This window comes from Cryptomeria japonica, chromosome 8 (assembly GCF_030272615.1).
Source record: "Cryptomeria japonica chromosome 8, Sugi_1.0, whole genome shotgun sequence".
Taxonomy (NCBI): domain Eukaryota; kingdom Viridiplantae; phylum Streptophyta; class Pinopsida; order Cupressales; family Cupressaceae; genus Cryptomeria; species Cryptomeria japonica.
In genome coordinates, this window is record NC_081412.1 from 544,351,472 (window position 1) to 544,423,560 (window position 72,089).

General features: G+C 36.1%; 2 protein-coding genes across 2 annotated transcripts; both read left to right on the forward strand.

The window, feature by feature from the left end:
• Nucleotides 1-7,504: 7,504 nt before the first annotated feature.
• On the forward strand, nt 7,505-9,944 carry LOC131044191 (glutamate receptor 3.4-like). The gene is made up of 5 exons (XM_059210505.1): nt 7,505-7,778; nt 7,894-8,855; nt 8,997-9,209; nt 9,295-9,566; nt 9,917-9,944. Exons 1-5 carry the CDS (start codon nt 7,505-7,507, stop codon nt 9,942-9,944), a joined length of 1,749 nt encoding a protein of 582 aa, XP_059066488.1.
• Nucleotides 9,945-23,934: 13,990 nt separating this feature from the next.
• LOC131044192 (glutamate receptor 3.3) lies at nt 23,935-27,670 on the forward strand. Its single transcript, XM_057977466.2, has 7 exons — nt 23,935-23,970; nt 24,061-24,208; nt 24,328-25,634; nt 25,718-25,998; nt 26,438-26,469; nt 26,569-26,981; nt 27,061-27,670. The coding sequence occupies exons 1-7, from the start codon at nt 23,935-23,937 to the stop codon at nt 27,478-27,480; spliced, it is 2,637 nt and encodes an 878-aa protein (XP_057833449.2). The 3' UTR covers nt 27,481-27,670.
• The last annotated feature ends 44,419 nt before the right edge of the window (nt 27,671-72,089 follow it).

Below are 72,089 nucleotides of genomic sequence, written 5' to 3' on the forward strand. Positions count from 1 at the left end.
GTCATATTCCTTAACCTTACCTAGAGTTAGAGGACCAATTACTAGAGCACTATAACCATTCTTGATACTTTCCCATATTGCTGTCAACAAAGATTCCAAGTGACAATCCATTATTTCCTTCTAATAAGAGTAACTTGTGCCATTGAATATCCATGCTTTGAAATTAACTTCTTGCGTCACTCCAAATCTTCCTTGAGTGGTTAAGATTATTACGAGGAACCAAGCTCTGTTTCCAATTCTTAAAGCACCACAAGACTCAGAGGGGGTGTGAATCAGTCTGGACCTTAAATCACTTTACTTATAATATACTGAACTTTAAATGACACAACATATTATTATAATTATGAAACATTAAAGCACAAAGTACAACATACACATAAACACCAATTTTATGTAGAAAACTCTAAACAAGAAAAAACCATAGTGAAAATTACACTCACAATATGAATAATTGATTACAATGTTTAGGCCTAAGGCCAAGGAGCTCACTACCCCTAAAAGGACTTGCAAGACTAAGGTGCACAACCTTAGGGAAAGATACAAAGAACTTGATATACCAAGACTCGCTATTTCACCTAGGCAAGATACAAATGAGTGCACTATCTACCAAAAGGAACACACCTTCTTTCAATAGGTGTAGAGGATCAATGAATTGAAATGAACAAGATATCCTAATCATGAAATTATCCTTGAACCATTGTGTCAAGTGACCAATATCATGGCAAACACATCTGACTACAAACACTATCTCAATTCTCTTTTGCATTTTTCTAATATCAAATATTTTTACACATCAATCATATCTAATTCGCATCAACTGAAATTCATCCCACATACAACTTATACATCCACACTCCTATATATACAAAATAATTCATTAAAACCACAGTTAAGGGTTGTTCATAGATAAAAGAAATAATATTTCATAAATTCAGACACTATAAATATAAAATCGAATGCAATCTACTACAAGAGATAGAGATGACCAAAACACATCACCATATAGTATTTCCAAATGACCATAATGAATCATAGACACTAACATATCCTCCAAGGTCAACATCAAATGAAATGTGGAGATAAACAATATAGTGTTCCCTAACCATTCAAACCAAAAACATCTTGCAATGCATAAAACACAACTTGTATCTACACACACCATAATGAAACCCATATCAACCTTCAAACACAACCACCAAAGAATATATAAACAAAAGGATCATGATCCAGGTAGGATACACCACCACAGTCAAGTGAGAATTGAACTAGCTGACTGAATTAAACTCAAAACACCTTAAATTTACTTTCTAATTAAACCATGACTAGAAAATTGAACTGTAATACTACACAGACTAGATAAACATGTCCTCCAAGACACAACACTTGAATCCACAAATTAGAGAATCACCAAGCATTCTCTGGACCATTTCTGACAAACTTCCATTGATACAAACAACAATAATAAACTCCACAATCTGCACAAAAAAGTACCTATAAACATGATAGTACAATATTATACACAAATCATAAACACTATATCTAGACCACTCTCTATAATCTTCACATACCATAGGAATATAAAGCATTCTTCCAATGGGACATTAAAAACTCTTTCTTGCATATTTGAAATTTTCACTACACCATATTTCCAAAAATGCCTCAATATCACTTCCTCTTCACACAACAACATCATAACATAAATTTATAGACCATCTATAACACATAGTGACACCAATGATAACACAAGATTTTTTGACATCAATGAAAACATAAGATAGGTTGACATCAATGACAACACAACATAACAACTCAAGTTTCCAACAAAATTCAGTGTCATAAATTGTATCTTCATACATTTCACTCATTTAGGGATAAATTTGGTGGTTTTACACTCATGCTTTGATGCATGATTCATTGTGATTAAGCCATAGCCAAATTTGAAATCTCAACACTAATTCAAGGTCATTGTCCTAGATTATCGCTCAAGATACCAAGTTTATGGCATCCAACACCCTAGTCCTCTGGGCTATAATTCCTAACACCCTATTCCTCCTAGTTTATAGCACCTAGTGCAATGGTCCAGTCAAATCATGCCCCTCAATTTGAACCTCCAATGGTTGGCAAGTTGTTAAGTGAGAAAGTGCTCCTCAATGTTGTCTTTCTTTTTTATTTTAAACATATTCATGAATTTGTGAATAAATACAACTTCCACCCCTTCATTTAATTTATCTTACTACAAGCATTCAATTCCAATTCACACTCCAATTGAAAAAAGCAATCAATCATCTTCAAGGTGGTGAAGGAGAAACCTAAATTTAATAATTCAAGTTAGCATCTATGATCAAGTTTATGTATTTTCTCCATGAGTGAAGGCATGCATGAACTCCTACCAAGCAACATTAAGATTTTATAAGAGGGTAAAAGCACAATGTTGTGTCACACTTTTATAAAGGAAGTGGCCAACACAAGTAAAATTGTTTAACTTCAACTGCATAAAAATATTAATAAAATTTATGTCTGTTATTTTTATTTTTTATAAATTAAAAAATTGACATTTTTTAATATATTCAAAGACATAATTTTTATTGCTCAAAAATGCCAAAAATTAGGGGTTCTAGTCAATGTCACCAAACAAAATGAAAATAAACTTATTTTTTTCTTATTTCTATTTTTCAAATAGAGGATATATATATGTAGTATTAATTTTTTTTTTAATTTTGACGTCTATTTTTCTCGTAATAATATTTTAAAGTCTAGCATAGCTGAATTTGCTAGTTTTCATTTGGCATCACCTTTTCTCTACTAAATTTATCATTATCACAAAAAAATTATACCCTTTTGGAGAAGATTCTCTCATCTAGTGAAAAATACACTTTTTAAATTTTTTTAATATCATTTAATATTTATTTCTAAATTTCAAATCAACCTCTTTTTGAACTTAAAAAACCCACTTGCAATGTTTAGAAAATTTAAAAAAATAATCAAAATATAAAAAAATTATATGTCCAAATTCATGACTTCGAGCTCTACAAAAGGGTATTTTTTATTTTTGTAAAAAAGTATTTTGCTTGAAGAAAAATTGATCAGAAGTGAAAAGTTTTAGAAATGTAGACAAAATAGGTGATTTGGCTACCACATCACTTGCCATATAGGTGAGTTCAGTCGAACTGAGTCTGGTCGTACTATTTTGAATTATTTTGACTTTTTTGTGTTTAGGTGCTGACAAAAAACCCAAAATATGGCACCAATAGCTTGACTGAACTCTATTCGACTGGACTACCAGTGCCATTTCGATGCCACACAGGCGCCACATGGTGCCATGCAGCTCTGGCATAGTCTGACTGAACTCGGTCTAGGTGGACTTAGTCTAGCTGAACTTAGTCCAGCCAGACTACCTGTAGTTAGCCTGAAGTGTGACACAACTCCATGCTTTTACTCGAGACTTCAAGGCAAGAAGATCAAATCAAAGGTATCACTTGTAAATTTCACATTTCCTTAATTTTTTTAGCTTCTTCTCTTCAAGGGTAAGCTATCTATTCTAATCATCATTTTTGTAGTGGAGGTTAATTCCTACCAAGGGTTTGACTTATGCAAACCCCTATACAACCCAACACTTTTCCTCTCTTTACTACATGTAGGTTTCATATCTAGTACTAGAGAGTGACAGATTCGTAGAGTGTAGATTGAGACACATAGTTCTACATTGTAAACAAGAAGAAATCCCTGGTCTATGGAGTGACACTCTAGTGACAGATACTTTTTAACTAAATTTTTAGGAGAATGATCTACAGAGCACATTGATCTAAAATCTGCACATCACAATTGATGGAAACACCTCTGGTCTAGGAAACCTCACTCCAAAGGCTTGTACTTTTAGGTCCATATGTCATAAACAAGTTATTTTCTACACATCCTTTCCAACTGTGAGTATACTTCTTTTTTTTTAATTATGTATCATTTTTTTTATGCTAATTCTTGTCAATTTCCTAGTTTTTGCATCATTTATTATCTTCATCATATCCAATCATATCAATATGCAAAAGATAATAATCGATCACAAGTGCACATCTCTCCTAAGGGAATGAAATTGTGCCTAATTGATTGTTCTCCAATTAAATTGATGGGATTGGGAATAATTCCTCATTTGCATGTTTAGACTAGTGAACACCCATTTTCCTACTTTTCAAAAATATACATAAAATATAGTTTTGGGGGTTCTACCTCTGAAACACCATTAGGTTTCATGACCCTTAAATTCCTAACTAAGGGCCATCCCCTTGAAACCTACAAGGGGGTACCTCTCCTTGCAACCTCACACACTCAAATATAAACAATTAAAAAACATTATTGCAAGGTTGAGATACCATTTTCCTAGCACTTCAAAACTTAAAATTTGTTCCCCATTTCTATATTTGACGTGTCTTCCTTTTTATACCAACATTTTTTTATGTAATTTATCACTCAATTCAAGATTAGTATAAAATAATTGTACCTAACATAGAGAATAGGATATCATCAAACTCTCATACCAAATGAAAGAAAGTAGAGGTTTGGAGCATGCTTCCTACAGTAATCCATGAGAGAAGGTATGCGCAAAATTTAAATTAATCATATAACTACAAAAAGTCAAACTCAAAAGAAATATACTATTAAATAATGATAAGTATGTGGGAAAAATACTTTTAGAAGAGAAACCCACTCTCCAAAGCAATTTAATGCATTATCAATAGTCAAATATTATAATAGAATCAAAATTTAAGGTTTCATAGGAGTAACACCAATGAATTATATAGAGTAATTTTGAAATTTTGATAGCACATTGTAATACTTAAAAAAATTACTATTAAAACTTCTATATTAGTCACCCAATATATAAAAAGTCAAAATACATGAAACTATTAAATAGTAATTAAAAAATTAGACCTAAAAATACCCAATATGTGGTTCCCAAATTCCTAGTTAGAAATATAACACCCAAACCCAAGATTAGTCCACATGTTAAAGATAACATATTCCATATACCTTTCATAAGTTCAATCATAATCTATTCACCAAATTTGTGGATATATTTTCGCTCCATTATCTCCATTCAAAGATGTCTTATGATGTTTCATAACATGCTTTATAAGATGGTCAAAAAATACAACAGGATCTTAGATCTCTTTTATGAATCATAGATATTTTTATATTTTGAATGTGAGAGGCCTTTTTTTTGTAGTTCATAACTTTTAATTTGAGAGGCATCTTAGGATGCATTTTTGTTAAATTGTATTGATCAAAGAGATTTAAATATTGTTCATTTCTAAAAGAGATGCCAAACCATGTGAAATATTTATTTCCCAAACAACATGAAATATTTATTTTGGCCAAAAATGACTTCTACATAGCCCAAAAATTATTTTTCATTCTATAATCTAAAAACTTATGTAATGTTTATTATCTTAAGGTTAGAAACAAGGTTGATACACTTTTTTCTATCAAAATGTGATAAATAAAATTGAAAATATTTAATTTACTTTTGTAGTTGATAGATGGTTGTTTACTATTTTGATAATAACATTTGAACCATAATTTAGAATACTTATTTATTATATGTATTAGGAAAAAATGAAAAATTGAACTGGGTTGTCCTTATGGTTTGATGGTTTGATCTTGAACACGATGGATTCGATCTAAAGTTCTATAAATTTGATTTATCATGAACTAACCTATATTAGCAAATTATAGACTTTCAACACTTGTTCACCCTAAATTCTACAGGATATAGTGATTAAAAACATCTCATGATAATTGTTGGGTGATCAAGATTAAGCTCTAGTAGATTAGATCCTTTGATTGAACTACTTTGTAGATTTGACTGAAGATTCAAAGATGATATACACAAACATGTACATAGCCTATACATAGGTAATATATATTCTAATTTCTTTTTCCTTAAAAAAATGAAATGTATTCTAACGATTTTTCCTTATTCAGTCATATGAAATAATTGTATAATAAATATATTTAAATATCAAAATATATATTGAATTGATTTACAATAGCATGTAGAAAATATAATTAGTTTATAATTTAAATTTTTTTTTAATTTAAACCAAATAATAAATAATAATAAATTAATAATTTCAAAATATAAATCAAATATTTAAAAATGGATATAAATATGAAATACAATAATAAAAAATAAACAATAAATAGAAAAAAATAAATTGAAAATAAATAAAGATTAGGAGCAACTTGTTAATATACATATATAAAAAAAGAACTAAACTAGTTAAGAAAATAGAGTTGAAAACAAATAAAGAATAGCACCAACTAGGGGAGATGGCCCTATACATGTGCACCCTAACTTCATGCTTCTCAAAATCTCACGTGGACATTTCAAAACTTTCTCAATTTTATACAATAGCTTATTTGTCAAATCCCCTACTTTAAAATTCCATTTCTTGAGTCCACATGGCCAAATATGATACCACATCAACATGCATTTTTGTGAAGGTGTCCAAAATGGTTCCAAATTGTCATAGGACCAATAGGTGCGCACTAAGTCATGTTTACTTGTGCACTGTGTGGCATCACATGATTGGTTACTTTTTGAATTTTAAAGGTACTTTTTTGGGGATAAGCATTGACATGACATTTTTAGAGCACCACTATTGATCTCATTTTGTCCAAGTACTATAGCATGTATTGGTACCTGCTCACCTATTGACCCTCTCCTCTAGTTAATATCTAAAACAATAAGTAAATATCAAAAAACTAAAAAAGCTTGTTATTAATATTTAATTATATATATAGGTAAATAAAATTAAAGTTAAATGAAAATATAAATATTTCACAGTTAATGAGTTAAGTATCAATGGTCTCACCGAGTCTTTGAGGCATGAAATATTGTATTATTATATTCTTTCTACCTCTCTTTTCGATGATGCCTATATAACATCTAAGATACACCTTAGACTGTATTTATTAACTAATTGAAAATCAAATATGATAATCTTTTAATATTCAAATCAATAATTTTGCCGAGAGGCATCTACAATGAAATCAAAATGTTCGTAAACAAAAATCCATTTTTGAAACAATTTGACATGCAAATGACGGGTAAATGCATGAAATATGCCATGTTTCAGTTTTTATGAAGGTGTTATTTTATTACTCCAAATAAAATAAAATATCTCTCAACATATTTTACATATATTTTTTAAATATAAATATACTAGTTTAATATAACTTATAAAAGGCACACTTGACCATATTAATTGAAAATCTGAATACAACTAAATTCTAGGTACTGTTTATACATTGTCTCTCTTTTGAAATGCTAAGAAGTTTAGCGAATTGTAGCATGTACGGATTCACATCATAACGTAAGGCCTCCGCATGGTTGACTCACACCAATCCTGCCATCGGAGGAGATGACTTAACATGTTATATAGAAATTAGTGAAGCAAATTTTCTAGTGGTGTATTATTCATATTACCTCAACATAAAGATTATAGGTATGGCCAACAGAGCCAATTCTGGGTGTGAAGTTGGGGTGCGGATTGCGTTGGGTGCTCTTTTGTTTTGTGCTGCTGCCCTAGGAGAAGTGAAAGCTCCATCAATAAATATAGGTGCTATAATCGCGTTGAACACAACTAATGGAAAAATAGCTGAGACTGCTATTGAATTGGCGGTTGAAGACGTAAACAGAAACACCAGGATTCTGAATGGCACTTTCCTCAACATTCATATCCGAGACTCCAAACAAGATGCACTCACAGGCGTTTCTGCAGGTAACAAAACCTCCTCTTAACGGAATCGACTGTTTATTATTGCTCTCTTTTTATATTCATTTTTTTTTGGAATAAAACAGAATATTAATGGGTTGCCGTGTAATGGATATTGCAGCATTGGAGCTGATAAGAAAAGGATGTGTAAGCATAGTCGGCCCACAGACATCCGTGGTGGGTGAGTTCGTTGGGAATTTGGGCGTTGCAGCGCATGTTCCAATTGTGACATTTGGTGCAACGAATCCCTCTCTCTCCATGCATCGATACCCTTACTTCATTCGTGCAGTGCCCAATGATAAAATGCAAATGAAGGCAATAGCAAAGCTGATAGAGGAGTATAAATGGACGGATGTAGCGCTTGTGTATGTAGATGACGATTTGGGCATAGGGGCAATCCCGGCCTTAAACGATGCCTTGCGAGATGCGAGGGCCAAAATTGTTTTAAAAGCTGCAGTGCGTCCCCAGGCCAATGTCTCTTCAATAAGAATGCTTCTTCAGGATGAGTTGATCGGGCTGAAGTCGCGAGTATTCATCGTGCATATGGATGCTGAATTGGCCCTATTCCTGTTTTCCGAGGCGTACAAATTAAGAATGATAAGCAGTGATTATGTATGGATCATTTCCGACGGATTTGCCAATCTACTAGATTCCGTCGACGCTAATTCTTTCCTCTCTATGAATGGTGTGTTGGGGGTCAAAAGAAAACTCATACAAACCGACCAGCCAAGGCTGAATGAATCTGCTAAAAGATGGAAGCAGCGGTTTAGAGTCCAGAATCCTACAATACCAAACATGGAATTAAATGCCCGCGCAATTGTTGCATATGATACGGTATGGGCGCTTGCTTTTGCAATCGATCGTCTCCTGCATATGAAATCGTGCAAGGGTGGTTTCTCAGAGATCTCTAGTAGCACCAAAGTTTTGAATTTTAAGGTTTTTGACGGTGGAGACCAATTGCTTAAAGAGATCCTAGAGACAAACTTTCTCGGCCTGAGCAGCCCTGTTCAAATAAGTCGTGAAAGCGGAGAACCTTTGGAGTGCTCATATGATATAATAAATGTTGTTGAAAATAATTATAGCGTAATTGGGTCGTGGACAGAAAGGGACCTGAATATATCTTGGAAACGAGAGATTCATTGGGGCAGTGGATCAACAAAGACGCCACGCGGATGAAAGATACCTGCGCCAGGCAAGAAACTGAATATAGCGGTGCCTTGGCAGCAAGTATTTTCACCATTCCTCAATGTGAAACTAGATCATGACAGTCCAGGTGCACAAAACCAGACTAACGAGATTAGAGGCTTCTGTATTGATGTGTTCAAATCGATGCTCAAAAGATTGGATTATGAATTGCCCTTTGAACCGATACCTTATGGAACTGGCAGTGTCACTGCAGGCTACTATGATGATCTCGTCTACCAGGTCTATCTCCAGGTCAGTCGACTTATTTGTTCCTTTCTGCATTGTAAATCTATATTTCCAGCCGACTGACTGAAATTAAATGTGAAATAATTAACAGAACTTCGATGCGGTTGTGGGAGATGTAACGGTGCTTGCAAATCGGAGCAGGTATGTGGATTTCACACAACCGTATACGGAGTCGGGACTGATAATTATCGTAGCAATTTCAGACAAGCGATCAAGTGATTCCTGGGCCTTCCTGCACCCCTTTACTCCAGCCATGTGGATAACTACTGTTACATTTTTCATTTTCACGGGAGCTGTTGTTTGGTTTTTGGAGCACAGACAAAATCGGCAATTTAGAGGGAAACCAGTCTTGACATTCATCTGGTACTTCTCCTGTTCACACGCTATTTGTCTCTATACCATTATTCACAAATCACATCACATCATGAGTTTATATGATAGTTAAATATTGATTTAGAGCATTTTATTAATGGGTCTAGTGAATGTGTTTGCAATTATTTGCAAATTTGCTATTGTCGATTTCCTTACAACATACGAAATTTTCAGATTTTCCTGATTCAATTACTTCGTCTTTAATACGCAGGTTTTCATTTTCCACACTGTTTACGACTCAAAGTAACAAGATTATATCCCTTCTTTTCATGTCTGATGGTCAAACTATAGTGCAATTTTCAGTGCTTTAGAATTCTAATTTAATTTTGTTGATTGGGCAGGGGAGAGGATTGTAAGCTGTCTGGGTAGAGCAGTGGTCGCAATTTGGCTTTTTGTAGTTTTTGTGTTAGTGTCTAGTTACACCGCCAGCCTGTCTTCGATGCTTACAGTCAAACAAATTAATGTACCAAATGTTGAGAACCTTGAGTCTCTAATCGCCCAAAATTTGCCAATCGGGTATCACCAGGGATCTTTCATAGACAAGTATTTGGTACAACAGCTTGTTGTGGATGAAAGCGCACTTCGCCCATAGTCATCTGCACAAGAGTCCGCCGATGCACTGAAGAAGGGATCGAATAACGGAGGAGTGGCTGCCATATTTGAAGAGCAAATTATTTATTAAAGCTATGAGATTTCCACAATCCATTTTGTATTTCTAGTGTATTTTTTCTGGATTCAATTGTGTGAATAAAAAAAAATAAAAAATACACACAATTGAATCCACAAAAAATACACTAGAAAGAGCAAATTATTGCTTAAAATTTGTTTCTGTCAAAAGGATGCAATGACCTCTTAAAATTTAAAACAATTTAGACATTTTGTTGTTCTCAGATAAAATTGATACCAAGCATTTACACAAGTGGTCATACAATTTAGTTATTAATTTGTTTTGTATTACTTTTTCTCAAAATGTTAAGAGTTATATGGTGGGTGTTAATGTGCCAATAAATGGTAAAGGAAGAACCAATTAATGCAAGCAAGTGATTTTAAAGTTATATTCAACTCTACCAATGTCAAATACATTGTGAGAGACATCAATGATATATGTAGTCCCATGATATGCAAAAATCTGACACACGAAGCGAAAAATGTCAAATACATTGTGAGAGACATCAATAGCTAAGGTGTAAGCTTCGATTATAGATAGAGACTCACGTGGTGGTGGTGTGTAATGTTACTAAGTGGTTGATAGATACGGTGAACTTTCAAAAAATTTAACCATAGAATTTAGAAGAGTTGCTTCTAATGGATTACCATCTAAAAATGAGCTATCAGAAATAATTGATTTTAGACCCACCATGAAAAAATACAAAATGCAAAGATGGTTTCTAACATTGAAATGCGCCTTTTTAATGTTGTTTGAGCTTTAATATAAGCATTCCTACAAAAAAACACGATGAATAAATTTATGACGAGTTCACACAGATAATGTAGCATGTAAAACCATCTATTAATTCAAAACTATATCTCCAACTAGATTAGTGACAAACCTTTTAAATTTAAAACAATTGAGACATTTCATCGCTCTCAAATAAGATTGTTGCCAAGTATTTAAACAAATGGCTATACAATTTAGTTATTAATCTATTGTGCATAAATGTCTCTTGAAATATTGTAGTTATGGTGGGTGTTCATGTGTCAATAAAAGGTAGAAAGAAAACCAATTACTACAAGAAAGTGATTCCAAAGTTATATTCAACTCTTCCAAAAGTTTAAAGATAGTTAAAATATATATGGAGTCCCATGAAATGCAAAGATTTCGAAGCGTGAAGCTAGCTATGTCAGATACATCCTAAAAGAATTCAATAAGTAAATTTGTTTGGTGCACCCATTTGTAAACCAAAAAATTACAAAATTTTTTGATTGACAAAAAACTTTGGAATGAGACATTTATGTGGAGGGTTTCCCCACCTAAGAAATCCTATCAGCTAATTAATTAAAAATAAAAATGACAATGTATTATTTTTTATTGATAAGTAGGAGATATTTTCCACAGCAAGTCAAATTATGATATTTCTACCAGGATTCAACTGTGTAGTTTTTGAGTCAAACTCACTAACCCATGTTTCATTAGAAGTGGTTCACACAAACCCATCTCACTATAAATATTCCACAATGTATATTTACATTAATTATAAAGCACTACAAGAAAACTATAAAAAAATAAAATCACATTCCTAGGATCAGCGAATTGATAGTTGATCCTGACAAAGTAATCTATTTCTAAACAATATAAATCTGATCGGGCTACCATCAGATCAAAATTTATGAGGATAATATTCAAAAGATGTCTTTTTGTTTTGATTATGTAAAAACAGGTATTTGAAAGGTACCCGAACCTTGTACAAAGCAGGAGAGAGAACTGATAAAAAAGTGCCTGATCACTTCAAAAAACAAAATGATCCCACCGAAAGGGATCAACCTAACACAACATTACATAATAAAGTATCTCGGAACAGACAACAAGAAGCAAGCAAAAAGATAGCAAAGAGACCAGACCAGGGACAGCAACAGAAACTAAATACTATTCATAATTTCCTCAGCGTGAACAACCATTTGTTTCATGTTGTTCACTGAGGTCTTCAGATTCTCCAGCTCATGACCTTTGATGTCGCCTTTTTTCTTTGTGTGAGCTCTAGTCCTCCTTTCATGCCCTTTCTTGTTCAGCTGCTCTTTATCACCATCCTTCTCAGCATCATTCTCGAACCTGTTAATAAGGATGTTCATGTTGTCCACCGAGGATTTGAGGATTTGGAAATTTTGGTCGGCAATCTTCTTTACATTGAGCTCCAGTTTATCCATTCTGGTGCTGAAATCTTTCATTTTTTTTTCCATTTCCTTCGGATCTCCCATCTCGTTGACCTTTTTCTCTGTTACCATTATTTTACCAACCATACATTCAATAGCTTGAGCATTATGAAGCACGGCCACCAGTTCTTTAACATGATCCACCAAGGGCTTATCACCAACGGTAATTCTTGCAATGGCCTGTGTATCAGTTTTCAAACTATTAACATCCTTCACCATAGTAGCGATGGTCTCACAGAAGGCCTTAATAGTGTCTTTATCACCATTGTCACTTTTATCCCCTTTGTCCTCCTTGTGCAGGTTAGTGGTATTCATGGTCTCCAAATTTTCCATCATCGGGTTACCCTCCCCTTCTTTATCCTGACTATCCACCCCCTTGTTTTCTTCAGCCTCCTCTTTCGATTCAACCGGAATATGATTGAGGTTGGAATTGCTCCCCTTTTTAATGTTCTTTTTCTTTGCCTTCTTTCTAGTGGTTTTCCCTTTCCTTTTTTTAGCAGGTTTTTCCTCAAGGGATTCAGTAGCAGAGCTCGTCGTGTTAGAATCCATGATAATCCTCCTCTTCTTGGCCCTATTCCTCCCTTTCTTGCTTTTTTCCTCCGACTCTCCCTCAGTCTCCGAGTCAAAGTTGAAACCACTATCTTTACTTTCTGTAGTATCATCTCTAGCATTTTTTCCTTTGATAGGCTTTTCAATGCACTTCCCCTTTAGCATTTTATAAACCAGAACCATAAGCCCCTGGTGGAGGGCATGATCACCTTTAGGGTCCTTCTGGATTTCCTTTATGGTATGATCCATAGAACAAGCAAGGTAATAGGGAAGGCTAACTCTTTCTCCATGACGAAAATGATTAAGAAGAACGAAGTGATGCCCGTAGGCCCTGGTAAACCTATCGTCTAAGGTAATATATTCGATAGAAGCAAAGAGAACAAACCTCCAGGGCCTGCAAATTCTCTTTGGGGAGTGGTAGGAGTTGTCAATTTTGATCATCTTTTGCCTCTCACCATCCGTAACAGGAAACTTGTCTGCAGCTTTGTCAGATATTCCTCTGTCCCTGTAAAATTTCATACCCTCTGCAAACATCCTCGTGGCCTCGGCGATAACCTCTTCGTCAACATTCATCATCTGAGAACCAATCAGAATTTTTCCATTTTTCCTATTCTTGATGAAGTAAGTAGTAATTGTGGGGTCTTTCCCACTTAGTCGTTCCATGAAAACATTCATTCCTCCCTGCTGGAGGATATCCCAAACTTCATCATTCTTTCTCCAGTCCAAGCAGGAAGCAAGTTCAAATCTCTTCTTGTTACCTCCCATTTTTCCAGCTCCTTCCTTGCAATGCCTTCTCTTGATTTGATAACTTCTCCTCTGGTTTCTGTGGTTATTCTATAAGAGCACCTAGAATCCATGCCAATTGATTATGATAAGACACCTATTTAAAAGCTCCTTATCACCAAACGAGCCCTGCATCGAAAAAGGCAGAAAGAACATTAGAAATAATGATTAAAAGTACCATGTTGCCCTATATAGCTTTGGTCTTGATTGAGCAAGGATTTCATTTCGCTTGCAATCTCCATTTCCCCATAATTAGTAATGATGTCTCCTGGCTGGCAGGCCAGGTTGGCCGCCCAGTTAGCACAAGAGTTGGCCTCCCTGTATACATGTGTAAAAACACACATGTCAAACTCTTTGCTAATTTTCCTAGTGGCTTTAATAGCATTACTAATAGACTAAGATGGCGGGAATTTCATATTTAAACAGTTGATAATGTTTAAGGAGTCTCCTTCACACCAAACTTTAGCTCATTTGGCTTCCTTGGCAAGGATCATTCCATGATAGGCCGCCATGGCTTCGGCCACATGATTAGTTTGATCTCCTATGGAGATACATTTAACTATTTTACATATACCCCATTCATCCCTAAGGACCACTCCACATCCAGCAACCCCAAGGTTACCCTTAGAGGCCCCGTAAATATTGATTTTCATCCATCCTCCAGGCGGGCTGATCCATCTCACTCCCTCTCTAGGGTTGCTCTGAACACTCTCTTAAGCCTTTAGTCTCCACTTTTTATAGATACAATGATACTCCTTAGTATGAGGATTATCCAAACCACCTATGATATTCATATTTTCTACTATGCTTCTTCTTATTTTTTCAAACACAATTTTAGCCTTAATAGTCTTTTCCCTAAAAATTATATCATTTCTCTCTTTCCAAAGGCCCCAACACATGTGGGGTAAAGCAATTTTCCATAATAAGGTTGTGGTTTTGTTTTTTGAAGGATGATGACAAGATTTGAAGATTTCTTGAATTGAATTAGGGAAGCTCCAACTAATATTAAATTGATCCAGACAGCTTCCCCAAACATCAGCAGAGAAGGGACAATAGAAGAGCATATGATTTACAGTTTCCTCATTCTACTTGTAGAGACTACAAAAGCTAGGCATACTGATACCTCTTTTTCTGATATTCTCAATAGTTAGAATTTTATCTTGAAGGGCTATCTAAAAGAAAATATTGATTTTGGGGGTGAGGCCTCTCACCCAAGCTTTGGCCCAGCGAGGACTTTCCATGTTCCTGAACTGTTGATGATATAGAGAAATCACTGAAAAAGAACTACTAGCTGTGAGTTTCCAAATTATTTGGTCTTCTTCTTCAATCCTCACCATGGAATTCATAACTTTGTTCAAACTACCTAATGACTGATCCACTTGAGATAAGTCTTTCCACTGTCCATCTTTCCAGTAATCTTCAACCTTGGGTCCAAATCTTTCCTTGCATTGGTTTTGATATTTGTTCCACTCAGGGTTTCAATTCAAAGGGGAGTCCAGAAGCCAAGGGTCCTCCCAAAACTGAATAAGATTCCCTTTCCCCAACTTCCACTTAGTACCTTTGATAATTAAATCTCTAGTACTAGAAACATTTTTCCAAATATTGGAACCAATAGGGATGATCTTCGCTTTGAGGAAACTTTGAAGATTTGGGCATTGGCTTTTGTATTTGTTGTCCCATATTTTTTTCCACTCTCCTTGATTGCTATATCCTCTCCAAATCTGCTTAGCCATGAGGTGATCATTTATGTCTCTTATTCTTCTAAGGCCAAGACCTCCTTTATTCTTAGGCTTACAAACCTTCTCCCAAGCAATTAAGTTCAATCTCTTCTTCTCTTCCACCCCTGTCCATAAGAAGGATCTTTGAATCTTTTCAATGGCCTCAGCATACTTAGCTGGAATCCTGAATAGACTGATGGCATAGAGGGGGATACTTTGAAGAGTGGATTTAAGCAGTTGGACCTTACCTGCTTGACTAAGGAGAGCTCCTGTCCATCCAGACAACTTTTTGTGGAATTTATCCACCAAGGCTCCCCAGAAGGTGTCTGGAGGTTCAAGGCCTAAGTGGAGCCCCAAATAAGAAGCAGGCAGACTACCAATTTGGCCTCCTAGAATGTTACTAATTTTAATCCTCCTTCTCTCCGGGGTGTTGATAAAATAAACAAAGCTTTTAGACAAATTAATTAACTGACTAGTGGCTTCTCCATAGTTATCCAAAGCCTTTTTTAGTCTTCTAGAGTCCTTGACAGTGGCTTTTCCCATTATTATAGAATCATCAACAAACTGCTGATGTGAGCATATTTGATTAGCCGAAGAAGGATTCAAACTGCAAAACTCCCTTTTCTCAACCAGCTTACCAATACATCTCCCCAAGCATTTCGCCATGATGATGAAGATCACTGGAGATAGAGGATCCCCTTGCCTGAGACGTCTTGAGGCTTTAAAGAAAGGAGAGGGGGAGCCATTCATTAAAACAGAGAAAGAAGCTGAAGAAACAAGCTGTTTGATAAGGCTGACACTTCTAGGACTAAAGCCAAAAGTAGAGAGAGCATCAACCATAAAATCCCAATCCACTTTGTCATAGGCTTTAGAGAGATCTAGTTTTTAAAAAAAACCTTCTTTTTTAGAAAAAGTCAGTGAGTGGATATTTTCATGAACAGAGATTATAGAATCCAAAATTTGTCTTCCTGGGACAAAACCGCTTTGCTGAGGCGAGATGATGGAGGGTAGCAGCTTTAGAATTCTAGAGGTTAGGACCTTAGAGATAATCTTATAGAGAGAGTTGCATAAACTTATAGGTCTGAAAATATCCATAGAGTCTGCCCCCATCTTTTTGGGAATGAGAGCAATAAAAGTACCATTAACTTCTTTTAACAGTTTTCTAGCACCAAAAAACTCTTTCACAGCTCTGGTGACATCATCTCCTATAATATGCAAGTACCTTTGGAAGACAAACATGGGAAATCCATCCGGGCCAGGGGCATTATTGCCTTCAAAGGAATTGACAGCTCTTAATATTTCTTCATGGGAAGGGATAGCCGACAAATTATCATTTTGATCCTCCCCCAAAATGGTAGGTATGCTATCCAAAAGTTCCCTCTGTGCCTGCATTTCCAAATTTTGATCCTTAGCAAGTAAGTTAGAGAAAAAATCCATAGCAACCTTGCTCAAGGAATCATCATCAACAACACATCTGCCATTCACTTTAATCTGAACAATTCTATTCATGGCCTTGTGTCTTAAGGTGGACATATGGAAGTATTTAGTGTTCTTGTCCCCCTCCTTTAACAAAACATTCCTCGATCTTTGTTTCCAATAGGTTTCCTCTTTTGCTATTATATCATGATATCTCATAAGAATAGCATCTTCAGTATTTCTAGACATATTAGTGTACCCATTGGTCTGTATCTCATCTTGGATTTCCTTGAGCTCTAAGAGAATTGTAGTTTTTGAGGTAAAGATGTTCCCAAAGCAATCCTTGTTCCACTTCTTAACATTATCTTTAACATTCTTCACCTTTTTGACCACTTTGTACATGGCATTCCCTTCAATACTGACCTGCCACCATTCCTTAATCTTACTTTCTAGATCCGGGTGTCTGGTCCACATTTTTTCAAATCTATAAGGGAAATGTCTCCTTCTATTCTTAACTTCAGCCGTGAAGGTTATGGGGTAATGATCTGATCCAGCCCTTATGTGAGAGGATAAAAATCATTCATGAAGATTATACCAATCTAAGGAAAGAAGAGCTCTATCGAGTCTAACCTAGATCAGATTCTCACCACTTCTTCTATTGGTCCAGGTGTATTGGACTCCTTGCAGCTCCAGATCATGAATTGCATTTTTGTTTATGAAGTCCATAAAGTCCAGTCTGTTGTCCAGATTAGCTTGACTCCCTCCCTTTTTCTCATTTTCCTTCAAGGGAGTATTGAAATCTCCCATAATTATCCAACTGTCCTCAACAAACCTACTTCTCAGCCCAGTAAGATATCTACACATCTCACTTCTACCATTCTTTGTGTTGGGGGCATAAATGTTAGTTAGAACCCAAGTTGTACCATTCTTAATGTGCTTAAATCTTATACAAGCCAGATTGTTATCCTGAATCAACACCTCTCCTTCTACATTGTTTTTGTTCTAGAAGGTAACAATTCCTCCCGATGCACCTTTTGAACTACCTCCACTGGCTCCACCATTTTTGAACATATTCAAACTTTCAACTTTATCTTTAACCATCTTAGTTTCTTGAATCAAAAAAATATCAAGGTTTTTATCTCTAATCATATTTTTAACTAAATTATGCTTGTGGGGACTATTAAGTCCCCTAATGTTCTAGGATATGATTTTCATGGAATTTTAGAGATACCTGCCTCAAAGATGGTTCTTTGGGTACCATCTGCTAAGTTCCTACTTGTTTCCAAACATCTTTTCTTATCATTTGAGTGTCTTCCTGGAGAAGTATGTTGTGCTCCCACATCACCAAGCCTGCTTCTGGTGTTTCTAGTCATCGTACTATTGACTAAGTTGTTATTCTTTTTTTTTGCTTGTTCCTTATTTTATCCTCTACTGCTTCTTCATCCTCCTGCTTTGTTTCATTCTTCCCCAGTGCCTTTTTTATGTCTTCCTCATCTCCCCATTTTGTATCTTGTTCTTCCAATAATGCCAACTTTCCCTTTGCTGGGGTGGTTAGAGAAATTTCCGATAGCCCTTGGCCCAAAACGGTATCAGGTTGGGCCTCCTGGAACCAATCTATTTCTTTTTCTTGATCTTGAGATTCTGAAACAAGGTTAACGTTATCTCCTTCCTCTTTGTCTAAGGATTTTTTTTTTTTTATCTGGGACTAGCTCTTTCTTATCCTCTTTCGGTTCTTCTTGTTGAGTGTTGTCTTTTTCTTTGTACTCTGAGTCCCCAACATTCTGCTCTGGCATCTGAGTCTTTAGTTCATTACCCACTTCGCTGATAATTTCTTCCTCCACCCGTCCTATCTAAGACTGATTCTCCTGATTAAGATCATTGGACTCCAAGGCTTTTAGTGGCTTGTCTACTTTTATCCAGACCTTAGTTTGGGGGAAGGGTTTATCCTCCATATTTGGACATTTTTTTGCCCAGTGTCCAACCTTTTTACAGTGGAAACAGGCAAACGGGATTGTTTCATAGACAATATTTTGCTTCCACTTTCCTAGTTTCAATTCTATCTCTATTTCCTCTGGCATGTCTTCTTCTGGATGTCGTGACCTGGTCAATAGCGATAAGCTCCCCAAAGGTATTAGCTATTCCTGCAAAAATGTCTTCCTCCCAAAATTCCATTGGGAACCCAGGGAGCTTGACCCACACCGGGACTTGGACCAGAATTTTTTTCCTTTCGCTACATTAGGGTACCACTTCTGGATGTACATAATGTATTTACCTATTGTCCAAGATCCACTGCAAAGAATGTTTCTTCTATCCTTATCACAGGAAAAAGAGAAAGATAGACAGCCTTTGTTCATTGCTACCACATCAGCCTGACCTTTCAGGTTCCACTTTCTTTTGACAAATCCACGAACTATTTCTATATTGGGTCTGGACCCAAAAAAATTACCAATCAAAGTGTTTTCCATTCTAGCAATGTTTTGATCTATGATTTGATCTGGAACAATGATAGAAAACTTGCCTTGAGACACATTTGAGGAGTTTTTAACAGGAGGCGATGAGGACTTACCTTTAGGCTTAACCCCAAACAGCGAGGACCACTTATGTGTCTATCCATTGGGTCCCCCCTTTGGGTCCCTTGATGGAAGAACCTTTTCCGAGTGATCTTTTCCTTCCACCGTGTTCTCTGAGACACAAATCTCTTGTTGTCCTTGGGCTCCTTCCGAGTTGTCATCTTTTGTCCTTGAAGTTTGAACTCGCCCTTTCTCGCTCTCATCTGTTAACCGCTCTTCACATGGTGTTGGACCTCCCCCTGGGTCCCCCAAAACCACGGGATCATCAGGGTCCTTTCCATCTGAACCCCCCCCATCTGCAGGAATCTCTATGTCATCTGCCACATGCTGTCCCGATGTCAATCCAGAGCTCCCGCTCAAATTTTAATTCTGCATCCAACCGCCCATGCTCTCGCTCTTCTCTTATCTTGAAAGTTATGCATCATAAAGATGTCTTTTTGTTGCCATTGTGGGCACTAAGAATTTTTTTCCTTCTATTTGGCTTGACAATTATCTTAGTGACCTTCCAATCAAGCATGGATTAAATTTTTGACAACCAACTAGAAATGAAATCATTGTGTTCTTTGATGACATTTGATCTCTTGTAAGATATGGAAATAGTAATTATTACATACTGATGAAGTGTTAGGATTCTATAAATAAAAACATTGTTTGGTAAGGAATTAAAGTGAGTTATTCATAACAAAGATCCTATATCTAGGGCATATAATCAACATGAAGGTAGTATAGGTGGACATGGAGAAGATCAAAACCATTAAAAATTGATCTCCCCTAAGAACCTTGACATAACAATGAGGATTGTGTATCATTTCTAGATTTTATAAGAATTGATTTGAGGGTTTCTCCCACTAGTCACACCTTTAAATAACTTAACCAAATCAAAAAAATTGACATAAATTAAGGATGCATAATATTTGATGGACTAAAAGAGGTAATGAGCTTGTTATGTTAGCAATTTGGGGTTTCACCTTTCCTTTCACTTTGCAATGTGATATATTGGGAGAAGGTATGATAGTTATGCTCATGTACAACAACCATATGAATGGTTTCAAGAGAAAAGATCGTAGAGGTCAAAATATAGTTCTTCATTTATGATAATAAAAAGGTTGATAATCATGCACATATTTCTCAAATTTGGGAAATACTTGGTGGGTCAAATTTACAATAAAAAAATATCACGAGGTAAAGATGTATTCTCAATTAAAAAAAATAAATGAGATAGAAAAAGTGAGAGAGAAAAATACAAGCATATGATTTTTATGTAGATTGTAAAGGGTGTTCAGACTTGTTCTAAGTCGACTTAGCATGGCGATGTAGCCAAACAAGGTGAGGCCTATTTTAGCTATGTTTTATAGCACTTGCAGGTCACAAAGAAGTTATATTTTTTTTACAGCTTGTTGTTGAGGTGATAAAAAAAAAAATTAACTTATCATTATAGAGGTGGTCATTCTTCTATTCTTTGGATGTTGCAAATTGAAAAAAATAAGGATTGATATAGAGATTAAAGAAAATAAGACCTCAAACACTAATTTGGTATACACAAGCTAGAACTAAAATTGAATCAAATTAGTTTGTGAGAGCTTTTATTCATAAGATTGAACTTATATGATTTTATGTTATTAATATAGATGAGGATAGTAGTAGGGGAGAGGGATCATTAGTCATGTAAGTTAACTTTTTTAACATATAGTTATTACAGGAATATCTTAAGACCTTATTTTAAGAAATATAAATTGGACATTTATCTAACTACAACTAAGATTTGGAGGTGTTATTCATCACGCAAGTAGTCAAAATAGCACGTATAGTTTGAAGTGTCCTAACATGACTTTTAAAAGATTCTACTAAAATTTAATGTAAACATCTCTAATAGTTGAACAAAATAATATCATTTTTTGTTAGTGGAATATCATATTTTTATTTAAATTATAAGTTATATGCAGCATAAATGGATTGAATAGCTCTTAGTAATCATAAATCTTTGTTAACACTACCTTTTATATGCAATAAAAATGGACCAATAGTCAAACACTAAAACCTTTTGACAATTCTACACATTTCATGAAAAAAAACAAGGTATTTGTCATGTTCACCTTTTATATTTGCAATAGGACAGATTATTAACATGAAATACTCTAATTCATATGCATTGCTACTCCAATAGTTGTACACATAGGAATGATATTTTTCACTATGACAACAATACTAGTTTAAATGAACATGTTATTTTATTGAATGGGCATCTTGTTTTATAAATGACACTTATAGTGGATAGTTATGATATTTAAGGCAAAAAAAAATTGATTTTAGTTGTTAATGGATACATTTATTCTTTTTTTATATAACATTCATAGGCTCCCATATGTTCAAGTATGTGTCCAATTTGACCAACATTTGTTTTTTCTTTTATTTGCATATGAATTATGTTTTTTAAAATATATGGTATAAATATGTGACAAGATTGGATATTATATGTACAAGTGGGTGTATTTTAAGTATAAGTACTACTGACCCTCTCTCCAGTAAAATAAGTTGTGTATTTTAGTTTATGGAAATTAGGAGTAGTTAAATTTTGATTATAGCTTTTAGAATTTGATCATTTATCAACTATTTAGACTTTATAAAAATTTTACACTTCCTAAATTTAAACCATATTTTTTTAAAATAATAATAATTTAATATAAATATTAAATACACTAATAAAAAAAAAAAAAAATTAGCCTTATCATATGTTTGAGGATCATTGGTCTTCATTATGGTTGTCATTAGAGCATAATTAACTTGATGAGTCTTTTGATAAATTTTTTGAAGACTCTTGTTCTTTAAAGCATTGGACCTCAACTATATCAAAAGTTTCCTTTGAACATTCATTGGTTTCATAAAAATTAGAAGATTCATTATTATCTATGACCACTAGTGGAATAGGAGAGGATTTTATCATATCTTCAAATCCTTCATTAAACTTAACATTCCTACTTTTGAACACATACTCCACACTAGGATCATACAACCTATATCCTTTCCTTTGATCATTATAACCCACACAGAATGCACTTAACACTCCTCTTATCAATTTGCTTTCTCTAATCTCATTTGGTACATGTGCAAATGCTTCACATCCAAATACTTTGAAATGCTTAATATTTGCTAAAAAATTGTATATACCATCACTCTTAATTCCAGTTGTCACTATTTTATATCCATCATTAATATTCTTGATTAAACACTTATCACAATAGAACTCCACTTTATAACCATGTTGAGTTATTTGACTTATTGAGAGAAGATTTTTGGTCAACTTTGGTACAAGATTCACATCTATTACTGTCCATTTTTTACCATCATTTCCTTTCATTGAAATTGAACCTATTCCTTCAATTGCATGTGGACTATCATCAACAAGAAATATTCTTGCACCTTTACTCTATTCTAAGTTGTTAAAGAAATTTTTATTGTAGGCCATATGTTGATTAGCTCCTGAATCAATATACCATGTGTCACTTGAATTTCCTTGAGTAACCAAAGAAGCTATCATTATATTATGATCACCGTCTTCTTGAAAAAAAATTAATTGCCTTCTTTGAATAAATCTCCTTTGTCCGTATGATTTCTTAAGACATTGATCAGTTTTATGCCCTTCTTGTCAACAATTGTAACATATGATAGCATTTTCTCTTTTATAATTACTTTTGTAATTCCTCCATTCATTTTGTTGCTTTTGAAAACAATCTCTTTGTTGATAATTTCCTGATTGATTCCATTGTTTATTATTTCTATATTGATTTCTTTGATTTGATTTTTGATTTTGGTATAATTTACTTTGAGTATAATTCTTATATTTTGTATTGACCACAAATGCTTTGGATCTAAATTACAAAAGCATATGCAAATGTTATTCCAAAATGCTAATGCACAATTGATTAAAATAAACAACTGGTTAATATATAATTACATATGTACATACCATGTGAATTAGTAGACTAATAATAGTCTCACCCAAGTTTTTCAACGGGTGGAATACTGTACAATTCTATTCTTTCCGTCCATCTTTTCCCTGTTCAGCTCTTCGGAAACTGCGAGTAAAATAATACGAAGTTTCGCCCATTGACAAAAAATGTGTATAGGTACATTGTTTGAATCAAATTGTCGTATTTTATGACTAACGAAAAGACAGATCCATTGTAACACTCTTTGGGAAAGTGCGAGGAAAATGGTAAGAAGATTCGCATATTACCCAAATTCGTAAAGATTGTCTGAATCAAATAGTCAACAATTTATGAATAACCCAAGTATGGAACGACACCTATTGTCGGTAACGTGAAGATCCCGCCTAATCGAGTCAGTCAACACCCTTCCTGCCATCGGAGGAAATAAGTTAACATTTATGTTAACTTTTCAATGAAGCGTTTCTAGCGTTCGATTATGCAAAATTACCTCACCATAACAGCGTAAAGTATGGCCAGCAGAGGCAATTATGGGTATGAAGTTGCGGTGCGGATTGCGTTGGGAATTCTTTTATTATGCGGGGCTTCCTCTGGAGAAATGAATGGTTCATCAATAAACATAGGTGCTATAATTTAGTTAGACACAACTAATGGAAAACTAGCTAGGACTGCTATTGAATTGGCGGTTGAAGACGTAAATAGAAATACCAGCGTTCTGAATGGCACGATCCTTAATATTCATATCCGAGACTCCAAACAAGATGCACTGACAGGCGCTTCTGCAGGTAACAAAACCTCCTCTTAACCGAATACATCTGTTTATTATTGCTCTCTTTTTGTGTTCCTTTTTTTTTTTTTTGAAATAAAACAGAATAGTAATGGGTTGCTGTAATGAATATTGCAGCATTGGAACTGATAAGAAAAGGATGTGTAAGCATAGTCGGTCCACAGACATCCGTGGTGGCTGAGTTCGTTGGGTATTTGGGCGTTGCAGCGCATGTTCCAGTTGTGACATTTGGTGCAACAAATCCCTCTCTCTCCATGCATCGATACCCTTACTTCATTCGTACAGTACCCAATGATAAAATGCAAATGAGGGCAATAGCAAAGCTGGTAGACCTGTATAGATGGAGGGATGTGGCACTTGTGTATGATGATATGGGGACAGGGGCCGTCCCCGCCATAACGGATGCCTTGAGAGAAGTGGAGGCAAATATTGTTTTGAAAGCTGCAGTGCCTCCCCAGGCCAACGTCTCTTCAATGAGAAAGCTTCTTGAGGATGAGCTGATGGGGTTGGAGTCGCGAGTATTTATCGTGCATATGCATGATGATTTAGCTTTAATGCTGTTTTCCGAGGCGTCCAAATTAGGAATGATAGGCAGTGAGTATGTATGGATCATTACCGATGCATGTGCCAACCTACTGGACTGGTTCAATATTACTTCTCTCCTTTCAATGAATGGTGTGTTGGGGATCAGAAGAACACTCCCACAAACCGATCAGCGAAAGATGAATGAATTTGCTAAAAGATGGAAGCAGCGGCGTAGAGCACAGAATCCTACAATACAAAAACTGGAATTAAATGCCCGTGCACTTGTTGCATATGATACAACATGGGCGCTTGCTTATGCAATCGATCATCTTCTGCGTCAGGGATCGTTTAATGGTGGTTTCTCAGCGACCTCTAGCAGCACCGAGATTTTAAATTTCAAGTTTTTTGACGGTGGAGAGGATTTGCTTAATCAGATTCTTGACACACGTCTTGGCCTTAGTGGCCCTGTTCGAATAAGTCGAGAAAGGGATGAATCTTTGGAGTGCTCATATGATATAATAAATGTGATTGGAAATAGTTATAAAGTAGTAGGGTCGTGGACAGAAAAGGGCCTGAATATATCGTCGAAACACGTAGTCCATTGGGGCGGTGGATCAAGAAAGACGCCACGTGGGTGGGTGAAACCTGCGCCAGGCAAAAAATATAAAATAGCGGTGCCTTGGCTGCGAGGGTTTACACAATTCATCCGAGTAAAACCAGATCTTGCTAACGCTGGTGCACAAAACCAGATTTATGAGATTACGGGCTTCTCCATTGATGTGTTCAGCTCAGTGCTCAAAAGAATGGACTACAAATTGCCCTATGAATTGATACCTTATGGAACTGGCAATGTCACTGCGGGCTACTATGATGACCTCGTCTACCAGGTCTATCTCCAGGTCAGTTAAGTTCTCTTCATTTATGCATTGTAAATCTATATTTCCAATTAGCCCACTGAAATAAATTTTGAAAACCCGAGCAGAAATTCGATGCGGTTGTGGGAGATGTAACGGTGCTTGCAAATCGTAGCAAGTATGTGGATTTCACACAGCCGTATACGGAGTCGGGTCTGATAATGGTGGTAGCACTTTCAGACAAGCGATCAAGTGACTCCTGGGCCTTCCTGCGCCCCTTTACTCCAGCCATGTGGATAGCTACTTTTACATTTTTCATATTCACGGGAGGTGTTGTTTGGTGTCTGGAGCACAGACAAAATAGGCAATTTAGAGGGACGCCTCGGAAACAAGTCTTCACACTCATCTGGTACTTCTCCTCACTCTCTCTTTGTCTATAATTCTATACATTATTCACAGCGTTAGTTTATATAATATTTGTATATCTATCTATAGCATTTTATTGATGGTTAAGCTTAAACAGTCTGCAGCTTCTCGTGAGTGTGTTCACTGTTATGTAGAGAGAGAAACCACCCAAATAGTTCATACTGTTTGTTATGACCACAGATGAGAACACAGTGGAATACATTCATCTATCCAATGGATTTGGATAGGTTATATGTAGTTAATTTAAAATTAAATTATTCTAACATTCATTTATTGTATTTGAATTTGAAAATGTTTCTTAAATAAAATGCGTACGTATTTTGTTCTGTATGTGATAATTAAGCCTCATCGAATATTTATTTACAAATTTATAATTGTCAATTTTTTTATTTCTGATTCAATTACTTGTCTTTAATATGCAGGTTTTCCTTTTCCACCCTCTTCACTACTCAAAGTAACCAGATTTTATCCCCGTGTTTTCATTACTAATGGTCAAACTAAAGTGCAATTTACATCGCTTAAAAATCTAAAATTAATTTTGTGCGTTGCGCAGGGGAAAGGATTGTAAGCAGCCTGGGTAAAGCAGTGGTCCTTATTTGGCTTTTTGTAGCTTTTGTGTTAGTGTCTAGTTACACCGCCAGCCTGTCGTCGATGCTTACTGAGAGAGAAATTGTGCCGAAGGTTGAGAGCGTTGAATCTCTGATCACCCAAAATTTGCCCATCGGGTATCGACAGGGATCTTTCATAGACAAGTATTTAGAACAACAGCTCGGTGTGAATAAAAGCGTACTTCGCCCATATTCATCTGCACAAGAGTATGTCATTGCACTGAAGAAGGGACCTAGTAACGGAGGGGTGGCTGCCGTATTTGGTGGGCAAACTATTGCCGAAAAAATATTTTTGTCAACAGGATGCAAAGACTTTGAGAAACTTGGTCCCACGTACAAAACGGGAGGCTTCGCATTTGTAAGTCTAGAAATTTTCCTGTAATCGCAGACTCGTTTAACTCACAAAACAATATGATTGATTCATATTGTATGTGCAGGTGTTTCCAAAGGGGTCTCCGCTGGTTTCAGACATCTCCAAGGCTATATTAAATCTTTCAGAAAGCAAAGATATGCAAGAAATTCGAAAAAGGTGGCTCCACTCAAGTGAAAGCAAATGCAGCTTGGAGTCTGGTGGAGTCGAATCAAACAAATTGAGCCTCAAAAACTTTTGGGGAATATTTTTGCTGACAGGATGTGTATCTTTTCTCACCCTTGTCTACTATTTGTGTCGCTTGATCTATCGATTTGTGCACAAAAATGAAAATTCATCTCATGTTAACTCTGTATCCACCCGATTGCGAAAGTTTGCCAATTATGCAGACAAGAAGGAGATCTCAACACCAAAAAGAAAGAGATATAAGACCGCCTCTTTGCCAAAGGAAACCTCCGCTTCCATTTCCTCTGAAAGTCGTCCTTGAACGGGACATATATGACCTGTTGTTCAGGATGCTCTAATTAATCTAGTAGAATTATGCTGGTTTTCGAAATATATGTAGATCAATAATGGTTATAACTGATGCACACTACTCACCACCATGCAATTCATGCACAGTTTTTTCAAGACTCGTTTAATATGCAAACTATGCGATGTTCTTTCCAAGACGAATTTTAGATACAACATTGCATGAAGTTCTTTGAAATTTTTTATTAGTAAAACATGAACAGGTTTATGGTTTCAAATTGCCTCATGAAGTTCCTTGTTCTGTTCGTAGTCTTTGAAAACACAACAAATAAAAATTAAAGATATATTTTTATTTATCTAATTTCTATTACATCATGATTCATTTCAACATAAACAATATAAAAGGCAGTACTTTATAAAGGTTGCTGCCTCTAAAACACAAGAGTTTAACAGTTACCTACATCACAAATCACAAATAAAGAAAGCTATAAATCATAGAAATTACCATTTATGAATTTTTTTTAAAACCACTAAAAACTGCAAATACAGTCTTGACGTTACTAATATCATTTTCAATTGCATGCTTACATCATTATACAACATACTCCCCTGGACACTGACTGGGCTTAACCAGTGCACTCTTTAGGTGGCTGATGTCGGTTTATTTAAAGTTTTAAACTGCTTTCTCCCGCCCAGCCGCACATGAGAAGTTGCTGCGCTGCAGTAGTAAATGTAAACGCATGAAGGATATAGTGATTTAGTGAGATATTGTAGTTGGAAATGCTTTGGTAGACATGTATCCAAAACGTAGAAGCAAAGACTGAAAACAAACAGAAACATAGGAGAAACCCAAAATTGGGTTCTATGGTTTGTTGTTTCAATAATTTAATTTATAGTGTCATACATAATAAATGTTACAAAGATTGTAGATGAGAGCTAGCTCAAGAATTTATTAAGAGCAATTGCAATGTGAATAGCATGGACGGTGAAGACGGTTGGAAGCAGCTGCAGGTAAACAACATGGATGTCTAGAAGCTTCTCTTGGTCTGTGCCGACATAATATAGTTGATAAATAATTAATTTATTCTAACATCCTTACATAAATTAATTAACTGTTTTTGTTATTCCCCCATAAACTAAAAAGGATGGATCCCGGCTTAAATCCTTCTTAGGTACCTATTTACAACATTTCACAAGTTCTATCTAAATGGGCTTTTATGTGCCATGGTCTTCCCCTTAAAAATCACTTTCCCTCATCAAAATCACATTGGGTTTTTACCCCTAATTGATACAATTCTCAAGTGGTTTCAAACTCACCACAAACTTTCACTCGAATGGTTTCGGCTAAAAACAAACCCAACAAACTTCTCAAGTGGTTTCTAGCTAACCGCAAACTCTTCACTCAAATGGTTTCTAGCTCATCATGAACTCTTCACTCAAATGGTTTCAGCTTACCACAAAGCTATCACTCAAAAGTCTCAAATGACCATGAACGAAACCAATATACAACACACACACACTATCTATCATCACTGTAGGCTTGTACCTGCATTGATTATCAAGTCCATATAAGAAGAAATCCATCTACCCAGACACATGAGTGACCAAACGTTGTGCTTGCTAATTCTATACAAATCTTTTATGGATATGTGATTCATCAATATGTTAAACCAAAACACTTTGAAGTGGCGAGTACCACCGATCATACACCCCTTACAACAACATAAATACAATACATACTTCCGAAAAACAACCTGTGACCATTTACACTAGCACACTTCTTGACTTCACCTGCATCATTATAGCCAAAATACATTATAAATATTATGCAGACTGTAGAGACGAGTTCCCTCAGTCATTTATGATGTATAGGTACAGCTTGAACGCTGAGGGCGGCTGGAAGCGGCTGCATGTGAGCAACATGGACACTGCTTGGTCTATGCCGACAAAACATAGTTGATAGATAATTAATTTAGTCCTTCCAACAAAGACGAGGCACGCGAACTGCTTAACCGAATGCCAAATATCTCATCGAACGCTGCGATTGCAGGATATGCGGAAAATGGGTTTGTTGAAAAGGCTTTAGAAACTTTCAAGCAAAAGCAATTTGCAGGCGTAAAACCAGACTCCTCAACAGTTGCCAGTGTCCTCCCAGCCTGTGCCGTAATGGGAGCTTTCGAACAGGGTATGCACAGCCATTGTAAGATGTTGTACTTGCAACTTCCCTGATAGACATGTTTGAAAAATGTGGAAGCACAAACAACGCACGCGAACTGTTTGACAATATGCCTCAAAGAAAATTCGATCTCATCGAATTTCATGATTGCAGGATATGAACAAAATGGATTTGTTGAGAAAGATTTAAAAGTTCGAAATTAAATGAAACTGGTGGCTGTAAAGCTAGCATTCTCCCCGCCTGAGCCAAAATGGAAGACATGATGAGGATAATGGAGTCCCAGTGGACAAACAATAGACTTTATAATAGGCAATCAAACCTAATATTCAACTTCTTAGTCATTATAGGTTCTGTTATTGCCAATAATCTTCCTCAAGGACTTTTTCTTTGGCGTCTCTCAATGTCATATGGTTAATAGAGTATTTTACTAATCACATCAATTTATTTATTTATTTATTTTAGAATTATTTTATTATATTTATTTATAACTTATTTTCTTTTATTAAAATATTTAATTTAATTGAAAAGTATTTAATTTTATATTGGAGTTATTTAAAAAAAAATTATTATTTTAATTTAGTTTATTTATTTAAAAATATATTAGATTAATAATTTTTTTTTTCTTTCTTTGTTTCTTATTTTAATCATTTTTTAGTTTTAAAGATATGAATATATTACAATCATTTGTGTGAAGAATCCACAATCATATATTAAAAGTCTTGTCTTTGAATTTTTTTCTCCTCTAAACATTATTTAGATTTATAATTGATTGTTTTATTGTTGTTACATAACATATTGATTTATATATCAAAGATGATGCAATTAATAATATGTATTTTTCTCCTCTAAACACTTGTAAAAAATGGTTAAAATATATTTGTCATCCAAAAATAGAGTTCCATATATCAAAATAGAGGGTTTCCAACCTTCTAGATATAATATTGGGAATTTTATTTTTCTAAACTACACTTAGAAAAAGATCCAACCTAATTATCTCTTAGATTTTAGGAGGGGCTAGCAAATTAGAAGCTCTAATACAATGTTAGAGTCATTAGTCGACTCAATATCTCATGATTAACCTACAACACCAAAGATTTACTTCTACAAATGAGAAACAAGATAAAAATATTACTTGATTTTCGCACATAGTGAACTAGAACTGTTCATCAAAGACTTGGATGTCTTTCTTTTATAGCAAATGTTGATAGATAGGATTGACTAGGATGATGAAAATTATTTTAATCCCATGATGTAAGACAACTATAAGATAAGATCACATATCTGCAAAGACTTCTAAAAAGATCCATGATTCTATTTAAGTAAATTTAACTCATGAGTATGTGTGAAAAGGATCTAACTAGGAAGTAGTAAGATAATGTGCCTTGTTCACACTATAATAGGGAAAAATGGATAGGAAATATTGTTGTTCACACCAACAATTGCATCATCAGTCATTGCTATAGATATCTATTTTACAATATTGCTTGGGTTTTCAAACTTTCTTGAACATTTAAATGAATGCAAGGGGCTTGACTAATGAGATAATCTTTATACAATTAACTCCCAAAGGTATACATAGTAGATAGTATACGTGAGTAGGTTTGTGTAGGTTGTATATGAAAATTTAGGGTCAATCCAAAACTAATTCTCTAGCTATGAAATTGAGTCAATATAGAAAATAAATCATCTTAAAATATAGTTCCATACTTGATCACATAATGTGATTTTAGATATCAACTAGTATAATTCACAACCAAGTGTCGTCCAAATAATGTTAAGTATTTTTTTTTTACCCTACAATGCTTTGACAACTAGCAAGTTGAACCTTTTTTATCTATCAAAAAATTCGCATATAAAATTAATCTAGGTTGATTGCATAACACACACAAATATTTATGCATGCAATTAATACATATAGTTACACACAATTAAATTTGATTGGAAAATATGATGTTGTTGTTGTGGTATATACCAAAACTGCTTTAGGACATTTTAAAAATTTAAAACATGAATGACTAGCATGCCAACCATGACAACTTTGACATTGAAATATTCTTAGATAAATTTGTAAGGGTTTAGACTAGACCATTTAGATTGAGTGAATAAATATCCAATAGGAATGGAGCCTAGTAGCCCAACAAGTCAAAAAGACCAACACTTAGGAGAATTCTTATAAATTCATGAGGCGTTGTACTCATGATCTATAGGGAGAATATGACAACACAAGAGATGTTGATAGGTCAAAACATCAATGACGTATACAACTTAAGAAAATGAACCCTACAACTTTTTAAACTTAGATTGTTTAGAACTTTTGAGGATATCAAAGTGTGATGAATAGGTGATAGGCATGAAATTACCAATCATATAAATTTTGTGACAAAGATTAAACTCACTTGAAATCTCTTAAATTGGTTATCAAAGGTGATTAACACAGAGCCCATACAACACAAGTGCAAAACCAACTTTGTCGAACATTGCTAACACATGGTGGGAATTCAACAAGAACTTAGTATCAACAAGATAAGTATCACACCTAATCCTAATAGAGTGCACCATTTATATTTATTCTTACAAAAAATAAGGTATCTCATTTATTTTGTAGGAAGAAGAACCAAAATAATTAGATAACCCCATATTTTAGAGAAAAACTCGAAATGATGAGATTTAATTAAAAGTGGTTTGATAAAAATAATTTCAATATAAGCCACATCCTACCATTCAGAACTATGTAGCACCATGTTCATTTTAATTAGGTTTAATCAAACCTATAAATTTTTTGAAGGATGTATTTTAACAATTTTTATTTTAATTAGGACATACTTATGTTATTTAACCCAGAGTTATTATTCACCTTTAATTACCCTAACAAGATATCTATGAATACACTTTTTGGATTTGCAAAGATACAAGAGTAGAATAGTCTCTTTCTCAATCATCCCACAATTGTCTATGTTTTGAAACCGAGTCCCTTTTATCAATTTGACTTGCAAATTTGGGAGATCATTGATACCTAGCTTAGAGATGTTGAAATGCCAAGTATTTGTACATCTACCTTAGTGGATGTCTTTTAAAGAGTGGGCTTTTATGCTTGTTGTAAATTGAGGAGTAAAGTATGTTTAAAATACCTTTTAAGATTATTATATGTTGCATGAAAATAAAGATGTTTTAATGAGTTCTTGTCCATGGTTTATAAGAAAAAATAAATAGTTTTTAATGAAATCTTTATGAATATGCATTGCATAAGAAATTAGAAAAAAATTCTAATAAGCTTTCTAGTTATGATATGTTGTGAAAGTACATATGTTAAAAGGATTTTTTAGTTCCTATATGTAACAATATATAATTACTTCTTAATGAACTATCACTATTTATTTAACAAATACTAATGGGAAAAATGAAAATTTCTGAATGAGTGGAGTATTAATGGTCTCATCCCAGTTTTTTGACACGTGAAGCAATGTACCTCTCTTTTCAGTCTTCAACTCATGGGAAAGTGCAAGGGAAATGGTAAGACGTTTCGCATATTGCCAAAATGTGTAAAGGTCGATTGTCTGAATCAAGTAGTCATATTTTATGACTAACACAGGTATGAATTCACACTGGTAACGTGAGGCCACCGCCTGGTTGACTCAGTCTAGTTAACACCCATCCAGACATGGGAGGAAATAAGTTAAAATTTGATATATAAATTAATGAAGCAAATTTTCTTAATATTCGATTATGCAGATTGTTGATAACTGATGTTGCTCTAGCATGCAGCTAGATTAATTTAGTTAATAGTTTATTATTTATTCATGCAAATAAAGAATGTACTCCAGCATGCATTAATCCTTAGGACTATTTTTAGTTTTGTTTTTTGCATGAGTTTGTTTTTAGTAAATAAAGCATGTTGTGCATGCACTTATTGTATTCTTAATTTAGGGAGTAGTTTGTTTTTTCTAGTTTGAGAGCCTTAGTAGCTTTCCATGCAATCCTAGGAATATATTTAGAACTGTAGTCATTATTAATTTTTCTAGGCTACAAATTCTTTATATATACAGCCTCTATGTAATTTTTTAATTAAGCTTCAATAAAGAAATTGGTGTGTGCAATTCCAAAAAACAGGGCACTTTGTTTTTTATTTTGAATTGTGACTTCTTTTTGCAATTTATTATTTTTGCTGTTATTGTTTGCTAATCAGCTGGTTCAGAGAGAATAGGTCAGGTTCAAAATTCTACAAGTGGTATCAGAGCAGGTAAAATTGTTTTGGGTTAAAGTTTTATTGTTGGAATTTTGCCAAAGTTAATCATGTCAAATTCTAACAATATGCCCATTCCATAATTTGATGGGAATGATTATGATTATTGGTGCATTAAGATGCTGACCTTTTTTATTGGAAAAGATTTGTGGGAGATTATTGAATCAGGTTATGAGGAGCCAGCTGATTGGAATGCCCTTACAGCCAATGAAAGAACAACAAGAAAGGAAGCAAGGAAAAAGAATACTCAAGCTTTGTTTCACATTCAGATAGCTCTTGATAAGAGCTTATTTCCAAGAATATCAGGAGCAACAACTGCCAAAGATGCCTGGAAGACTTTACAAGAAGCTTACCAGGGTAGTGATCAAGTTAAAGTGGTCAAGCTTTAGATATTGAAGTGAGAGTTTGAGAATTTGAAGATGCAAGAAGTTGAAAGTATAAGTGATTATTGTGTCAGAGGCAAAGATGTGGTCAATAAAATGGCTACACTTGGAGAAATTGTAACCAATGAAGTTTTGATAAAAAAGGTGTTGAGATCTTTGACACCCAGATGGAATCATGTAGCAATAATCATAGAAGAAAGCAAGGATTTGACAAAACTACAGTTTGATCAACTTGTTGGATCCCTGATGTCTCATGAAGAAAGATTGAAAGATTCTTTTGAAGGTGTAGAGAAAGCGTTTTCCTCTAAATTGCTAATCACAAAAAATGAAGATGCAAGTAGCAGTAGTGCCAAAATCAATCAAGGCCAAGGTAAAGGGCAAAGCCAAAATTCTTCAAGAGGTAGAGGAAGAGGTAGCTCAAGAGGAAGTGGTGGTTTCAGAGGAAGAGGTAGAGGCAGATTTGATAAGAGAAATGTTCAATGTTAACATTGTAACAAGTATGGCCACTTTGAAAGAGAATGCAGATTGAAAGAAGGTAAAAGTGCTAACTATTCTCAAGAAAGTAGTGAGAATCCTCCTGATCACTTATTTTTATCTTATGCCAAGGGTGAAAATACTACTAAAGATGTTTGGTACCTAGATTTTGGATGTTCTAACCATATGACAAGGAATGAGAATTTGTTCTCAACAAAGGATGGAAGTTTCAAATCCAAGATCCAGCTTGGTGATGATAAATCATTGGAGGTTGCTACCAAAGGAGCTATGGAGGTCCAAACAAAAGAAGGTATAAAGAGTATTCATGATATTTATTATACCCCACAATTGAAGCACAATTTGTTAAGTGTTGGGCAGCTATGTGAGAAAAATTATAAAGTAGTCTTTGAGAATAAGACTTGTACTATCTATGATAAGAATAAGGATAATAGGGTGACCACTGTTGTTCCTATGACAAGAAATAGGATGTTCCCCTTGAGGTTTGGTGAACATAACAGTAGTTTGGCAAATATAGCTTATGAGGATTCAAGTTGGTTATGGCATCTCAAGTATGGGCATTTAAATTTTCATAGTTTGAAGTTTCTAACCTCGCATGCATTAGTTTCTGGTTTGCCCAAGGTTGAGGAACACAAGGAGGTTTGTAAAGGTTGTGCTAAAGGAAAGCATGCAAGGGAAAAGTTTCTAAAGGGCAATGCATGGAGGGCTCACCACCCACTTCAGCTTGTTCATTCAGATATATGTGGTCCTATGCAGACTAAGAGTTTGGTTAAATCATCATATTTCATCACTTTTACTAATGATTACTCACAAAATTGTTGGGTATATTTTTTGAAAGCCAAAGATGAAGCCTTGGATACATTCAAGAAGTTTAAAGCCCTTGTGAAAAATGAGAAAGGGTGCAAGATCAAATGTTTAAGGACTGATCGTGGAGGAGAGTTTTTCTCAAAGGCTTTCCAAAGTTATTGTGATTTTAATGGCATCAAGAGGCAACTTACTACTACATACACACCTCAACAAAATGGGGTAGCTGAAAGAAAGAATCGTACTATGGTTGAAATGGCAAGGTGCATGTTAAAAACCAAGGGATTGAGAAATTCTTATTAGGGAGATGCAGTTGCTACAACAGTACACATCCTCAACCGTAGCCCCACCAGTGCACTAGAAAAGATGACTCCTTATGAAGCTTGGTATGGTAAAAGGCCTAATGTTAATCATTTCAAAGTTTTTGGTTGTTTGGCTTATGTGCATGTACCTGATTAGAATAGACAAAAGTTCAATGCAAAGAGTGAGTTATGTATTTTTATTGGGCATAGTGAGAAAAACAAGGCTTATAAATTGTATAATCCCCTCACTAACAAGCTTATTGTCTCAAGAGATGTGATTTTTGATGAAGGGGGAGTTTATGGTCATCAAAAAGGCCATGTTGAGAAGCCAAAATCTCTTTTGAATGATGATATAATTGCTGATATTGATCATGAACAGCCAACTAATGTTTCTGTATCTAGTGGTTTAACTCCACCAAGTAGCCCTTCATCAAGTTCTTTAGTACCAAGTTCAAGTCCATCTTCTTCTCCAAGTTCTATAAGGAAGGTAAGGAAATTGAGTGATATCTACCAGAGGATTGGAAATCAAGTACATGAAGAAAACCCAATAGGTGAGACAGTGAATTTTGCTTTATTAGCCAAGGCTGATTTTGAACCATCATGTTTTGAAGATGCATGTACTAATGAGGTTTGGGTGAAAGTCATGGAAGAAGAGATGGATTCCATTCACAAGAATGACACTTGGGAGTTAACATAACTTCCACATGACAAAAAAAGGATTGGCACCAAATGGGTCTACAAGACCAAGTTTAACAGTGGTGGGAGTGTTGAAAGATACAAAGCGAGATTAGTTGCTAAAGGCTTCACACAAGAGTATGGAGTTGATTATGAAGAGACATTTGCACCAGTAGAAAGACAAGAGACCATAAGAATGTTGATTTCATTAGCAGCTCAGAAGAAGTGGAGCATACATCATATGGACATGAAAAGTGCCTTCTTGAATGGGTACTTAGAAGAGGAAGTATATGTGGAGAAGCCACAAGGTTTTGAAGTGGAAGGAAAAGATAATTATGTACAAGTTGAAGAAGTCTTTGTATTGCCTCAAGCAAGCACCAAGAGCGTGGTATGCTAGGATTGATGGATACTTTCAGGAGAATGGCTTCCAGAGAAGTAAGAGTGATCCTACCCTTTACTACAAACAAGAAGGTACTGATATTCTCATCATAAGTTTGTATGTTGATGATCTTTTGTATATGGGTAGTAGTTCTAAGATGAAAGATGAATTCAAAGCTGCTATGATGAAAGAATTTGAGATGAAAGATCTTGGTCTGATGAAATATTTTTTAGGAATGGAGATTTATCAAACTAAGGATGAGATTTTAATTTGTCAAACAAAGTATGCACAAGATGTGCTGAAGAAATTTAATATGACTGATTGTATCCCTGCCTCCACTCCAAGTTCTCATGGAGTTTTGTTATGTCGAGATGATGGTGTTGATTTAGTTGATGAGGCAACTTACAAAAGTATTGTGGGGAGCTTGATGTTTCTAATCCACACAAGGCCTGATATTGCCTATATTGCCTATTCAGTTTCACTTGTTTCAAGGTATATGACAAATCCATCTGAAATACATATGAAGGCAGCCAAGAGGATTTTGAGGTACGTGAAAGGGAATTTAAGTTTTGGTATTCATTACTACTCTTTTGAAAAGTTCAATCTTATAGGCTTTAGTGATTCAGATTAGGGAGGTAGTATGGATGACCGCAAATCTATATCTGGAAATTATTTTTCTTTTGGTTCTGGTTTGATTACCTGGAGCTCAAAAAAGCAAAGTATTGTTGGCCTCTCATCTACATAAGCAGAGTATGTTGCAATTACCTCAACAGATACACATGCTCTTTGGCTTAGCAAAGTTTTGGAAGAAATTGGAGAAAAACAAATTCAGCCCACAGTAATTTATTGTGACAATGTGAGTGTCATCAAGTTAGCTAAGAATCTAGTTCATCACAGCAGAACAAAGCATTTTGATTTGAAATATCACTTCATACGAGATTTGGTGTAGAAGAAGGATGTCAAATTGAAGCACATCAACACCCAGGATTAGGTAGCAGATATATTCACCAAAGTAGTTGCGAAAGCTCAGTTTATAGCACTATGAGATAAGATTGTAAGCCCTCTCAGGATCAAGGGGGAGTATGTTGATAACTGATGCTTCTCTAGCATGCAACTAGATTAATTTAGTTAATAGTTTTTTGTTTATTCATGCAAATAAAGCATGTACTCCAACATGCATTAATCCTTAGGACTATTTTTAGTTTTTTTTTTGCATGAGTTTGTTTTTAGTAAATAAAGCATGCCGTGCATTTACTTATTGTATTCTTAATTTAGTTCGAGAGCCTTAGTAGCTTTCCATGCAATGCTAGAAATATATTTAGAACTGCAGTTATTATTAATTCTTCTAGGCTACAAATTCTTTATATATGCAGCCTCTATGTAACTTTTTAATTAAGCTTCAATAAAGAAATTGGTGCGTGCAATTCCAAAAAACAGGCCAGTTTGTTTTTTATTCTGAATTATTATTTCCTTTTGCAATTTATTCTTTTTGTTGTTATTGTTCGCTAATCAGTTGGTTCAGAGAGAATAGATTCTACACAAAGTACCTCAACATAAGAGTAGAGATATAGGCTTGAAGTTGCGGTGCAGATTCTTTTGTTTTGTCTGCTTCATTGTCAGAAATGAATGGCCCATCAATAAATAAAGGTGCTATAATCGCCTTAGACTTAACTAATGGAAAAATAGCGAGATTGGTATTGAAGTTGACAGCTGACGACGTAAACAGAAAATGCAAATTTTTCAACGCGTCTTCAATTTTTTCTGGACCTCTTTCCACTCTACCACTCTTTTCGGAAAGTGCGAGGAAAATGGTAAGAATATTCGCACATTGCCAATAGCCAAAATTTATGACCCACACCTCGTCCTCTATCTCTGCTATAGTTGGTAACGTGAAGGCCCGGTTGGTCGACTCAGTCAGATGAACCCCAATCCTGCCATCAGAGAAAAAGAGTTAAACATTTGATATGCAAAGAAATGACGCTATTCTAGTGGTCGTGATGCAGATTACCTCACCTCAAGAGTGTAGGTATGGCTAACAGAGCCAATTATGGGTATGAAGTTGTGGTGCGGATTGCGTTGGGTGCTCTTTTGTTTTGTGCGGGTTCACTGGGAGAAATGGATGGTCCATCATCAATAAATATAGGTGCTATAATTGCGTTCGATACAGTTAACGGAAAAATAGCAAGGACTGTCATTGAATTGGCAGTCGAAGACGTAAACAGAAACACCAGCATTCTGAATGGCACGCTCCTCGACATTCATATCATAGATTCCACACAAGATGCACTTATAGGCGTTTCAGCAGGTAACAACATGTACTCTGTCTATCATCTTTTTTATTTTTGGAATTCTTTTCATTTTGATGATACTGAATCACAGAATGTGATTCGAAATGTTGATGCAAATAAAACAGAGTACTTATGGCTGCCTTGAAATGAGCGTTGCAGCGTTGGAACTGCTAAGAAAAGGATGTGTGAGCACAGTCGGCCCACAAACGTCCACGGTAGCTGAGTTCGTGGCGCATCTGAGCGTTGCAGCGGACGTTCCAATTGTAATATTTTCTGCAACGAATCCATCTCTATCGATGCATCGACACCCTTATTTCATTCGTATGGCGCCCAGTGATACAATACATGTAAGGGGCTGCTGTCTCGAGGAGGTGATGACAAAAAAAAGTTGCGCTGTGTGATACAATACATGTAAGGCACTGCTGTCTCGAGGAGATGATGACAAAAAAAATTTAACTTATCATTGTTCATTCTTCTATCCTTTGGATGTTGCAAATTGAAGAATGATATAGAGATCAAAGAAAATAAGACCTTAAACACTAATTTGGTATGCACAAGCCAGAACTAAAATTGTATTAAATTAGTAGGTAAGAGGTTTATATAGTTTGCTTTGATCTTTATTCATAAGATTGAACTTATATGTTTTTATGTTATTAATATAGATGGGGATAGTAGTAGGGGAGAGGGATCATTAGTCATGTAAGTTAACTTTTTTAACATATACTTATTACAGGAATATCTCAAGACTTTATTTTAAAAAATGTAAAATGAACATTTATCTAACTACAACGAAGGTTTGGAGGTGTTATTCATCATGCAAGTAGTCAAAATAGCACGTATAGTTTGAAGTGTCCTAGATCTGTTGCCCCGGTGCACCCAAACACGCGGTGCCGATGCACCTTGGCGCACACCCTCATGCACGCATCGTGCGCCATGGTGTGCCCCAGTGCATGCTTGGGGCACTTCTGATGAGAACGCCAACAGGTGAAACCTTAGAGCAAAAAATATTGGGAAGCCCGCCCACCTTGGCCAATGTGCGCACCTCGACCGAGCACGCATTGGCCAAGGTGCACAACGATTTCACCTGGGTGCGCGCGCAGCACCTTGACTGTGCGCACAGCGCCCCGGTTGTACCCTAGTGTGTGCTTGGGGTGCCTCGGGTGCGCGCTCATCGTATAGTTAACTAGTGAACTAGTTAACTAGATCTGTTGATCAAAGATTGGTAGATGAGATCAAAAGATTAAAATGTACATATGATGTCTTGCTTTTATAGCAAATGTTGATAGATAGGATTGACTAGGATGATGAAAATTATTTTAATCCCATGATGTAAGACAATTATAAGATAAGATCACATGTCTGAAAAGACTTCTAAAAAGATCCATGATTCTATTTAAGTAAATTAAACTCATGAGTATGTGTGAAAATGATCTAACTAGGAAGTAGTAAGATAATGTGCCTTGTTCGCACTATAATCGGAAAAATGGATAGGAAATATCGTTGTTCACACCAACAATTACATCATCAGTCATTGCTACAGATATCTATTTTACAATATTGCTTGGCTTGTTTTCAAACTCTCTTAAGCATTTAAACAAACTCAAGGGGCTTGACTAATGAGAAAATCTTTATACAATTAACTCCCAAAGGTATACATAGTAGATAGTATACGTGAGTAGGTTTGTGTAGGTTGTTTTCACGAACCTTATTAGTGAGATCCGCACGACCTTGGAATTAGTCATCTCAGGTGCGCAATGGCCTGCAGACAACCAACCCAAACTACGCCTTCTCGTACTTGATTGGATTGAAACTCAATGTTGCCAATGCGGAATTAAACAACTCAATATGCACAAGAACACACAAAGTTGGCTGGCAAACACGGATGCTTTTCAATTATGCAAAGCCAACATTACAAAACCAAAAGGCAAATGGGTTGTGTTAAGAAACACTAGTCGCCGCAATGCCTGAAGCTAACAAAGTGCTTAGTTAGACTTATTACAAAGAAATCACACAGAGCTCACAACTCAGTCCGTCACCCCACAATCATACTTCCTCGGCTCGCCTTGCTGCCTTTTGCCTAACTGCGCTCCGCTCTGAACTTTCACTCTGATGATCTGATCTGCCTTCATCTGAATTCATGATCAAATGACTAAGGCATCCCACCTTATATATCCAAGTCACCTACAATGCATCGAATGGATGAACATTTTCCCCACCATAGATCTTGTAACGGCTCAATCGCACGACACACAAAAATCATGCTGGATGATCCGTGCACTCCAACAGTCAGCTCAATACGCTAAGAAAGTCAGCCCAACATAGGTCTTTCTTAAACATGCGATCCACCCCATAACATGCACCAAAATAGGTCTACACCCAACTGCAACCCACCTAGGTAATCAATCCATAAAATCGGCCTGCCAAGTGCATAACCGCTCAAGTTGCAAAGAACCTCAGTACTTATCCCAGCTTAAGTCAGCCCCAAATACATAAGTGACCCATGCGGATCCCCTTAGACCAAAAAAGTGCCATCCAAACTTGGCTAAGTGTTCAGGTCAGTGAACACACAAAAAAACTTCATCCCAAAATGAATGCAAAGTTTGGGTCAGTTACATCCTCCCCCACTCAACCTAGTGCAATTCCCTCGTTGCTGCAACTTCAGACCAAGAAGTCACAAAAGGAGTGTTCTGCTACTCTTCAATTCTCTAGAGTTGAGTTCCTCTTGAGGAACTCCATGATCTTCTCCTCATCACACCAAAGAGTCTCGCCAACTTGCCAAGAAGTAGACTCACATGGCTCACTAACAAAAATGATAAGGAATTCTTTGTGCACTTTTCTACCATAGTGCCGGATTCGCATAGCCAAGACTTGACCCACTCGCTTCCCTAGATGGTCGACTACATTCGTAGGCCCCCTTTCAGGAATTTTCCGAACCAAGTCTTCTTCATCTGCATTGTGCACTCTCAGTTGTGACACATGAAAAATTGGGTCCATTCCCAGATGCTCAGGAAGATCTAACTTATATGCTATAGGACCCATCCCACCTATGAACAAGTGCAGTGCTCAACCCCCTTGGCACTTTAAACTGGTAAGGATCCATGTGTAACAAAACTCTATCACCGACTTGAAATTCCACTTGTCTTCATTTTCCATCAGCATTCTTTTTCATTTGATCTGATGCCTTGGGGAGATGATAACAAGCCAAGTCAACTTGCTCATTCTAGGTCTGCACCATGTCCACCACATCAGCATCACCTCCTTGATATCTACGCATCACAGTATGTGGAGTAAGAGGCTACTACCCCGTTGCCAACTCAAACGGAGAGTACTTCGAAGACTCGCTCTTCTGCAAATTATAACTAAATTGGGTTGCATCAAGCAACTTCGGCCAATTGCCTTGATCGGTGTCCATAAAATGCCTCATGTAGACTTCCAACACAACATTGATCCACTCAGTTTGTCCATCCCTCTACAGATAATAAGAAGGACTCATTAAAAGTTTGGTACCCATGAGCTTGAACAACTTAGTCCAAAACTTTGACGTGAACCTGGTCTCCTTGTCTGAAATAATGCTCAATGGTAGGCCCCAGTACTTAACCACATTCTTGAAAAAGTACTCGGCCGCTAGCTTTGCTGGACATGGCTGCTAGCAAGCATCAAAAACAACATAGTTGCTAAACCAATCCACAACAACCATGATGCTGGAGAAACCTTCCACATTCGAGAGTTGAGTGATGAAGTCCATACTCACACTTGTCTATGGCCACACAGGTATTGGCAAAGGTTGGAGCAAACCTCCCGGTCGCTCATGAACCAACTTATCTTGCTGGCAGGTGAGGCAAGTCCTCACATAGAGCTCGACATCATCTCGCATCTTTGATTAGTAGAAGCCGCATTCCATAAGTGCCAAAGTCTGCCTCTGCCTTGGGTAGCCTACCTAGGTAGAATCGTGACACTCCTGTAACAACTCTCTGCACAATTCCTTCCATTTCAGAATGTACAAATGATTATCTACATAGTAGAGCATTCCATCTCGCAATGAAAATCTCTAAGTCTACCAAGCACGAACTTGAAGAACAATCTGATAAGCTTGAGAATCATTCTCAAGTCCTTCCTTAACTCGATCTAGCACATCTTCAGCCACTATAACTTGGTTGGCCCCTCCTTCCAAGTTTTCCAGTGCGCCCAACTGTTCCTTCCGACTGAGAGTATCTGGAAGCACATTGTGCCTTCTAGGGTTATACACGAGCTAGAAATTGAACTTAGCAAGGAACTCCTGCCACCTTGCTTGCTTCGAGGTAAGTTTGGCCTACGTTTTGAAGTAAGTCAAAGTAATGTTATCAGTCTTCACTACAAAAGGCACTCCCAAAAGATAGTGCCACCAAACTCTAAGGCAGTGCATAATGGCTGCCATCTCCTTCTCATGGGTAGAATATCTGCACTTCTTGTCATTAAGTTTCCTCAACTCGAATGCTACTAGGTGCCCATGTTGCATCAGAACCCCTCCAATCACATAATCAAAAGCATCCGTCTAAACTTCAAATGGTTCATTGTATCTCGGCAATGCAAGCACAGGTTCCACTATGAGCTTGCTCTTCAACTCCTCAAAAGCATGTTGCTGCCGTTCACCCCAGATCCACCTCTTTTCCTTCTTCAACAATTTGGTCAAGGGTCCCGCGATCCTGGAGTAGCCCACAACAAACTTCCAATAGTAGTTTTCTAGTCCCAAAAATTGTCGCACCTCATGGACATTCCGAAGTTGTTCCCAATCCTGAATCGCTGCAAGCTTTTCTTGATCAGGTTGGATCTGACCATGTCCCACAATGTGCCACAAGAACTCGACCTCCTCCTGTGCGAAGTCACACTTCTCCCTTTTGGCAAAGAGTCTGTGTGCTCTCAAAAGGCTAAACACCTCCCTAAGGTGCTCCCTATGTTCTGCAAGAGTTCGACTATACACCAAGATGTCGTCCAAATATACAACAACACATCTATCCAGCAAGGGTCTAAACACATCATTCATGAGGGTGCTAAAAGTAGTCGATACAATGGTTAGGCCAAACCACATAACCAAAAATTCATAAGATCCATACCTTGTCGTAATAGCCGTCTTCTCCTCGTTGCCTGGTGCGATGCAGATCTGGTAATAACCCTGTCTGAGATCCAACTTAGTGAAGTACCTGGCCTCCACAAGTCGATCAAAGCTATCCGCTATCAAGGGAAGAGGGTACTTGTTCTTAATTGTTAGCTTGTTGAGCGCCCGGTAATCCACGCACAAACAAAGTGAACCTTCTTTCTCTCACTGAAACAAGACTAGAGAAGCATAAGGGGAGCGAGAAGACCGCAAGTATCCTTCCTCCATGAGATCTGCAAGCTGCTTCCTCAACTTGACCATCTCAGGTCCAGAGAGGCGATAAGGAGCTCAAGCCGACGGTCTTGCTTCTATTTGCAACTCAATCATGTGATCCACATGCCTCTTCGGTGGCAGCATTGCTAGTAACTTCTCCAGCATAACATCCGTGAACTCCTTCAAAACATCCTCTACTACGGAAGGATTAGACGAGCCAGAAGGTTCGCCTTCATCCCATCCACCAAGTAAGGTCACCAAAAATATCTCCTTTGTTGCCTTCCTTCCAACTTGCTTAGCACTCAGAATCTAAGTTGAGTCACTTCACCGCACCATCGGAATTATACATGGTCGCACTGGATCCAAGATCAAAACACAACCCAAGTATGGAGCCACCAAAACTTCTGCTTGTCTCAGGTAAGCTTGTCCCAATATCAGATCGAATTCCTCCATTTCGATCGCCACAAGGTTGACTAGAGCCTGCCATGATCCGGTCCTCATGACAGCATTCGGGATCTTGCCACTGACCTTCTGTGTGACTACAGTAACCGCGTTGAAACTAGTCTCAGTCAGATCCATCTTGAGCCTAAGTGACTTCGCTCGGCTCACAGATATGTAATTATGTGTAGCCCCAGAATCAACCATTGCCAAGACCTTCTTTCTTCCAAAGAATGTCTCGATGAAGCATAAGTCATGTCGACTTGATGCACCTGCATTCGGATTTGTCGTCTCCTATACAACATTCAACAACTGCAACACACCCATCTCGGGTTGAACCTTCTAGTTCTTGGCCACCAATGAATTGATGCGAGTCTGCTTAGGACACTCCCGAGCCCAATGTCCAGATTGTCCACAAATAAAGCAGCTATTATCTACCTTCTTATCTTTCGCAAGTTTGTCACTCTTCGCCTTCTTGGGTGGGTGGTTCCTAGTCGGCATATTCTTCTTCTGCTCATCCACCTTTAGTTGCGGACCAGCATTCTGCTTATCCTTCTTCCAATGAAAGTTCTTTTGCCGATCTATCGAGTCAGATCGCGCTCCGCCAAACGCTTTTGGCTGCATCACCCTTATAGTCCAACAAGCTGTTGGCCAAAGTGATTGCCTAAGCCAATGTTTGCACCTTCTGCCATCGCATCTTGTCGGCTGCCCAAGGTTGCAAGTTCCTCATGAACAAGTACAACTTCTCAAAGTTGTTTATCTTGGTACACTCCAATTCCGGCACTTGGAACTATTGGACATAGTCTCGAATCTTGCCCGTATGCTTCAGCTCATCAAAACGAGCTTGAGCCACCCAATCCAAGTTGCCTGGACATAACTAATCCTATAGAGCCGCATTCAGTTCGAGCCAATTCTTAATCGATCACGCTGCTTTTCCAACTTGCTTGTCCGCCAGATGCGTCTGCCACCAAAGCTTCGCACTTCCCGTGAAACATGAGGCCATCTTTTGGATTCGCACCTCATCAACTAGCTCAGGTGCACTCGACAAGTATTCTTCTACATCCCAACATAAGTTATCCAATACTTTGTCATCTCGATTGCCATCATACGATCCAATCGATGCTGATGTCTTGGAACTCTACATTCCACCGTGGAGCAGTGTACTGTGAAGTGTCTGCCCTTCTAAGACATCTTGCATCTGTTCGAGTCTTGATACAATATTCTCGAACCGGTCCTCCCAAGCCACCAAATCAGAAATCCGCTGCTCATGATCCTGGAGCCAACGCTTGGAATGCGACCCCCTTACATTGTGCTCTTGTTGTTCCTCAACTTCCTCCTGATGTCCCTCATCCAGAGGTACCACAATCGAGTTCCTCTGCAAATCCTTTGCAAAGTTTTACTTTGATACCAACTGTCACGGACCTTATTAGCGAGATCCGCATGTCATTGGAATTAGTCGTCTCAGGTGCGCAATGGCCTGCAGACAACCAACCCAAACTATGCCTTCTCATACCTGATCAGATCGGAACTCAATGTCACCTAACTCAATGTTGCGAATGTTGCCAATGTGGAATCAAAATCAATGTGGAATTAAACAAATCGAATGCAATGCAAAACTCAAGATGCACAAGAGCACACAAAGTTGGTCGGCGAACACAGATGCTTTTCAATTATGCAAAGTCAACATTACAAAACCAAAAGCCAAGCGTGTTGTGTTAATAAACACTAGTCACCGCAATGTCTAAAGCTAACGAAGTTCTTAGCCTAACTTATTACAAAGAAATCACACAGAGCTCACAGCTCAGTCCATCGCCCCACAATCAGACTTCCTCGACTCGCCTTGCTGCCTTTCGCCTAACTGCGCTCCGCTCTGAACTTTCACTCTGATGATTTGATCTGTCTTCATCTGACTTCATGATCAAATGGCTAAGGCATCACGTCTTATATAGCCAAGTCGCCTATGATGCATCAGATGGATGAAAATTTTCCCCTCTATAGATCTTGTAATGGCTCGATCGCACGACACACAAAAATCATGTTGGATGATCTGTGCGCTCCAATGGTCGGCTCAACATGCTAAGCAAGTCGGCCCAACATAGGTCTTTCTTAAACATGCGATCCGCCCCATAACGTGTGCCAAAATAGGTCCGCACCCAACTGTGACCCACCTAGGTACTTGATCCATGAAATCGACCCGCCAAGTGCATAAACGTTCAAGCTACAAAGCACCTCGATACTTGTCCCAACTTAAGTCGGCCCCAAATGCATAAGTGACCCATCGGATCCCCTTAGACTGAAAAAGTGCCATCCGAACTCGGCTAAGTGTTCAGGTCAGTGAACACACAAAAAGACTTTGTCCCAAAATGAATGCAAAGTCTGGGTCCGTTACAGTTGTATATAAAAATGTAGGGTCAATCCAAAACTAATTCTCTAACTATGAAATTGAGTCAATATAGAAAATAAATTATCTTACAAAATAGTTCCATACTTGATCACATAATGTGATTTTAGATATCAACTAGTATAATTCACAACCATTGAATTGGCAATCGAAGACGTAAACAGAAACACCAGCGATCCGAATGGCACGCTCCTCGACATTCATATCATAGATTCCACACAAGATGCACTTACAGGCGCTTCAGCAGGTAGCAACACGTACTCTGTCCACCATAGTCATATCTTTGAACGTATATATCTGTTTATCAGTACTCTCTCTTTCTGCTCATTCTTCGCAAATAAAACAAAGTACTTATGGCTGCCTTGAAATGCGTGTTGGAGCGTCGGAACTGCAAAGAAAAGGATGTGTGAGCATAGTCGGCCCACAAACGTCCGTGGTAGCTGAGTTTGTGGCGCATCTGGGCGTTGCAGCGCACGTTCCAATTGTAACATTTGCTGCAACGAATCCATATCTATCGATGCATCGACACCCTTTTTTCATTCGTATGGCGCCCAGTGATACAATACAAATGAGGGCAATAGCAGAGCTGATACAAAACTATAGGTGGAGGGATGTGGGGCTTGTGTACGTGGATGACGACTAGGGTACAGGAGTGATCCCCGCCTTAAACGATGCCTTACGAGATGTCGAGGCAAAAATTGTTTTCAAAGGTGCAGTCTCACCCGGGGCCGATATATCCGCAATGCAAAGGCTTCTTCAGGATGAGGTGATGAAACTGGAGTCTTGAGTGTGCATTTACATCCTGATTTAGCTCTAAGCCTGTTTTCTGAAGCGTACAAATTAGGTATAATAAGCAGTGATTATGTATGGATCATTACCGACGGATTGGCCAGGCTATTGAATTCCATCAACGCTACTTCTCTCCTCTCTATGAATGGTGTGTTGGGGGTAAAAAGAAAACTCACACAAACCGACGAGTCAAGGCTGAATGCATTTAATAAAAGATGGAAGAAGCGGTTTAAAGTCTAGAATCCTACAATACCGAGCCTGGAATTAAATTCCTGCGCTCTTGTTGCATATGATATAGTCTGGGCAATTGCTATTGCAATCGATAACCTCCTGCGTATGGAGTTATTTAATGGTAGTTTCTCAGCGGCCTCTAGCACCACCAAGTTTTTGAATTTCAAGGTTTCTGACAGTGGAGAGCAATTGTTTAATCAAATCCTAGAGGCAAACTTTCTCGGCCTGAGCGGCCCTGTTCGAGTAAGTCATGGTTATTAGTGTCAGTTTTGCATGCAGTTTGCATGATCCTCTCTCTCTCCGTGAATGATGGACTGCATGCATGATCCTCTCCATTCTCTCCGATCCTCTCCATTCTCTCTGAGAATACTGGATGCACAGTGAAAATTTGCAATTACATGTTTTACTTTCATTTTGGCATTGTTGTCAAAGGGGGAGAAGAATTACGTGATTAGGAGAAGAATTACGTGATTGGCAAGGGAAACCAGCGACAGGCTAAAGACAGACAGAGCATGGTGAATACTTGGTAATGTAGACCAGGATTCCTATTCACCAATCCAAAACACCAATCAGAGGCATTGATATTTGTATTGCCATCAATGCCAAAGGGGGAGATTGCTAGCATTTGTATGAAGATTGCATTAATGATATGTTATGTTGTCATTGATGTCAATTGAACCGGTGATGGTATTTATGATATTGTCTTGTAACCGGTAGGACGAGCTTTGAGGAAGATGTTGTAAACCGGTATGATAGTTTGTGAGTTAAACCAATAAACTGGTGTATAAGGTTGAAACCCTTTCTATGCATTGTAACCGGTAAACCCTACCAGTTGTTTTTGTTAAAACCTAACTGATCAAGATTTGTTGGTTTAAGATCTAATGGTGAGCGGTAATGATAGTGACATGTGTGATCATTGTACGAGGATAAGTTCAGATTATTTTGGTGTGTTTGTTTGTTTGTTTTATTGTTTAGGGAATGAGAAAAGTGGATTGCATCTAATGCAAAGCGCGTGATGAGTTACAAAGTCCAATGAAGCGGTGATCATGGAGTGATTGGAATTTTCTTGAAGAATGTGTATTGATTGCTATGTAAATCCAACAGTCACACTTGAACCGATTTGTTTGTAATCTCTATGAGAGAATTAGGTTTTTGTTGTATTACCGACCTAATTGATTTGTATTTAAGGTCGATGAAGTTATTTGTAAAGGAGTTGGAAAAGTGTTGGCTGAAATCAGTTGAGTGTGTGGTTGCCTAACTGGAGAATGGATTTGCAGTTTGTGTAAAGGTAGATTGAAGCTTAAAAGGATCTGATCATTTAAATGTAGTGCTATTCAGACATATCAACAAAACCTATTGTTTTCTAACAATTACAGCAGAAGTGAAATCCCCTAACTGGGTAAGCTCTAACAAGCTTGGTTACTATTTAAATCCTCTAACAAGGTGGTCCATTAGCTTGGATTCTCAAACCCTCTACCAAGGTTACTCCTAACAGGGTATTTTTCTTTTCATCAAGGCATTTTTAAATCCCTTAACCAGGTGATTCCTAACAGGATTAGTTCTTAACAGGACTTATTGTAAAAGCTTTAACAGGCTTGGCTCCTAGCAGAGCGAACTTTAGAAGAGTTCAGATAGCTATCTTGTGAGTCTCATCTCACCGTGGTTTTTACCTATTTGGGTTTTCCACGTGTAAATATTTGTGTCAAGTTGTGAATGTTTTTGTGGTTATTATTTTAATTGTTGATTTGATTAACTACTTAACTATTCTAATAAGGCATGATAACTGGAAACATTGAGAGATGAATTATGTTGATGTTTACAATTTGAATGATGTATACTGTTAAGTTGATATAACAATTAACCAGTTGATGTTAAGTATTCTTATAAGCATTGATCTTGAAAAGTGGAAGTTTACTTTGTGAGTTTGATTTTGAGTTTGGGAAGTATGTATCAGTTTTTCAATTTACTGATTCACCCCCCCTCATAGTAATCTACTAGATACTTATTCTTTCATGATACCATCATTAGCTTATGAAGATACCTCCATGTCTAGGGTTACTAGCTCACTTGACCAATACTTTTAGCTCTAGATTTCAATAGCAACTTTTTCTTTGCATCTTATTTCTTGATATGTACTTTTATACATTTTTTGTGTTGTATATCAAATTTTTTATGTTGAACCTTATCAATTTTGCATCACTTTATCTTGATGTTATCTTTTCATATCAAATGATGTCCAATCATATTAAACATAAAAAAGAGGAAATAATAATACACAACATACAACTCTCGTTTGGGAACAAAGTTGGATCTTGGTGGCTATTTCTATGAATGATATTGATTTAGATCCATGTTTATGTCTCTAGACTAGGACTCCATTTTCCCATCATTTGACATCGTTAATTATGATGAAGGTGAATTTACCTACATAGTTAGACCTATAAATAAATAAGATAACCAAATGACATATCATCATATCATCTATTATTGAATTCATATTCTATTATTTTATTATTGGAGATCACTCCTTCAAAGTGGTCTACTATATTTACAATCTTTGCATTTATTTTGAAGATATCATAACAATTTTAAAAGTCCATTATGAAATATTATTTCATCTATTCTTTTTATTTTGGGGGAAATGTTAAATTTTGATCATATAGTATTAGTTGTCAACAGTGTAAATAGGGCTAAACTTATTTATGTTTAATTTAACATGAATTGCCTTTTCCTCTTGCTCATTTTCTTTTTTTTTTCTAAGAAATGTAAGTGGTTTTATATCTTTAAACTCTATTTAGGGTTCCATTATTTTTTCCCTTTAATTCTTTCCCTTTTTGTACATTTAAATAAAACTAATCATAAAGAGGAAGATATTTTCTCAAATATAGAGGATTATTACTCATTCAATGGTATTCTTTTTTCTATTATTCCAAGTACATGTCACTACCCATTGGACAATTAATAAGAATAAGCATAAAACTAACATCAATCTATTCATTTTAAAATATTTTGTGAACCCAATCATTCCAAAAGTGTGAGCTAAAAGAACATGAATACAATATAAAATAACAAATTCTCCAAAGGTTTTTATGGACACCATAATACTTACAATATCATCATATATCAAATATTAAGTTTCAAGCAAGTATAATTATGGATATTTCATGTACTCTATAATTTTAACACTATATTTTACATTCATATTAGCATTTATCTCACATAGCATGTTCTTAGGTCCATTCAAACATATCATACTCATTTTCTTACTCTTGGTGTTCTAATTAGATAAAGTGGGAGAGGGCTTGAATCCTTACATAATAGTCAACCATATGGACAAGAGGGAGGAATTCATAAGTAGTGAGACCACCAAAATCAAAATAGATGAGAACCTTTTATGAAAGAGAGGCCTTTGATTGGAGCCACAAACTAGCAGGCACAAGGGTCTCAACCCCACAAAAAGATTTACATTTTAGAACTGAGAGGTTTCAGAAGATAACTTGAATGATCTTCCAAACAAAAATAGTTGCACATGAAATAAAGCGGCCAAGGCAAGTATAATATAACAATGTATTATGAAAGGTTTCTAGCAACCTTTTGCCTAAAGGATCACCCTGAACGGAGACATTCTAAGACAAGGGAGGAGACAAAAAATATTTCACAAACAACTAATTTTGGAAGGCACTCAAAAAATTTATAATAATAGAATCACCAAGCCATTCCATGCAAAATACTAAACATGATAGCCAAAGAATGGACGAGAACAAAAGAAACCAATAAGTCTTGGCAGACTCCTTAAAAAAAATTACTAGTCGGACCACCTTGAACAAAGATCTTCTTGGATAAGGAATAAAAATATTTAAAAAGCTCCCAGTTTGGAAGGCACCCAGAAACCTTGAAACAATAGAATCACCTTTCAAGACAAAAGCTCTACAAAGATACAAAGCTAGAACCCCATCAAGATCTTCAATCAGATCAACATCAAGGTTGGCAGAAGTAGTAACTCTCCTGAATGTGACCATCATCAAACAAACCTTCATAGGGCACACACTAGCATCATAAAAGTGACCATTGGAAAAAACTCGAGAATATAATAAAGGGACCACAACCAAACCCACCTCTAGAGGGTACATTCTAGTATATGCAGAGTCATTACTATAATAAGCTCCAAAATCTAACAAAAGGTTCCAACTAACACACCCCAAAAGGACTAACCAAGTAGCGAACAACAACCAATCACTAGGAAGCACAAAAGTTAAAACTCTTACTCCCTAGTTAGAAAAAATTGTAGCACTAGAGCTCATAGCAAAAATAGCCAAGCAAGAGTGGTCAAAAAAGGAAACTAAACATAGCAGGGATGCAAATAAATCTAGATCTTAGGTGAGAAGAAACCTTAATACTTGAGAATAAAGTAATCCAAGCTAGAAGGAGGTAGATCCACAACGAGAAGAAGTTGGTGGGTAGAACTTGACCAGAACTAAGGCACCCATAAACCAATACATAGAGAAACTAGACACACACCCAAAACAAATAATGAAAACTCGACCAAGCATGAGGTAGATCAAAAGAGCCCTCATCATCCAATCCATCTCTATCTCCATGATCAAAATATTTCTCCTCTCCAACCCTTTCTCCTCCATCTCCTAAAGTTGAAGCACCTTTGATTCCTTTGCTCAACCACAAAGGATCAAAACCAGATCGAACATGGATAAGAAAATGAACATATAATATTGGAAACTGACAACTTAGACAAGCAAGCACAACCAACAGATCAAGGAAGGAAGCTTGGACAAGCTATGACTCCAACAAGTTACCAATAAATAGAGTGTCACTAGTCGTGTATAGGGAAAATAAGACACCTCTATGCAAGAAACATGTCGGACCCCAAAAGAGAAAGTGCACCTGGAGGTAGCCCATAACAATCATGGCCAAACCCACACCAACAATTGGACCCTCCTTGTTGGCATCGCCATCGTCATCCCCTTCTTTACCATTGCCTAGTATTTTAGAAACTCCCACTCTTTTTTTTTCTTCTGCTCCTCAATAATTTGTTTTTAATTTATTACTCTTGGTGTTAATATGGGATTTTGTTCTTGTATTTTTATATTTCTTGCATAAGTGAATAATTTTTTTAAACCCAATATCCTCTTATCTTTTGAAACCTTTTTAGCCCTGTTATACTCAACAAAATGTTTGATGTATGAGTATCCACATAATTGATTAACATCCTCTAATTTTATAAATATAAAATGTTCATCTTCTTCTAAAATTATAATATGTTATTTCCTAAACATGCAAATATAATTAACATTGGATCTATTTTATAAATCCCAACAACTTACAACTTTATTTTTCCATGTCCCTTCATTTTCAAACTCTTCTCACATTTGAGTCTCTTTCTCTCAAGCATTCTCAAGTTTTTTTTGAAATATTCTATACCATACTTCAACATTTGAGTAATACATTTGTATATTCAACATTATCTTCAATGAGTTTAAACTAACATTGATGAAATTATTTAGTGATTTCAACAAAGGTCATCTCTATCCTAGTATTGCAAGTGAAATTGTTTAAAACTTCTATTGAACATTTCTATATTATGGTTATTGTTGTATGTCCTCATTGTGTTTTAGAAATTTTGTTGAAACTTAAATATCTCCATTTTTATTTATCATGTATTATAACATTTTTAGTATTAAACCCCTATACATATATAGAGCTTAAAAACATGTGCAACTTTCCTTTTTCCTTAATTTATTAGGATGAAGGTCAAATGACCGAAATAATGGCTTATCATGTGAGAAATTTCATAAGTAACCACCCCCTTTCTCCACTTTTCAACTTGAAAACTTATTTAAATACCCCCAAATAGACCAAGGATTTGGATTCCTTCTCTTTACTTTTCTTTTTTTGCATTAAATTATTTCCTACAAGCTATACAATTTCACAACTTCTTTGTAGGCCAGTTGGATTAAAATTCCTTTCTTAATACATGGTAAAATGCCTTAAATTCAATAATCGATCTTGTTTGTCAAGAAACCATGGGCAATTGTCCTTTGAATGCCAAGGAATCTCTTATTTATAAAAATCCCACAGTAGATTTTCTACATATAATTCAAATCTTGGAATTCACATGTTACTTCTAATTCTTACTTTCTCTTTAGAAGTAGCTTTAGAAATCTTCAATATATTATTCAAATAATAGGCTACATTGACATTGTTCTAAATTTTCTTTTTTATTAATTTTTATTCACCATTGCTTTTCTAACTAGAGCCCATCAATTTCCTTCTTAAAATTTTTAATTTGTAAAAATCTCTAAACCTTTTTTATTTTTTGTCTAATTCACTTTGATTTTGTGTTTGACAACTCATGAAAAAAAAGAGTGTAATTTCTTTCAGTTATACGTGTGTTTGACAATTCATTTTTTTAGATTCTTGATAAAAATAGTACGAAGATGCTTGAAATGACATTTAATTTTATTATTCCCACAAATAATACTAGAAAATATGTTTCAAAATTTCATTGTGTTGACAAAATGGACATTTAACTAGCTAAATCATCATGCAATACAAATATGAAGTGTAAGAACTTTTCAAGCCAAAATGTGAGCATGATTATCACCTTTCAACCTATAAACTTGAGCTCTAAACTTTTTTCATGTCTTTTCTTGGAACTTACATTTTCATTTTTGGTTCAAACTACGATTTAAGGACACAATTTGAAGGAGGTTGAAATATTTTTATTTTTTATTTTTTATGGTAGAGATTTAACAAACTAATATTTGGACAACCATGACCAATCCTTTAAAAAAATTACAATGTAGTGGATTACAAAGATTCATAACTAAGTCTACAAGGAGTTTTAACATTACACATATAATAAACCCTTTAGAAAATTTATTTTTAAAAAATTATTCTTAATGCTTTTCTAAGTATTCCAATCCAATGTGTTAAAATATTGCATGTGCAAAGCAATATCTAGCAAATGACATTGATATTGAACTATTCCTCCAAATAGATGAAGACCCACAACTCATAAAATGCTACAATGAAAATTTCTAGTTTAAGAATTTACAAGTTTACTTCCAAGCTTTTAATATAGAATGCAAATAAAATGAAGCATGTAGATGAAGACCCGAAATTGAAACTATGCTACAAAGAAAGTTTCTAGTTCAAGAATTTACAAGCTTATTTCTAAGGCTTTTATATTGAAGATAAACGTAATGAACCTTTAGCACTAAATAAGGGAGAAAAAATAATTTTATCTAACCATATGAAAAATTTCTATTTCCCTTCAATAGTTGCAAGAATAATTTGAATAAAAAAGAGACTTTTCTATAGCTTTTCTTTTGTAACAACTCCAATCCATCATTAGCTTTTGGTTGAATACAATGTAACAATGAAGTGGAATAATATACAACATTATCATTCCAATTTGACAATTAAAGGTGGTAGATTATTATTTTTAAATATTAGTAACCCTTTTTAAAAAGAATCTAGTAAGAGGAGTAATGCATATGTGAAGCTAGAAATATATATAGTTCACAAATTGGATCTTGATGACTAATCAAAAATAATGTTTCCCTAAGTACAAAGTTTTATTTTTGGTTTAGTGGGTATTTTTTTCCACGTACGGGAAAGGGGAACTCCCAGCCCAAAGAGGATACCTAAACTTAACATAATGCTCCACTCTTAAGGAATCCATTAAGGACTAGGGTCCATTTGAACAATGAGAATTTTTTTTTTATGATATGATATATTTGAATAAAAAATAGAAATAAATATTAATGAAACCAATCACATACTAATATCCTCTTCCAAATTTTGAGGGAGGAGCATACTATCAACAGAAAAATGAAAATTAAGAAAAATTGGATTGTTTGAAATAGAATACCCTTAATCAAGTTCATTTAGTTATGGTATGATATCAAATATCGAGAGTATTAGTAGTAATCTTTGATAACCCTTTTTGGTTGAGTATTTTAGGGGGAATGGGATTGTCAACTATTTGTTTATAACTAGATAAGTATTTACATCTTTGAATTACATTCGAACATGTTTATATATTTTGAGACCAAAAAAAAAAACCATTGTGACATATTTCAAGGATAAAAATCCAATGCATTCTATTGTAAGATTGATTAAAATAATTCTTAACAAGGAGGATATATTTTCCTCATTGGTGCACCTATTCAATACTTTCCATGGATTCTAGAGTAAGATTACCAAGAATAAACCTTCTACCAACTAGTTTGTTTAGGTCCAACTACTCATTTTTCTATATTTTTAATCCTTGTAGCTTTGCATTTAGTAATTATTTTACAAAAGGTATTAAGTAAAGTAATAGGATACCATCTAGAGATAGAGTCTCCATTCTCTCCTTCAAAAGCAATTTGTTTAGGTCTTTATTAATACCAGGTCCTAAAGAAGCTTGCTTCAAAGATTTTAATATAATAGGTAAAAATATTCTTTAATATATTTCTATATTGTTTTGATGGAACTAAAAGGAAAGACCATCAACCCTGTTAGATTTCATTGAAAACATAGCTTGTTCTATGCCCTTCATAGTTAGATCACAATATAAAAGTTTATTACATTTAGTATCCACCCTCTTGGGAATATGATCTTCAATAGCATATTCTTGTATTAACTATGTGTCTTTCTAATTGGAAACTTTTATAAGAAGTATCTCATAATAATTTTGAAATAAGACTTTAATCTCTTCCAGACTCATATGAACATAAATTATGTTATCTTGAATTGCATCAATATGCAATTTGTTAAATATTTTGAATTTAGAAAATTAAATATGTATTTGCAACCTTGGTTAGTGTTATGTGACTTTTTCCCTTAGAGAAGAAATAGGTTTTGATTAAGATAAATGGGTTTTATAGGGACCTAAAACCCAAATCCAACACAAAATAAAGCATAGAAAATAGAGACTAACCAACCGCTAACTAGCTACAAAAATAAGGGAATACCCCATAATAGAAAACCACAAAAAATAGACCTAAAACAGGATGCAATAGCAAAATACTAAGAAAGAGCTCTCATAAGCTCAACATTTTTCTGGATAGCTTTATCATTAATCTGCTGAAGTTCTTCCATAATAAACCTCGATCTACCAGTCACCTGATGTTTTGTCCTAGTCCTAGTACATGGTCTCGTGGACGCCTGCACCTCCTTGTTCATCCTAGTCAAGTTGGTATCTGGGGATGTTTCAGCTCTAGCCATCTGCTCCTTCTGCAAGGAAATTTCCTCATTAACTCTCTTAAAGCCCTTGGCGTTGTTGTGCATGGCTTCCTTACTGACCTCCACCAAACTCTTTAGTTTTCTCTTCAATTTATGAATCTCTTTCTCCATCTTGTCAATTTTCACCTCATGCCCAGTCTTCATAATCTCGATGTCTTTCACAATTTGCTGGGAAAGCTTCAGAAGTTCCCTAGTCTTATCTGGTGCAGGAATCTCAATGAAGGTGGCTATGAGATCTTTAATCCCTTGAATAAGAATATTGATCATTTCCCTAAAGAACCATTAGAAACACTTTTCCTAATACATCAATGATTTCCCCAGAAGAAAATCAACATCCTTTTCATTATCTTTGATATAGTTATAAAATAACCTTTTAGAATTAAAAGGAGATGAAAATAAAGTATATTATGATCCTTTGGTTAAAGAATATACTATATATAATATTAATCAACACCTTTTAAAAAAGTGAGAGGAATAATTAAGAGGAAAGTCTTGTAAAATGGCTTGGAAAACATTGAGCTTGAAAGATTATATAAACCATTTATTTTAGACTTGGTATGGGACATAAAGATTACTCCCAAAAGAAGAAGAAGAAGAAGAAGATGGCTTGGTGATTTATGGACATTGGAGAAGGGGGCACATAGAGTGTGTCCAGCCTGGGGTGTAGAGTGTGCACTTGGGACCCTCTTGGCCAAGCCTTGGGTAGTGGCACATGTGTTAAGCATTGCTCCTATGAAACTAGCACTTGTGTAGATAAACATAGTGTGCTTTGTTCCTCCTAGATGTGTCATAGCAATGAAGGCCAAGACCACTAAAGTCTTCTTAGATTTAAAATGACTTTTCCAAGTGTTGAAGATTAAGATAAGTATTGGAAACCTTGATCCTATAAGATATTGAGAAGGTTTTATATATGATTTGATAATAATATGACTGAATTATATGGCTATGTTATTCAGTTTATTGCGAACTAACAATTGACTTTATAATTCTTATCAAATTATTACATATTCTAGTTACATTGTCTATTCATGTCTAATTTAATCTTATTACATCTTATAATTGATCCTAACCTTATTATATAATCTATTAATTCCGCTGTAATTAAGTCTTGGAGAAAGGTGTCATTGCATTTGGTATTAGATCCCAATGATTGAACCCTTTTTATTTTCTACCACTTTCAAATTACATCATGTTGTATTTCTATGTAGTATCAAATTATGAATTACAATGTCTACTATTTGTACTTCATACTTTTTATGATATCTTATAATATATACAAACCTCAAATTAATAATAAGCTTGAAACTTTTCTTCTCGTATCCTCAAATTAACAAAATATATATATCATTTATAATATTTTAATTGATTATCCATATTTTAAAAAAGAAAAATAAAGAATTCATACAATTTTTTTCTTAGCTTTTCGTTTAACATGATTATGCTAATATTATTGCAAACCCATATTAAGATCTGAAATTATAGTCCATTGGAACTTCCTACATGTGCTTACCACAATAACATATGACTACCTCTATGACTTTTTGGATTTAGACCCCACAAAAGATGTATCTTTCACTTTAAAGGACGTGACCTCTTTTTCTTCCCCTTAACTCGTGGAAGAATTTCGTCCAAGATCTTTATAAATGAAGACAGAACGCATTAAAAAAATGGAAATGAATGATAGAAACACGTCTGACCACTGAATTCAGAGTCGTGTATTCAGCGGGACTCCCATTAAATTTCCTTTTGTCTTATACAAAACGAGCCAAACGACCACAAGCTGTACAATTTGACAAATTCTTCGTAGGCCAGTTGGATTGAATTTTCTGTCTTAATACAACGCTCGAGCCTGTTTGTCAAGCACCCATGGACAATTGCCCTTTGAACGCTAAGACGTCTCTTATGGGAAATTTTCTACATATAATTCAAAAGGTTTGAACATATGAAAGGTTTGAATAATTTTCCCAAGAACAGTACAGCGGTAGTGAAAAATGTGAAAATCTGAGTAGAAATTTGATGTAGTTGCGGGAAATTCGATTGCAAATCCGAACAACTAATCTTGACATTCATCTGGTACTTCTGATGCTCACTCTCTCTTAAGAAGTAGTTTTAAAATTATTTAATATACCATTTAAATAATAGGCTATTGACGTTGTTCTAAATTTTAAATTCCTTGTTTGTTTACCATTGCTTTTCTAATTACAGTTCATCAATTTTGTTCTATATTTTTTAATCTATTAATTTATTTACTGTTGCTTTTCTATTTTTCAAGCCACTACCTCTTCCCTGTCTGATTTACTTTGATTTTGTGTTTGACAATTCAAAAATAATTAGAGTGCAATTTCCTTTGACTGTATGCATATTTGACAAAGTCAATTTTTTTAGATTCTCAATCAGTGTCTATGTCATCAATCCATCATATGTGTTTCATTTCTAATTTACTTCATTCTAAATTTCTAAACCATCTTTTCCTATTACTTTTGTATTTTTCTTGACATTTCCAAATTAAACTTTGTGAAGGAGGCAAACATGTTTGGCAATTTAATTTTTTTTTGTAATGACATTAAAAACAGATTCTTAATGTTATCTTGAGTATGAGATTTAAATGTACTCTATATTCATACCCACTTTTTCTAAAGTGTACACAATTGGGTGGTCATTTTGATGGGATGTGATAAATTGAAAGCGTCGAATAGAAAGAAAAACAAGAGTATTTGACAAAGCAATCCCATATGCATTTTTTTTTTCTATTTAAATAAAGAAAATAAAATTACATAGAATAAGGTAGTGGGTGCCAAGAAGATATGAGAAATGATTAAATAGCTAATAGTCCATCAAAAACTAAAAGAACGTTTCTGAATTCATAACATAGAAAACACAAAATTAAAGAAGAATTAAATTCTAAACATTTGCAAAAAAATTCAATTCTTTGGAATGCATGATATTTTCTTCATATAGTTAGAGAATTTATTATTTAATATCATCCAAGTGATTGATGATCTTTAAATGCTCTTCAAGAACTCCCTACAACTAAGAACATAGATAGACAAGTCAAAAAAATGATATCAGTGTATAAATTTAGCATTTTGCTTCCCCATGAATAATATGGCATGAAATCATTGAAAACTATCCACTTTTTCATATATTAAAAAAAATTCTATCTCCTAGAATCCACCACAATGTTTTTGATAAAGATAAACGGGTTTTACATGGACCCGAAACTAAAAGTTTTACAGAATCTGGCCAACAACCAACCAAATAGAAACCAATAGCAAAATAAGGAAGCACCCTAGAATAGACATGAAAGAAAAAAGAGAAATTATAGACAGCAAAATAGAAACACTCAATTAAGAGAGTGCATCAACTCCTTGTTCTTCTGGATGGTAATCTTGTTGATTTCCTCCAATTCCTCCATAATGAACCTGGAGGTGCCCTTATTGCTGCTCCTGCTTCTGGTCTTGGAGCTACGGCTTGCGGTTTTGTTGCCGCCAGTAGCAATGTCTTTACCTCCAAAATCTTTCTCAGGATCAATGTGAATGGATTTGTACTCAGCAGCCATGACATTGATCTTTCCGAGCCCCTCCATACTATTATTCATGGCATCCTTGCTTATGTCAACCAGGTTCTTGAGGTTTTCCTTTATCTCTGCCATAGCCTGATCTACCTTTTCAATCCTTTGTTTATGGTTGCATTTCATAACCTCAACATCATGGGAGAGTTTCTGGGTCATGAGCATGAGCTTCTCAGATTTGCTAGGCCCACGCGTAGCAGTGAAGATATTTATTATTTCCTTAATCCCCTCTTTGAGGGTATCAATTTCCTTCTCCACCCACTTCCAGCAGCTCTCCTGGCTTTTAGTCACTTCCATCACCAGGTTCATCAGAGTACTATTCTTCTCTAACCCACTGTCTATTTCTTTAGGCATAGTCCCCTATTTTTCCCCCAGGACATTAAGAGGAATGTCTAGTTTAATTCCTTGGTTTGGGGTCTTGGGACCATAGTCTTTAACCGCAAGCTTCTTCTTTTTAGAAGAAGGCTCAGAAATCAACTTGCTGGTTGATTTATATTTATTGGTTGCCCATCTGGGGGGATTCTTGCTAGTTCCAGGGGTGACCAACAGATCACCATCTTCAACCGACTTCTAGTCAGGGTCATCAAAAGGTTCGACACTCCCATTATCCTCTATTTTCATATCTAAATCAAGGACTTTCTGAATATTAGTAATTTGGCCTTTCTCAGAGAGAGGGCACAACTTCATGGGTCTTAGCATACTCCACAATGAGCACAATAAGCCCTTCATGGAGGATTGGATTATTTGGATTCTCAACATGTTTTTCAAGATTATTCTTCAAAGTAGAGGCCAGATATAAAGGAATAGAAATGACTTTGCAATTCCTAAAGTGATTCAAAATGGTAAAATGGTAAGAAAAGATACTGGCATATCTGCCATCAAGCGTAATGTACCTCATGATGAAGTCGACCATATCCGCCCAGGGAGCAATAAGATCTTTCCTGTTGTAGCCACCATCAGCCATTTTATTGACTCTTGAACGCTCCTTATCTTTGTCGAAGAAATTCGCCATGTCTTCCTTCATAATTTTTTTGTCTCTATAGAAACTTCTGCCATTCGTCGCCAAACCCGTAACCATAGCCACCAGGGTTTCATCCAACTGGAATTCAGCACCATAGGCCCTCATAACCCCTTTTTTCCACCCATTAACAAATGTTTATGTGAGCAAAGGAGAAGGACCATGGAGTTTTTCCAAGAAGGGCACAATTCCCCAATCAATGATTTCCTGCCAAACCTCCTTATTTTTCTTCCATTTCTCAAAAGTGGTTGGCTCTTTCCTATTCTTGTCCCCACCCATAATGATCCGGGTCACCAAACAAAAGAAGGGAATGGGCCACACTAGAGAAGTCTCTGAACAGTAGGAAGAAATGGGTCACACAGTCTCCAAACAGTAGAAGATGATGGGCCACACAATAAGACAAAAAATCTAGGCACAAGGGTAGTCACTAGATCTTCAAATAGGGAAATCGAAAAGTAGACGTTTCCCCAACAACTTAATCAAATCATGATTAAAATTCATTAATTATTGCAAGTGTGAGGAATCATTACAAGCCAGATTGCACACGTTTTTTGGAAAAGAGTCCCTACTGCTCCACCATTTAGCCGCCACATAGCCCACTGCCTTATTGCCTTCTCGAAAGACGTGCAAAAATTTGAAATCATCTAACTCTTCTATCATATCTCAATAGCCCATGATCAGGTTGGCAATAGTCCAACTACGATCTATAAACCCATTCAAGCAATTCACAATGTTTAGTGAGTCAAATTCCAGCCAGACCTTTCTAAAACCTTCCCTTTTAGCCATGTGTAACCCAAAGTGGGCAGCACTGGCCTTTGCAAAGTGGTTGGACTGGGTGCCTAGAGGGAGCACCACTGCAGAAACCAGTAGACCCATATGATTCCTAGCCACTCCCCTGCACCCAACTAGCCCAAGATTCCCTTTAGCCACCCCATCCACATTGATTTTGATCCATCCCATAGGGGGATGCCAAAGAACATTTTGTCTACATTGTTTTATTTTGGCAACTAGAATGGCAATATTCTAGTCAATTTGCCACCGTTTGATAGTATCCCATTCCTCCCGAAGAGAAGGAAGGGGATGGTCATTCCTTCTACTGGAGTAGGAGTGAACAAAATTCTCCTTGATAGAATTATGAATTCTAATAGCCATAAGAAGCGCTGTAGATTCCAAATCTCTAAAGACTCTATTGTTTCTTTCTTTCCAAATACCCCAAACAATATGAGGAAGAGACATATTCCAGAGCACTCCCAAAGCCTAATTGTCCAAGGGCACTTCCATTCAAACCACAATCTTTGAACAGAATCAGGGAAGACTCAAGAAAGAAACTCCAGATATCCATGGCAAAAGAGTAGTGCAGCAACAAATGGCCAGGATTTTCCTCCGCTTCTTTGCAAAGGAAGCATCTATTAGTAAGAGGAAGACCTCTTTTGCAAATATTGCCAATGGTAACAATCTTACCCTGCATAAAAAACCAAAAAAAGATGTTAATTTTTGGAGTTAAGTACTTATTCTAGATACCAGCCCAGAAGGGGGGGAGAAAAGTTTCTAGAGATGAAATTGTAAGCATCAACAACCTTGAATTTGCTAGAGGAGGAGAAATTCCATAATACTTCATCCTCCACATGAGAGTAGGGGATATGTATACAATTCAACTAGGGTTGCAAGGGTAACAAAGCATTATCCACATAATTGAGATCCAACTAGGTTTTCAGAGACACAATTCTTTGAAAGGAGGAGCCCAAACAGAATCCGATAGGGGACCATCACTAGTCCACCAGTCCTCCCAAAACCTGATTTTGGAACCATTCCCTAGCACCCATCTACAACCATGCAAAATAATTTTGGAGGAGCCAAATAAGCTACTCCATAAATCAGAGATAGAGTTGGGAAGGTCATATGCTTCCAGAGTGTTTTGGATATCCTAAATGTGGTATTTATGTTTGAAAATGTCAATCCATTTATTATTCTCTTTAAGATATCTCCACAGTTGCTTGGCCATCAGGGCTTTATTGAAGTCTCTCAAATTTTAAATGTCTAGCCCCCCAATGGACTTGGGAAGGCAAACTTGATTCCAAGACACAAGATTTAATCTGTTCTTAATTTCAGTCCCTGTCCATAATTTGTTTTTTGGATTCTTTCCAGTTTATTAGCAATTTTGAAGGGGATTTTGAATAAAATCATAGCATAAACCGGGAGGCTCTGTAGTGAAGCTTTGAGTCACTGGAGCTTACCAGGTTGGTTTAACAAAGAACCTTTCCACCCAGCCAAGTTATTCTGGAATCTATCAATAAGGTTCGCCCACAAGGAATCTGAGGATGGACCATGACAGAGGGGAAGACCTAAATAAGAGTCAGGCAGAATTCCATCTTTACACCCTAAAATCGAGGAAATCTTCATTTTCTTGTGCTCAGGGGTGTTAAATAAAAAAATTGAGCTTTTAGCCAGACTAATTTTTTGCCCAATGCCTTGTTCATAAGTATCTAAAGTCTTTTTTAAATTCTTCACTTCTTTAACCAAACTTTCCCCCATCAACAAAGTATCATCAACAAACTATTGGTGAGAGCATGAAGAGGCTTGGTAGGAGGTCCGTAAGCCCATAATATTGCCTTTTCTAACTTCGTTTTGGATAATTTTACTGAGAGCCTCACTCATTAGAATGAAAAGGAAAGGAGATAGAGGATCCCCCTTTCTAATGCCCCTCGATGCAAAGAAGAAACCAGAGGCAGCTCCATTAATCAAGATTGAAAATTTGGGAGTAGACACACATAGTTCAATAATCTGGATGGAGTTGTCTCCAAATCCAAATGCTCTAAGAATTATGAGAAAGAAACTCCAGTTGACTCTGTCAAAAGCTTTCAACAGGTCCAGTTTTAGAAAAAAAATAGGTTTTTTATTGATAGATAAGGAGTGATTGTTCTCATGCACCACAATAACGAAATCCAAGAGCTGCCTCTCTGGAACAAAACCATTTTGGTGTTTTGAAATTAAGGGAGGAAATTCTTAAGTCTAAGAACACAGATTCTGGTGAATATTTTATATATTGAATTGCAAAGAATAATAGGTCTAAAATCTTGAAAAGAGCAGGCATCAGGTTTCTTGGGGATGAGGACAAAGAAGGTGGCATTCAACTCCTTCAGGAGAGAGCGGGACCAAAAAAACTCTTGAGTCGTAGGGACCACATCAGAGCATAAGATCTGCCAAAAGTTTTGAATGAAAAAAAAAGGGAATCCATCAGGGCTTGGAACTTTGTTACCTTCAAAAGAGAAGACCGCATTGCGCACTTCCTCATGAGAGGGGATTCTTGTTAGCTCCAAGTTCATATCCTGAGACACAATGTTGGGAATTTCCTGCAAGATCTCTTTTTGGGCTACAGGATTAAGAGGATCATCGACCGATAGGAGATTAGTGAAATAACTGATGGCTTCCTAGAAAATCTCTTCATGCTTGTCAACCCATCTCTGGCCCACCTGAATTTTATTGATTCTATTAGCAGCCCTATGCTTGAGGGTCGTCATATGGAAAAACTTAGTATTTTTATCACCACTTTTAATCCATAGGGCTCTAGATCTCTGCTTCTAGAATTCCTCCTTTTTAGAAATAATATCGTGCAATTTAGTTAAAATCTTGATTTCTTTGTTCGAGACATCATTATCAAACCAAAAATCTTGGATATGCTTTTTAACCTCCTCAAGATCCATTTTGAGCTTATCTTTAATTTTGAAGATATTACCAAAAGAGGACTTATTCCAGTGTTGAATATTGAACTTGACATTGGATAGCTTCTTGGCAATATGAAACATGGTCGTACCCTTGATATCAATATTCCACCACTCCATTATTTTATCATGGATGCTAGGGGCCATCAGCCACATTTTCTCAAATCTGAAGGGGAATACCTTTCTACCAGATAGTGGAGTCACCGAAAGGCAAATAGTAAAGTGATCAGATCCAACACGGGACAAGGCATTGAGTTTATAGAAAGCATTTTGTATCCAATTAGGAGAGACAAAGCCCCTATCGAGATTAACCTGAATGAGATCATCCCCACTGCGTCTGTTGGACCAAGTGAACTTAGCACCAATAAGATCCAGGTCCAAAAGGCTCAAAGAATTAATCATGTCAGCCAAGTCTTATCTACTATCAATAGAGATAGGCATGCCCCTAGATTTATCCAGGTTTGAGAGTAGGCTGTTGAAATCGCCCAGAAGGACCCATTTCTCATTAGGGAAGAGTGATCTAGCATGAAAAATGGAAGACCAGAGAGCTTTCCCAGCAGATCTCCCATTAGGAGCATAGATGTTGGAAATAATTCAAGAGGATCCATCTTTAAGGTTATAGACTCTAGTAGCAATGTGATTAGGAGAAGAGAGAACCACCTTACCACATAATAGTCTCGGATTCCAAAGAGTGGTGATACTGCCTGAAGCACCATCTGCATCAACATAGTGAACACCACAATCACCAAAAATCACCAATTTAATCTTTTCCACTTTACTACCAGGCATTTTAGTTTCTTGGACAAGGCAAGTATCCAGCTTACGATCCCTAACCAAATTGGATAGAAGATCATGCTTATGGGGATGATTTAATCCCCTTATATTCCACAAAATAACTTTCATTTATTAAGAGAGGGGGATCCCATCCCCATTTCTGGTAACATTCTCTAAGCTCCGTCAGCAATGGAAGCCCGACTATGCCTATCTCTACTAACCACATTGGGTGGCCTTCCCACCCCCCTTGAATCCAACCCATAGTCTTTTTTTTGTCTATTTTTGGTTAAAAACCCCTTAGAGACTAGACTATTTTGTCTAATAGGGGAGTTCCTTCTTCTATTTTTGGGTTTGACCTCAATAAAAGGACCAGAGTCCTCTTGGGATGATTCCAGAGTGGGAGATCAAGGGTTTTTCCTTAGTAGAGTTATCCATATCAATGACTAGATGAATGGGAATATCCTGGATAGATCCAATAGCATTAATAGAATTCTCTTCTTCATAGGGAGCATCCACAACAGGGGATTCCCTGATAATCTCCTCAAAGAGCAGACGGATCGGGTCAGGGACAACCCCATCCCCTATAATTGAGGAAGTGATAGAGGGGTTCACTTCTTCCAAAGGAGGATCAAAGGGCAGGGGATCCATCTTATCTAAGAGCCGTATGTCATTCCTCTTTCTGCATTCCTTCTTTGGCTGAGACGAACCCTGCCTAGCCCAATGACCCACTTTTATACAATGGAAACACAGGAAAGGGATGGATTCATACTCCACTCTCTGCACCCATCTACCTAGCTTAGAGAAAAGATCAATCTTAGATGGAAGGTTTGAAGACTATTTGACATTGACACATAATTTGGTATAAACTAGATGTCTTTTAGCTGTAGTCATTGGGTCAACTGAGATTATCTCACCAAAACAAGTTGCAATACTCGCAAATATCTATTCTCCCCAAAAATTCCATGGGTAAACTAAGTAATCTAACCCAGATTGGGGCTTCATGACATTCCCAATCTTTGGGGTTAAAACCTAGTTCCCACTTTTTGAGGGCCAGCAAGGCTTTACCTAACATCTAGGGACCTCCCACCAAAACAAATACAATAGCTTCTTCACAGGTGAATGAAAAAGAGAAGAAGCTACCAGCCATAGCAACAACAAAAATTTGACCCGTACCCTTCCATTTTCTAGACACCCAAGATCTAACCGCCTCAATATTGGGACGTGGTCCAACAAATTTACCCACCAAGACTAAGTTCATGTGAGGCATACTCTAATCCACAATACAGTCCATGATAGAAATGGAGCAAGCACCAGATTCTAGGTCAACTTTATGCAGTACCGACGAAATGACCTTACCCTTAAGATTAGTTCCAAATAAAGAAGCCCATTTCTTATTGCATTCCACATAGAGAATCTTACTATTGGGGCCCTCAACAACACCAGATTTGTTAGAGATGATAGATTTACCATTGGCTATATTCTGCATGGTACCACCATCCCATACATCATTTGAGGCCCCATTTGAGGGATCGGAAACTGAATCGGTGGGGTGAGTCATTGGGGAATCCCAAGGAATACCAACACACGGGAGACCCACACCAGGGCCATTCAAATTCAAATTCAAACCTGAATCTACTCCCACTCTAGCTCTTGCTCCACACATTGTTATTTGCTAGAATCCACCACAATGTTATTATGATGACCTAGACCAAAAATAACTTCTTTCTAGTATATAACATGATAAAAAATAGTAGGAATATACTTGAAAATAAAATTCCATTTTACTTTTTTGACAAATAATACTAGAAAATGTGTTTCAAACTTTCATTTTGATGACAAAATGGATGTTTAACTAGATAAATCATCATACATTACAACATTTCATCCTATATAAATTTAAAGTCTAATAATTTTCAAACCAAAATATGAGCATGACTCTCACCTTCAGATATCCAAACTTGAGGACTCAATTTTTTCCATGTATTCTCTTGGAACTTATATTTTCATTTTTAGTTCAATCTATAATTGAAGGACATAGTAGGTGTTGTGCCTGTGAAATGTGATACCTACAACTGCAACACAAAACACTCAATAGATCATTACAAGCATGGTTAGCAAATTTAAAACAAAGAAAGATAAAACCATGGCTAATCGATCTATCGTGTCCTAATAAATGCGAGTGTGGATTTGCTCTCAGATCTGGATAAGAAAATTCTAGTGACTTGACTACATCTAGATGGAGGATTTAAAATGATAATGATGCATTTAAGCTAGAAAAGAGAATGATTAAGCTACATGATTCAACAATTATGCTAGAAAATAAGCTAGATCTAAGATGCAATTGCCTATAATAACAATGCTCAAATGATATGCTAAGAGATATTATGCCTATAGTAACAATGCCTAAAATGCAAATGAGATGGGGTCATTATTGCTACAAAATGGGGTCTATTTATAGGATTTTCAAGGCTAGGGGTGAGGTGACAGGAATCAATGGTCAAAATTGAGTCTGAAGATATCAATGGTGAAATTGGAGGAGGTTGGAAAAGAGTTTGGTGGAAAGGGAACATTTGTCATCTCTATGGTGACAAGTGTCAAGAGGCTTCCAAGAGAGGTTGGATGAAAGGGAACATTTGTCATCTCTATGGTGACAAGTGTCAAGAGGCTTCCAAGAGAGGGGACATGTGGCCCAAGAATTCCATGTGTCTCAAGTGGAGAGTATCCACACCATAGGATGTTAGGATAAGGAGGTTAGGATATGTAAGCTAAGGTAGGTTTAATTAAACCTAGGGTTAGATGGAATGGGATAGGCTTAGAAGTGGTTAGGTTAGGTGGTTAGAAGTTAGGAGGCGTGTGGCTAATTTGAATTTAAAAATTCAAATAATAGGAAAAGGCTAATTAACTTTCAACAACTCATAAATTGATTTGTTTTAATTAATTAGAAGATTAGAAGAAATGATTGAAGATGGGGAGGGATTAATTAATTTGAATTAATTAATCAAAGGGGATTGTTGAATGAACCTATTAAATAAATCCTTAGATTTATTAATAAGTAGATGACTAGAAGAATTTAATCAAATTGCTGATGAATTCAACTAAATTGGGAAGGGGGATTAATTAAATAATTGCTTATTCAATTAATTATCTCCGGACCATTTTTAGGTGTATACATTTTCCCCGTCTTTGAAGTGAGGTGTGATGACGTGTTGATTCAAAGAATAATAAATTTTGATGATGATATTGGTTCAATAGGATGCCCCAGCTATTGATTGATATATTCTGATACGATGATGCCCCCTCGGGAGATCAATTGAGATAACTGACCTATGGAGTTTTGTGATTTTTTGCGAAATTGATATCCCGATTAAAAATGATTTCATTTTTGCAATTGTGGTTGATGAAAATGCGAGTTCTACAATCACGGTGATGTGGTTCTTGATTAAGTTTGATTGGTTAGATTGATAAGATCGAGATTCAAACTGGTTTCAGGAATGACATCTCCTATATAAGACAAAGATTATCAAAGCGTTTGGTTTTAGGAAAGATATATCTTGTATAAGACATGATTAGAATGTCTAATTTTAGGAAAGATACATCCTGTATAGGACATGATAGAATCGATTAGGTTTGATTGATAGAATTGATAACATTGATTAGATAAAGAACTGACAGTTTGTTGATATCAAGTTGCAGGAAGATTCAGATATGTTGATGTTGATTCTGTTGAGAGGGTAGCATAAGATTTTCACTGGGTCAACAATATCTGTAGAGATATGAATCATCAATCTGATTGCGTATACACTTGTGATGATACCTTGATATTTCCTGCGATAGATTTAACCTTGGATAAAAGGAGCATGTGGGATCCCATGCAAAAAAGAAATGCAAGATAAATGCAAATGAAAATGCAAAGCTATGATCAGACCAATCACTGGATTATTGGGTTTTGTAATCATTGAGCTTTTTAAAATGTAGGAAGTGAGTGCAAACATCAATGGTATAATTAAACCATGATGACTTGAGCACTTCTTTCCTGGCTTTTGATATGGCAAGTTAGCACAAGCATCGAGGTATAATTGAACCGAGATGACCTAAGTGTTGCTTGCATAAAATAGGCAGTATTAACCATTTCAATATGCAAATCGGAAATGTCTTCAATGATACTCCGATGATCATGTCTTGAGACAAATATGCACATATTAATGATTAATTTATAGACAGTAGACAAGAAAAATATCATGTTTCTTCCTTGTTCCTCTAGTCAAAGACATTCTGGAGTCACTCATAAATTATGATAGCAAAAATCAATATAGAAAAGTTGAACAATCATGTTAAAATCATTATTCAAAAGATATCATCCATGCATTTAGTCTGACTTTGTGATAGTTTGATGGTTGATAATTTGATCTCGTGTTCAATGTTGGATTTGTCTCAGTTTTTAATTGATAAGAGTTGTCTAACTGTTGTTCTACTTGTTTGATTAAGCTCAAAATGATCAAAAGTTTTGCCCCCACCTAGGTGCAGGATTTTTCCCCAAGCCTAGAAACAAAGTCGTTATGATATACTCAATGATCCAAACCATGGCGAGAGATTAGCTGGGATGTCTGCGTATGTACAAAGGTTTCATGATGGATATGGACAACGCTGATGGAAAATCAATGCAAGCATAAAGATGCATGAACTAATAGATGGAAGAGCTAGCAAACTGATAGCGTCTGTTTGCCAGGTTTGCACCGTCTGTTTTTATTGCACTTTTTCTCATATTTGATTTTTTTTCTGCTTTTTTAGTCCTTTTTTTTTGCTTTTTCATTGTTTTTTTGGATTTTTTGTTTTTTCAGACATAAACCTTCTTCAAATGCATGCTATTGATGGGTTCGTCGAGCTGATCCCCGCCTGTGTTGATAGTTGATATGCTTCTGATCCAAATATTGTTGTGACCACAAATGGACCTAACCAATTTGGTTCAAACTTTCCTTTCTTTTCTTGATCTGTTTGGTTGCATGGATTTTCTTTTAGTACTAGTTCTCCAACTTGAAAGACTCATGGTTTGACCCTATGATTATAACTCCGACACATTCTTTGTTTATATACCTTTAAATGATCAAAGGCATTTTGTCTTCATTCATGGATTAATTCTAACTCTTGTAATCTAGATACTCATTGTTCTTCATCTAGGATGAGACCTTTTAATGATACTCGTAGAGAAGGTATCTCTACTTCTGTTGGCAGTATTGTTTCTGATCCATTAACAAGAGAGAAAGGTGTGGAACATGTTGGTGTGCGGATACTAGTACGGTAGGCCCATAGAGTAGGGTTTAATTGAATATGCCAATCTTTGCCAGCATCATTCAC

Bases quoted from the DNA above. Each gene is read 5' to 3' on its own strand.
- LOC131044191 (XM_059210505.1), top strand. From the start codon at position 7,505: ATGGCCAACAGAGCCAATTCTGGGTGTGAAGTTGGGGTGCGGATTGCG. The intron at 8,856-8,996 runs GTAATTGGGTCG...GTGCCTTGGCAG, and splicing joins TTGTTGAAAATAATTATAGC to CAAGTATTTTCACCATTCCT. The intron at 9,567-9,916 runs GTACTTCTCCTG...TTGATTGGGCAG, and splicing joins CCAGTCTTGACATTCATCTG to GGGAGAGGATTGTAAGCTGT.
- LOC131044192 (XM_057977466.2), top strand. From the start codon at position 23,935: ATGGCCAGCAGAGGCAATTATGGGTATGAAGTTGCG. The intron at 26,470-26,568 runs GTAACCAGATTT...TGCGTTGCGCAG, and splicing joins CACCCTCTTCACTACTCAAA to GGGAAAGGATTGTAAGCAGC. The intron at 26,982-27,060 runs GTAAGTCTAGAA...TTGTATGTGCAG, and splicing joins AAACGGGAGGCTTCGCATTT to GTGTTTCCAAAGGGGTCTCC.